The sequence below is a fragment of the Peromyscus californicus genome, unplaced genomic scaffold, assembly GCF_007827085.1.
Source record: "Peromyscus californicus insignis strain IS unplaced genomic scaffold, ASM782708v3 Scaffold_5__1_contigs__length_169319896, whole genome shotgun sequence".
NCBI lineage: Eukaryota > Metazoa > Chordata > Mammalia > Rodentia > Cricetidae > Peromyscus > Peromyscus californicus.
This window is the reverse complement of record NW_026294573.1, coordinates 161430386-161502474: the sequence shown is the minus strand read 5'-3', so window position 1 is coordinate 161502474 and position 72089 is coordinate 161430386. Positions and strand designations below refer to the sequence as shown.

General features: G+C 41.7%; 1 protein-coding gene across 1 annotated transcript; it reads left to right on the top strand.

Moving 5' to 3' along the window:
• The first annotated feature begins 16774 nt into the window (after positions 1-16774).
• Positions 16775-71659, top strand: Stmn2 (stathmin 2). The gene is made up of 5 exons (XM_052716345.1): positions 16775-16969; positions 45966-46061; positions 50366-50538; positions 60402-60593; positions 70294-71659. Exons 1-5 carry the CDS (start codon positions 16951-16953, stop codon positions 70351-70353), a joined length of 540 nt encoding a protein of 179 aa, XP_052572305.1. The 5' UTR covers positions 16775-16950; the 3' UTR covers positions 70354-71659.
• The last annotated feature ends 430 nt before the right edge of the window (positions 71660-72089 follow it).

The window sequence follows — 72089 nt, the reverse complement described above, 5'->3', positions numbered from 1 at the left end:
GATAGATAGATAGATAGGTGATAGGTTGGCAGGTAGAAGGTAGATAGATGATACATAGATATTAGAAAGATTGTAGTTGATTGATTGTTTTAAAAATTAATGTAAAAAAAACATAATTAATTATTGTGATTATGGAACTCAGGAAGCCCCACAGTAGATCATTTGAAAGCTGGAGAAACAAGGAGGCCAAAAGAATGTTTGTCCCAACTTAAAGACTACAGAAACAAAGAAGTACATGGCACACCTCCTAGTCTAAGAGTGAAAACTGAGAACCTAGTAGTCAGTCTACTGCATAAGCCCCAACATCTGAAGTTTGAAGCTGGAATGTGGTAATACATTGTGTACCCTAATAAAATTTGCCTGAAGATCAGAGAACAGAACAAGCCACTAGATTAAACATAGATACCAGGCAGTGGTGGCACATGCCTTTAATCCCAGTACTTGGGAATCACAGGCCTTTAATCCCAGCACTTGAGATCTCCTGCCTCTGCTACCAGTATTTGGGAAGCACACACGCCATTAATCCCAGCACTAGGAAGGAAGTAATATGGCTGGATGGAGAAAGATATATAAGACGTGAGGAGACAGGAACTAAAGCCTTTTAGGCTGGAGGCCTTTTCAGCTGAAGCTCTTTTCAGTTGGAAGCCTGTTCGATTGGACCCCTTTTGGCTGAGGACTCAGAGACATTCAGTCAGAGGATTTGTGGAATTGGCGAGGTGAGAAACAGCTGTGGCTTGTTCCTTTGTCTCTGATCTTTCAGCATTTACCCCAATATCTGGCTCTGGGTTTCTTATTAAAAGACCTTTAGGATTTCGTGCAATACTGGAGTTCTGGTATCTAAGAATAGAAGAGGAAAGTGTCCTAACTCTGATGGTTAGTGTCAGTTGTCAACTTGACACAATCCAGAGTCACCTGGGGAAGAGTCTCAACGAGCAATGGTCTAGATTAGGTTAGTCAGTGGGTATGTCTGTGGGAGATTTTCTAAATTTTGTTAATTTCGCTCTAGAGGTGGCTCACTGGTTAAGACTGTAAGTACTGCCCTTGCAGTCGACCCAAATTTGTTCTTAGCACCCTCATCAGGGAGCTCACAGTCACCTGTAACTCCAACTTCAGAGATTCTGCTGCCCTCTTCTGTCTTCTGTAGGCACCTTCACACACACACACACACGCACACACGCACGCACGCACGCACGCACGCACGCACGCACACACACACTTAAAAATAAAATAAATATTTAATTATGTTCATTGAAGTGAAAAGACCACTTCCCTAGAAGGGGATTCTGAGCTGTACAAAAGTGGAGAAAGGCCGCTGTGTGCGATAATGCATTGCTCCCTGCTCCTGACTGTGAATGGAATGTGACCAACTGCTTCAAAGTTCCTGCTGCCTGGACTTTCCACAACGATAGACTGCAGCCAAGAACTGTAAGCCAAATAAACCCTTTCTCCTTTTGGTTGCTCCTATCGGGGTATTTTATCACAGTAACAGGAAACAAAACTAACACTGTGCCTCTACTTTTTGCTCTTTCTGAACCTCTAGCCAGTTGTATGGTGCCAACCGGCCTGAAGGAAAGGGAATAAGTGTTAGCAAAAATGTGGAGAAGAGACACTATGTATGATATTGATGGTGCAGCCATTATGGGAAACAGTAAGTGCCTCAAAAGGTTTGGAATGCCCTTACAGTACAGTCATCTTCTGAGCTTATATCCTGGCAGTGGAGTCAGCATGTCAAAGAGAGATTTCCATCCGCAGACTTCTTGCATAGCCAAGGAGAACCCCCAATTCGATTGGACCCCTTTTGGCTGAGGACTCAGAGACATTCAGTCAGAGGATTTAACCAGTGAGCCATCAGCAAAAGGATGTGTAACAGATCATTTCTCTTGCAAAACCTCTGCTTCTGAAAAGGTCATGGTTGCTAATGTCTGTATATACTTGCTATTACATTCATTTTAAGCAATAAAAATTCTTAGATTTAAGTACCAAAATGTATGCCTCTATGCTGACATAATGACCAGTTTCCTATAAAATCCTTTTGATAATGGCTTTCTGGACTTCACAATAAGCCATAAAATAAAAATAAAATTCTTTTAAAATAAATTAAGATGTATGACACGATGTTATAAGATAGATGTATAGTAAAATAGTTACTGAGGTAAAGCAAATTAACATCTCCATCATTTCATAAAGCTGCAAATTTTCCCCATATGTGGTAAAAAAAAAAAAAAGGCTGAAACTACTCACTTAACACAAATCCTAAATATAAACCAGACATGGTGACACACACATGGAATCCCAACACATGGAGAGCTGAGGCAATAGGATTAAGAATTGGGGGCTGCCTTGGCTACATAGTGAGTCCCAGTTCAGATTGGGCTACACAGCATGACTTTGACTCAAAGAACAAATGAAAATCCTGAATATAGCACACAGTCATTAATTATGGTTCTTAGGTCTTTTAGGCATCTTCACCACACCCATTTGGTGTTTTGGAACTTTTAGTAAAAGCTAAAATTAGGGAATCCCTGCTACCATTCTGACTCTGATAGCTAATGTTTTCATCCTTGTCTCTAGATACTTGATTTCTTTCTTTCTTTCTTTCTTTCTTTCTTTCTTTCTTTCTTTCTTTCTTTCTTTCTTTCTCTCTCTCTCTCTCTCTCTCTTCTTTCTTCCCTTCCTTCCTTCCTTCTTTCCTTCTTTCTTTGTTACTTTCTTACTTTAAGATTACATATATGAATGAGAACTAGCAATCTTCTTTCTGTACCTGGATTATTTCACCTTAGATGATGTCCTTTCTTTTTCCCACAATCTTTGGTGCCTCTTAAATGGACCACTCAATTTACCCTTTAACCTTATAAAGGATGGGTGCTAAAAATGATTAAAACATGGTAAGTCTTCATATGTTAATTTTATTCACTCATCACAAAAGCAAACTAATTTAGTAACTCTCTAGTATCAGAGACTATTTCCTTTCTTAAACAGGCATTACAAGGACTCCTGAATTCTCCTACTACAGAAACTCTCCCTTAGTACAGGTCACAGTGAAGGCTGTCCTACATGGTGCCCTTCCTCAAGTCTATTCTGCCTGGCATATCTCATAGTCGTGCAGCTCTCTAATGTGTTTACAGGTTTTAGTGTCAGCGGCTGAGATGGATGGAGCCTCCACAGTGTCCTCACCTCACTTTCTACATGGACTCCTTAATCTAGAAGAAGCCGCATAACTCCTAAGCAATGTCCAACACTAATTAAGCATCTTTATCCCCACTTCTAAATTTTTATGCTGCTGATAGTCAACACTTTTCCAACTTCAATCTAGCTCCTGTGGGTTTTTTCCTCCTCAAGATAAACTCTATGACTATTTAGTAGCTGACTTATCCTAATTGCCTAATGTTTTCTTGAAACCTCAACGTATCATTGGTTAATAATTCACATCTTTAAGCAATGAATTTGTGTGCCATATGCCTATTTTCTGTAAGTTATCTTATGAAAAACTCAAGTTGGCAAGACTTGAGGGTTCATCACAACAGCTTTGCTGTTGCCCCCTCCCCGCCATGCTGCAATACGTAAGGTAGAGAGTTTCATGAAAGACATTCGTTGAGGTATACAACAGGGTCCAATGTCTCTGAAAGGGGAGGAAAATGAAGCAAGACTGGTAGGGCACACTACTGAACTGTGTGTGCTACATTGTAAAACAGGTCCTGAGACCACACATGGGGAACTCTGAAGCTAGGCTGACCATTTAGAATTGGGACCCGTTATAGGAAGAAAAAGCTGGTATTTCACTCAGAAACAGTCAGGCTACTGATCTAGGATTCAAGAGGTGGACGGGGGATTCACTTTGGACAAAACAACTGGAGATAATATTTAGAACTACTGATAACCAGACACTAGATCCTTCCATCCAGAAGGGAAATTCAGCATCCTGTTCTACAGGTATGGCATAGAATCAAAGAGTTGTCTAAATTTCTAAAACACTACAATCAATTATGAAGAAGAATTAAGAAGAAAGAAATGAGCCGGGTGGTGGTGGCACGTGCCTTTAATCCCAGTACTCGGGAGGCAGAGCTAGGCGAATCTCTGTGAGTTCGAGTCCAGCCTGGTCTACAAAGTGAGTTCCAGGAAAGGCTCCAAAGATACACAGAGAAACCCTGTCTCAAAAAAAAAAAAAAAAAAAAGAAGAAGAAGAAAGAAAGAAAGAAATGGCTTGCCTGCCTGAACTCAATGTACAAAAGAAATCTTTGTTAGAAACTAAAGTTCACCTTGCTGAGGCAGAAAAAAAAAAAAGAAAGAAAGAAAGTCATTCTGTTCATAGACTATGTTACACAAAACACCTCTCTGGTGCTTAAGTGTATATGTCAACTTGACATAGACCCAAGGTGTCTGATGTTTGACCATTGTCTTAGATACCTTTCTATTGCCCTGAAGAAACACCATGACCAAGGCAACTTATTAAAGAAAGCATTTAATTGGGGCCTTCCTTACAGTTCAAAGGGTGAGGTCATGACTATCACAGCAGGAAGCATGGCAGCAAGCAGGCAGCCATGCACTGGAGCGGTAGCTGAGGGCTCACATCTGATTCACAAGCACAAGACAAAGAGAGAGCTAACTGGGAGTGGCATGAGCAATTGATACCTCAATGCCCACTCCCAGTGACACACCTCCTCCAACAAAGACACACCTCCTAATCCTTCCCAAACTGTTCCAACAATAGGGGACCAAGTATTCAAATGTATGAGCCTATGGGGGCCATTCTCATTCAAACCACCACATAAGCATTACTCTGAATGTGTCTAGGTATTTCTGAATGAGATTAGCATCTGAATCTATAGACTAAGGAGAGCAGGGTATCTTAGCCAGTATCACTGGGCATCATCTAATCACTTAAGGCCTGAACAGAATGAAATGCTGGTCTGTCTCTGCCATAAGGTCTTCCAGCTTCAACCTCAATCTTGTACCTTTGCACTTGGACTAGACCCTAAACCAGGAGCTGTCTTGTTTTTTGGGTCTCTGAACTGCTGATGTTAGGATCTTCTTGGCCTATATAACCATGCAAGTCGATTTCTTAAGATAACAAAATAAATCAACCTTACACATGTGTTTATTTGTAAAGCACTCATTCTGCTTTTCTAGAAAAGCTTAACTAATACAATTCACTATTGATTTTGTTACTCGTGGTGTTAAATGGCAGTTTCCTTTCTGATTCCACGTATCTAGAAGAACTTTATCAAATATAGCCATCTGTTCTTTTAAGAAAGAGAAAATATATCATTGTTGCTTGTTATATAAGGATAGATTTTGGTATTCCCAAGTCATTTACTCACTCAGGGATACCCAAATAAATATTCAGCACTACATGAAATACTCATAGTGATAAAGGCAGGTTCATCCAAATATCTCAAAAAATGCTGGGAAAAGGATGTACTTCAGCAGTAAAACACTTGCCTTACATGTACAAGGCCACAAGTTCAAATTCAAGCATAGAATGTGTAAAGCATGTGACATTATGTAATAAATATGTATATTATATATGCACATATTTTCTCTGGGAAGCCTCCTGTAAAAGCTTTAACAAGTGAACAACCCTTGCTTTTTCTGTAATTATCATAAATATGAGGGAACCACAAAGACAAGATTCACAACCCCACAAAAAACTTAAACAGATTTTAGTAATATTTCTTGACTCTTCTGGTCATACTGAAGGTTTCTCTTGCTGGAAGCATAATATTCTACCTTTGGAGAGAGTGGCTGTGTGCTCTGAATTCCCTCTTACAGGTGACGTCCTTTAGAGGTCATAGGTTCTTTCTTTAAAATATATGAAAGAGAACTTTCATTGGCCATTAGCCTCAAAGTTCTAAAAAGGTAAAATTTATGAATTATACCCTTTCACACATTATTTTGAAAATTCTAAATTTTTAGCATAGTACATGAATGTTTTGATGAACTGTATACCTTCACCTACACTCACTGACTTTAGTATTTTGCATATATTCTTCATAGCTCTCTCCTTTCTTGCTCTTGAATAATTATTTTCATATCTCATGTAGATAATACAATTTTATAACCAATGCTGTACTATTTGAAAGTTGATAACCTACATGATGTCACTTTACTTCTAAGGACTTTTATGCTTGCCACCTCTAAGAATGAGAAAATTGTCCTACATAAACAGTAGTACAGACATCAAATATAGAAAATCCTACATGATTTAATATATTATAATGTGCAAGTTGTGTTACAATTTCACCAAGAATCCCAAAGCATTCTTCATATAGATTTGTTTTCTTGATCCAGAATCTAATCCATGACCACTCACTGCAATTACTTATCATACCATTTAATTCCTCTTCATCTAAAATTACTTCTTACCTTTCTTTGTTTTGACCATGCTCATTATTACATGGACTCTCCCTCATAATATACATTTTTAATGTTTGGTCACCATTTGTTACATATGTTGCATAAGAATATCACATCACTGAGTCACTGTCTTTAGAGCATCTTGGTCCCAATAGACGGTGGTGTTTGGTGTCTTCTACAAGGCTCCTCCAAAAAGAGTAGAAGAATGGACAGAAAGAAGGGGTAAATAACATGGTGGATGCTTGAAAAAGCTACATGGAAGCCTACTATTATAAAGTTGATATAATACATATATTATACATACATATGTGTGTTAATATATTATATTATAATATTTAGATAATACTTTTACATAAAAGAGTTTAATTGTGGTTACCCTACACAGGGAGTGATACTTCTCCCCGAAGCCTGGAGTCACCAAATACAAACCCCAGTTACAGGTGTGGGAATACTTGCTCCTGTGCAGTTAGGAAACGTGACCTATCATTTCTCTTCTTCAAATATTTATTTTTATCCCAGTTCTTTATAGAATATAACAATATTGGGTTATTTCAAAACAGAATCTAGATGTTCTCTGTGTTCATTAGACAAGGGTATAAGTGCTCCTAGGTTCACTCAGTACATAGACTGAGTTTTGATATTTCTTAGGAAATATAGGTTTTCAGGGATGAAAGAGATGGCTCAGCAGTTAAACGTGCGTACTGCTCTTGCAGAGGACCAGAGTTCAGTTCCCAGCACTCATATCAGGTGGTTCACAACCACCTGAAACTCCAGCTCCAGGAGATCTGACAGTCTCTCTAGCCTCAGGCAACTGCAATAACATAAACATACCCTTTACAAACACACATGCATACACAAAATTTTAAAAGAACAAAAAATAATTCTTAATAAAAATATAGGCTTTGGAATATCTTAAATCACAGAAATGAATAAGTATAAATGTCTATGATACTGTGGATTCATGTACCTCTAACTCTACTAACATGACAAGATTCTTCTCTAGGTTCTCCAATTCCACATATGTATCTCTATTATCCCACAGAAGCCTGGACCCAAACAATGAGACTACATTAACTCATTTTCTTAACCTTAATATATATGCAAAAAAACTTTGGAATTTTCATCACTGTGCTATACAAACAAGAAATTATTTAAAAATATTAAAGATTTTCTTTAAAGATATAAAATCAAATCAATGTGTTTACAAGTTATAAATTGTTACTTAAAACCAGAATAATCTTATTTACAGAAGGATTTAATACCCCTTATCTTGACATTATTGATAATGTAAAATACATTATAAACCCTTCAAAAGTTTACACTCCTTTGCTGACCAGTTTTGCCTCTTATATTCTCATCTATTTGAGTGTTTTCAAGCCCTGTAGTTAGACATGAAATCACACAAAACAAATGTATGCTGCATTTCCTAAAGAGATGCCTGCGAACACACCCCTATGATAGTCACCAAGTGGTTATGTACAAAGAGACACCACTGGGACTCATCCTTAAAACTAGATTGAATGAACAAACAAAAACAAACAAACAAAAAAAAAAACAAGTGTTTCTAACCACTAATGCCGCTAGCTCTCAAACTCCAGAGAATACCACCTGTGGGCTTACCCTTCTCAGTACAAACACAATAAGATTCTTACTGGGTGAATATATATCAGCACTGGAAATCTAATCCTAAACTCACTTAAAGACCTTTAGAAGCAAGAAGTTGACAGAAATAAATAGATAATTGCTATAGCAGCCAACGTCAATTGCGGATTTCTTGTGCAGCCCATGCCCTTCCAAAAAGTAATTGCCTCAGCACATCTAACTCATATACTTCAGTTGAATTCTAGCCTCACGCCAGAATTACTAATATCATTTATTGATTAGGAGCCTCAAATTCACCACAGAATGTCAAGGTACAGAAAGAGAAGGGTGACTAATACTGCGAGTTATGGTCACTATTTCCCCATCTGTCAATTCAGAACTATCACCTGGTCTGCTGAAGCTGACCTAGCTGCCTGTTCTTTGGAATTAGACCAAAATGCATTCAGTCAGCAACTGACATCAACTGGTGATTATCTTTATGTTCTCTCAACACACACCCAAGGGATCACTTTTCCTGCATAATGGGATGGTCTTTCCAGGCTACTGCCATCAAAATGTGACCTCTACTTTGTCAAAATCACTCTGCCATTGCAAGGATTGAGAACAAATCCTTCTGTTTCTTGTATCTGAGGGAAGACTGCATGGTGATTTATCAGAAAGGCTCAAAACACCATGTATCTGCTACAGTTTCTTCTTCAGATTGAAATATATGGGCCACAACTTGTAGTAGGCTGTGTCTGAAGACAAATAAGACAGACTAAGGTTTTAGAAGCCTACTCAACATAAATGTATTGGTTAGAATAGTCCTAAAATAAAACTGTCTCAGACTATTTGTAGACAAACCACCTACTAAATCTATGCAGCAACTAACACCTGTATAAAAACTTCAAGGAACTCTAGGCCATGGTGACACACGACTTTAATCCCAGCACTCACAAGGCAGAAGCAGGTGAGTTCTAGGCAAGCCTAGTCTACAGACTAGTTCTAGGACCACCCAAGGCTACACAAAGAAACCCTATCTCAAAAAACCAAAAGAAAAAGAACTTCAAGGAAAGTGGAATCATTAATTAGAAAGGGAAAAGTCACACAATTATTCAAAGTTGGCCAGTCTGCTCTCCACGCTCCTAGTTTTAGGTCAATTGAAAACTAGATGCAAACTGGTATCCCAAAATGTGTGTGTGTGTGTGTGTGTGTGTGTGTGTGTGTGTGTGTGTGTGTGTGTGTGTGTTATACTGGTGATTGTATAGTAAGGGCTCAACCATTGAATATCCATAGTGCTTGTTTTGTTTGTTTATTTGCTTTTCAAGACAGGATTTCTCTGTATAGTTCTGGCTGTCCTGGAACTTACTCTGTGACCAAGCTTGTCTCAAACCCACAGAGATCTCCCTCCCAAGTGCTGGGACTAAAGGCGTGTGCCACCACCACTCCATTTGTTTTTTGGGTTTTTTTTATATTGAAAACATTATCACTAAGTTATCCAGGATGGTCTTGAATTTGCTCTCTAGCTTAGTCAGCTCTAGAACTTGGAATTCCTCCTGCAAGCCCTCCTAAGTAGCTGGGGCTATAGGCTGGCACCATCAGAGGCAGCTCAGATGTTTCTTTTTCTTTTTATGTGCATTGGTATTTTGCACGAGTGTATGTCTGTGTGAGGGTTCAGATCCCCTGGAACTGGAGGTACAGACACTTGTGAACTGCCATGTGGGTGCTGGGAATTGAATCCAGGTCCTCTGGAAAAGCAGTCAGTGCTCTTAACTGCTGGGCCATCTCTCCAGTCCTCAGATATTTCTTAATGTTTATGATGGTCCATATACTTATTTTTCTACTGAATAATGAAGATACTGAAAATTAGTGCACTGTCATTATGCCCTGCTGACCACATTGTGGTCTCATTGTGATGTAATATACCATAAACTGGAGGCTTGTAAATACTTAAAATTTGTTTCCAACAGTTCTGAAAACTAGGTGGTTAAAGACTGAGGTACAGATTTCTAGCTATGTCATCACACACAGAAGAGCAAGAGCACTCTCTTGGGTCTCTTCTATGAGGCCTCAATCCCATTTACAAGGATCCACTCCCATGACCTAATCACTCTCTAATACCATCACCTAATTCTGTCATCATGGGGCTTTAGCAAATGAATTGGGAATGTATGTAAACTTCAGCTCATTATAGGGTCACCACAAAAATATTAAGACATCAACTAGTAGACTTTGACCCAAGGAGGACCAAAATGATCATAATACAGAAATGGTAGTCTTCAGTTGAGAAAAGTAAAGTGTTCAGCAGAAGTTTCACAGAGAATTGAACACTAACCAAATCATTGCTTTGTGTTGCTTTCGGTCACAGTATTTTGCAGTAAACTCCCCCTTCACAGAAAACACCCCCCTAAGTTTTAATTAAATCAGCTTGCCCATTGTCGAAAATATACTCCAGTCGTTCCTGTGTCTGCAATGAGTTCTGCATTGTAATCCCTTTCCTTTATTCCACAGCTGACCTTTGGCACATGTGACTGAAGAGCAGCCCTGCTTTTAATTAAGCTAAATGCACCTGAGTCATTCTTTTATAAGATGATCTTGAATCTAAAGCCTCAGTGGTTGGCTCCCACTTGCAGAAAGCATTAGAACAAATTAAATGACCACAACACTGGATGCAAGCAGTCACATCCAAAATGTTAGAAGTTTCAGTAAAACAATTAACCTACTTTCCATAATAAACAGCTGATAGAAATCTGGAGAAAACCGAAGGGAGCTGTGTTACAGAGAAACCTGATCTGAGCCTTGTAGTGAGTGGGTAGTATGTGATCCTATTCAAACAGGGTTCCTACATTGTTCCTAGCACTGTTGAGATAATGGGACTTGGTAGATGGTACCAATAAATTATAATTTGTATCATAAATGTGGATATTTTATTAAGAATACATATCAAGAGTTAATTTAAATAGTGTCTTAGTTTTTTTTAAAAGAATGCCTCAAAGACAAAATAAAGCAATGAGAGCAAGGAGACCTTGGCAACTTTTTAACTTCATGACACACATTCCTTACTTGCCCTTCTTCCAGATTAGTTCAAACAAACCATGACAAAAATTTAAGTTTGATGCTTTTATACTTTGATATAAATATTTGAGAGTTCATAGTTCTTGGATGCTCTCTCAGAAGAAACTTTTCTTATGCATTCTAACTAAAAATTCAACAATATCTCATAAGATGGCAATTTATTTGTCACTACAATAAGTGGGAAAGAGTTGTACATGGCTCTGGTTTTGCTGAACAGAATCCTAAAAATGTTAGGAGTTGTTTCTCAGCCTATAATTCAGAAACAACCAGCACCAGCACCACCACCCGCCAAAAAAGGGGGGTGGGAAGAATTCTTCAAGATGTGAAAAGACAAAGAAAACTGGAATGAGATTCTATATTCTTCAGCTTCATTCAAGATGGTGTTATTATTGAGTTGAATTTTTTGTCAAGTAGCTTTTCAAAATACCGTATTATGTCTGTTCATTTAGTTCTATTTGATAATACACTAGGAAAGAGTGGGGGAAGCGTGGAGGGTCAGAGATTTAGTTAATGAAGGACTCACAGAAAGAGCTCTCTGGAAGCCCGTGCAATGTAACTCTTTCAGGGTTAGTGTTTGCTGTGGATATTGCTCTGATTGGTTAATAAATAAAACACTGATTGGCCAGTAGCCAGGCAGGCAGTATAGGTGGGACAAGGAGAGAGGAGAATTCTGGGAAGTGGAATGGAGGGAGAGACCTGCCAGCCACCACCATGACAAGCAAGATGTAAGGAACCAACCAGTAAGCCACGAGCCACATGGCAACATATAGATTAATAGAAATGGGTCAATTTAAGATAGAAGAAGTAGATAACAAGAAGCCTGCCACTGCCATACAGTTTATAAGTAATATAAGCATCTGAGTGATTATTTTATACGTGGGTTGTGGGACTGCAGGGGCTTGGTGGGACTTGGAGAGAAGTTCTCCAGCTACAAGTGTTGGGGTCCTTTTCCCCTCCAAAACTTCCTCCTTCCCCACCTACTATGACATAGAAGAATTTTTAGGCAATTAACAACTAAGGCTAGTTAAATGCTCATTGTCAGGCTTCTATTTTAAAGAAAAGAGCTTGTGTGAGAAATAGAGCGAGTCACATTTCCATATCACTTTTCCAGGCACTTTTAGGACCATCACACTTGTGTGCTCACTCAAGGCTTTATAAACTAGGAAGCTGAGTGGGACCCCTGGGAAACCAACCTCGTAGCTTCAATAATGTCCAGCTATTATTCTCCCTGGATTTTAAGCTGCAAAGCAACTCAAAAAGAAAGGGGGAATGTTTCAGTAATGGCTGCCAAGATAGCAAATAATTTTTCAACATCTCCAGTTTAATGAAAAGATTAAGTTTATTAGGTTCATACCAGTCTCTTATTATTAGAGTGAGTTCATCTCCAGAAGTTCAATTAGAAAACCATCAATAGGATTTACTAATTTCAGTAAGTCTCTTTGCTGATGGGGCAAAATGTTTTAATTACTAATATGCACAACCCCCACAGAGGCATAAAGAAAACCTTAGGTACAGAAAAGGACATAAGAATTAACTAAATGTTCTTCAGTTGTAGATAATTAGGTTTTTTTTTTTTTTTTTTTTTTTTTTTTTTGGTTTTTCGAGACAGGGTTTCTCTGAGTAGCTTTGCGCCTTTCCTGGAACTCGCTTTGGAGACCAGGCTGGCCTTGAACTCACAGAGATCCGCCTGGCTCTGCCTCCCGAGTGCTGGGATTAAAGGCGTGCGCCACCACCGCCCGGCTGATAATTAGATTTTTAGGGAAACAATAAAATACTGTTTATTCCTCATTTCAAAACAGTGGTAAGACAAACATGGAAAGATTGTAAGCCAGAGATAGATGACAACTACTTATGATTTCTGGACACAGCAGTGAAGTGGCAACTCACAGGGCAAGTGACAGCGGACAGAAGACATACAAAAGCTCAAGTGAGACAGAGCATCAGCATGGAGAGAGAAGGTAGGCACAATGTTCCACCCTTAGAGGAGGAGCTTTTGGCAACGGACAGCTTCTTGAAGAAGGAGTATTATTTCTCTTTAGGTATGTGGCTCCTGGTAGGTCAACCAAGATCCAGTGGATGGCCCTATACCCAGGAGTTTATGGGCAGCACAGTTGAACTCAATGGGTTAAAACAAAAAAGGGGACACAAAGTTGAGTAGGTAGGGAAGGGGTATATCTGAGAGGAGTTGGTGCAGGGGTGAATATAATCAAAATATATTGTATCAAATTTCCAAAAAGCTAATAATGAGGAAAAATAATGCTAACATATTGCTAAACAACACAGATTGCATTGTTAGCAAAGAACACAGATCTCTCTGTAGATTGACTTTCTTGTCAAATAAGGCATATTGTACATTTCTGCTAAAAGATATACTTTTACTTCCGACTAATTTATGCAGATATACACATGTCAAAAATAAAACTACTAACCAATTAACTATTTTTTCACATGTGATTTTGTAACTACAAAACATCCTAAATTTCTAAACACCTAAAAAACATCTGCAACTCTTTTCTTTCAGTTTTTCTTTGTAGTCAGATGAAATCAGATCCAAACAACTCAAGTGTAGCATTGTTGCCTTTCATATCTTAGTAACTTTTAATAATTACTGTAGGATTATTTCTAAGACATTTGATTTATTAATAGCAAAATCATATGACTGTATTAGATGACATCAGCACCTAAAGCAACTGTTATTCTCCAGTTGGGAAAGAAACCAACCCCTTGGGCCTCTCCTCAAAGACAAGTACAAGAGGCTGAATTAGAGAAATAAAAAGGGCCATTAATACAACTTTGACTTCCACAACTTCAGCTGTTCTCATCGAAGGAAACAAAAATTGCCATTTTTTTCCTGCTAGTGTGAATCCTGTCCACTTCTGTCCTTTGAGGAATGAACAAGATATAAATAAACAATATGGAACAGTCTGATATATGCTTTCAACATGGACTCAGCAAAAGTGCCTGTAAGCACTGATATGGTTTCACAGAGCTCAGTCTTTGTTAATCATCTCAACAATGTGTTGTTATTTATTATCATTCTGATTGTAAGCATTTATTTATCTATCATGTGAATCGTGAATCCAAGTGTTATTAGGAAACTAATGAAGCTATTTGTCACTCCGCCCTTACTCTTTAAATGTTTGAGTATGTTAGAAGCCATAAACACAGTCACAGAACCCACACTTTATTGTGTGTCTGCCATGATGCAGGACACTTATTATATATGGTGACCGGTCAGTTATCCAAACATCCCTGTGCTACTGTTCTTATTCTACAGTGGACTTTTGGGGTGCCTGTTCTTTAATCTGACAGATTTCCAGTCACCACCAAAAGCATTTGCTTCAGGAAAAGATGACTAGAATGTACTCTGTTTTTATAGTTACATGAGCCAAGAAATTCCACTTCATTTTCAGAAGCAATGTGTGGTTGTTTGGTTGTGTTTTTCTTTCTATTATTTGCAAGCAATTGTGCCCTAGCTGATTCAAAAGATGAGCATCATCTTCCAAAGTTAATAGCATTTTACTGCAGGAGGACATCTGTGTTTTTCTTCATTTTATACTTTTTAGACAACAAGGAGAAGCTTAGCTGAGTTCATAATATAAAAAGCCTAAAACTTCATTAAACAGGTAGCTATAGGATCGATGAACGAGCAGATGAAGGGAGTAAACCGACAAAGTACTGAATGGAAAATAATTTCCCTGTTCCTATTTTACCATAATTTCCCAGAACAAGAAGCATGGTAGCACACTGCAATGTGAAAAGAACATAAAAGGCATTAGTTAATACAGACCCAGATCTTTTAATTCATTTCAAACTCTCTTCCAGTTGACAACAACTCATTATCTTCCTGCTTTGCAGTAATTTTTATCAACCTATCCCCTCTCTACTTGACATTATTGGAAAAATCCTACAGAGCTGCAGTGAAGTGGTCAGCACCCAAAGCCAGGAGAAAACATTCTTAAGCCACACGTTCGCTATTTGCCCCTGTATGCACTGACTTCCTTCTCACCAGAGAGTGAAAAATGAGGACAGTGGAGCAAGTGTTTTGTTTTGTGCTCACAAGTGCAATAGATCTCATTGAACTGCCAATTGTAGCTGTTAAAGACATTATGTCATGACTGAAGGCCCTGTCCTCCAAGGAAGTTGAAGAATGTATAGGGATGACACAGCCTGGGGAGAAGGGTGTGGTGGAGAAGGATATTAGTCACACAGGCATGCTGAAGATCCCTCATCCTATGGCTGCTAACGACCCTAGTGAGAAGGGAGATGCTCTCACATTTATACTGGGAAATGGATTTTGAGAGGGAGAAAATGGTCATTTATTTCCAGACCCTGCCAATTTCCATACTATACTCTCGCTGTATCATCGTCGTAGGCCTGTTCAATGACAGGAACAATAATTTCTGATCTTGCTGCTCAAGAAATAATTTTATTGATCTCCACTTTATTTTTTATTTTTCCAGTGATTCAGCAGGTCAGAAATGCTGTCGTTCCAGTAGCTTCCTATCATAAAGCAAGTCATCCAGAGTGTTAAAATGCCTGTACAAGTTAATAGGAACTGCAGGGTTTTCAGCACCAAGGAGAGTGCTCCGCTTCTCCGCCCTCCCCACCCCCCACCACCGCATTTAAACGTCATACTGTGCACTATGCCAAAAAGAAATTTTACAATGTAATTTAATAGCTACCAAAAAGCTTACTAATGGGAGAAATCTTAATTTTCAAATACTTTTAAAATTAGACAATGTTTCATACGTGTTCATGAATGCAACAGTGTTCTGTCTTTTTTTTTTTTTTTTTCATCTCTGAGATGGAATTAGCTATTCCTTGCTAGTTTTAAATACCTAAGCCACAATTTCTCCACGGACTTAGGTACAATAGAATTCAGTAATGTGGATGAAAAAATTTCATACGCACAAGTCCAAAACATATCCTTGCTGCTTCAGTGTTATGAACATGCTCAATAAATGTCTGAATTAAGAATGGACATTCACTGAAAGTATTGTTTAAGTGAATAAATGGATGTCTTGTTTGTAACTGGTTTCACAGGCCCTTGCATGCCATAATGCTTAATCTCAGCTGTGAATGCAGGAAAATCATGCCTAGTCCAGGTTCTCTTACTCTCTTGCATCGTGTCCTTAGGTGGAACGCATCTCTGTGCCCAAGTTGTCAAAGATTCCCTCCTCTGTGCTAAAGAGAGAAAAGGCCAGGCCTCCCCCTCCTATGAGACTCCCCTGAGTTCATGGACTCCGGAGTCTAACTACACTAGAAGAAAAGAACAGTGTCACTGGTCATTTCTGAGCCGCCACCACAGCCAGACATGGGCTGGTTTGGGAAGTCCATCATCTACTAGGGAGGCCAGCATTCACCAAGGACAGGGCCAAAGGTGAAAGGCCAGATAACAACTCAGTCTTTAAACAGATTTTTCCGACACTCGGCATACTGGGATGACTTCTCGAACCCCTGAATCTTTTCCGTCTCTTTGTCAATCTGTGCAATGACACATGTTTGAACGAAGTATAGCCTCCTGGGTACAGGTAGGCACAGCCCAGTTCTTAGCTCCTAGGAGGCTTCCAGGCTAAGGCGCCACTCCACTTGGACTGTACTATCGGGCTCCAAAATGGGGGGAGCTTCCAGGCAAGGGCTGATTTCCATTTCAAACTGCATTCTGGTACTTTGTACTCCAGCACCATTGGACGATCAATATTTAATGCTTGAAGATTCTGACTCTGCGGGAGTCATGTCAGGGGACCCTGGGAGCCAATCTGCTTGAGCTTCTGCGTGATAATTATTCATGGGCTCCTGCCTCTCGCTCTTTCTCTAGCACGGTCCCACTCTGCAGACTCAGTGCCTTACTCAGACTCCTCTCTCGCTCTCTCCGCGGCTACAGCTGGACCCTTCGCCTTCGCCTTCGCCACCGCTCAACGCGTGCACATCCCTACAATGGCTAAAACAGCAATGGGTAAGAATCGCCCTTCTCTCTCGGGGCTCTGAAGACATTAACAGGAATTTTATAAAGGAAAAGACATTCATGATACACGAGAGCTGGGAAGGTCGAAGACAGCTCTGGGAGGAGATGAGAGGGCAAGAAGGGGGTCTTTGAAAAGCTAAAGCAAATGATTTATTTTTAAAACATAGAAGCAGATAAGTTGCCCTCCGATGGGTAAGAATTTTATTCTACTTCCATATTTAAAATTAAAACGCCATGGGAGGGGAGGGGGCTACCTTAACTCTCTGCCTTCAGTGGGATGGAGGGACATTTCAGAAAGTGGTTTGTAACGTCTTATATTCGTTCTGTAGTTTAAAAAGAAAATTGAACGGAAAGGGGGTGAGGCTGGGAGAAAAGAGAAAATGCAAAGTCAAAGCGGTCCCATCCGGGCGGTTTGAGAGATGGGTGGGAACGGGGGAGGGGAGTGGACACATTTAATGGTATTGTCTCCGTTGGAAAAACCGCTAGTCTTGGGGCGCGGTGCGGGGAGGTAAGGCGGCCGGAGGGGTGGGGTAGGACCTTAGCTCCTTTGTTTTAGGGAGAGGGAGGGGAAGGAGGAGGAGGAGGGCGTGGAGGGCGCGTGGGCAGCTGCAGGGGCGGAGAAGCGTGCGCGGCGGGGAGGGGTAGAGGGACCGGGCTCCCAAGGCGCCCGGGTGGGGTTTCTTTGTGTGTGGAGCTATGGTCCCCGGGGTGGGGGGGCACCTGCAGCGCGGGGCACACTGTGCGGACCGCCCCACCCTGTGTGGAGTCAAGCGGTCCCCACCCGGACCTAGCTCGGCGCCCTCAGTGGAAAGGGGGCCGGGTGGGGAGCGCAGCGCGACACCGGAGAACCCAGCCCTGCGGGGACAGAGGAGCCCCGCCACGCCCCGCGCACTCGCTGGCAGCCTGCTGATGCCAGAGACCTGACCGCTAACCTCGGCTGCCCCACCCTGGCCTCATTGTTCTCCCGTAGGGCTAGAGGAGGGTGGGTTAACATGTTTTTCACAACCACGTTAAATAGGATATTTAGACATAATATCAAAAAAAAAAAAAAAAAGGGAAAGAAGAAAAAAGGTTACTCCAAACTCCTTAGATCGTTTCGAGGAGTGAAAGCTTGGGGAATCTAGAAGGGTATACAGAAAATAATACAGAAAAAAATGTGTGAGCATGATATAAAGCAAAAGAGGTCAAGGTCTTTAAGATTGGCCACGTGCAATTTCCATTTTGTGGGTCGGACAGGGCCAATTACTAGTAAATCTTTTGGGCTATGTAAAACCGCAGGAGATTTCAGATCCAGGGCCTTCGTTCCGAATAGATCTTGTGCCTCTGTGGCCCAGGGGTAGATAGACTGGGAGGGGCCTGCACCCGGGAAGCGACTGGAAGTCCCCCTCCCCCAGGCCGGGTTGTGGATACGGAGCGGGGGAAAAGGATGTGGACTGGCTCCACCCTGCCCTGCCCCACCCTGTCCGCGGAGCCCGGGAGACTCAGGTTCCAGGCAGCCTGGCCACGAACTTGGGTGGGGCTGCTGAACAGTCTGCAGTCCGGGCACCGCTCTTTCTAGCCCCTCTTTCCAGAACAGCCCCGAACCCCTCAGGGTGTGCGGACACCTGGCCTAGCTCGCGGCCACAGCGCCAAGACCCTCCCAGGGGATGGATGGCAGTGCAGAAAGGCGAGCCCCGCCCGGCCACACAAAGACACGGCCGCGCCCTGCCAGGCCCTGGACCACAGAGGTGACCCCTTCTCTGTGGTTCGGGAAGGTGTCCTCGCCCACGCACAGCCCACAGAGTCCAAGGACCTTTTCCCGAGGGCAAGCCCAAGGCCCACTGTGCGCCAGGAAAGAGACCCCCACTGAGGGTCCTTCGGTGGGGCGTGGCTCGGCCGCACCCCTTGCTGCTAGACCGGAGCAGCGAGCCTGGCGAGCGCGCACGTGGCGATCGCGCGCGTGGACCGTCGCCAGCCCTGCAGCGCTCGCCTTTCGGAACTGGGCGCTCGCCCCCGCAGGAGCATCCCAGGAGAGGGTTCTGCGCAGTGTCCTGAGCTACTCCCGCTTGCCACAATATGCAGTCAATCCGCGTGTCCAGAGGGGTTCTGATGAGGGTGAGGGTGATCTTCGCGCATTGTACTCCCACCGAGAGGTTTCAGCTGCAGACGACTGGCTAGTTACTCCTCGTCACCAGAACTGTGATTCCAAGTCATCCTGGTTATTATTCCAAGACTCGCTCTCCCCTTAGTCTCGCTTGTTCAAAAAGGATGCTGGTCCCTTTTGATGCTGATTAACCCCTTGCCACTAATTCTTTTTGATCATCTTCACCTGCCTCCGCTCCCTCCCCACCCCCAACCCAAAGATGATTTTGTCTCCTGTTATTCATTTAAGTTTCTATAAAGCAAATACGCTTTGGCTTCCCGTCGCTGTTATGTATGTTCGTGAAGCTAGGACGTATGTGCTGGTACTTGCTAAGGACAGCCTGTGTGCAGATCGCTGAAAAATTCTCCACAGAGAATTGTTTGTGGTTTCAATGGGCAAAAACTATATATAACTGAGATTTATACCCCTCCACAAGAGGGTATATCTATAAATATTTAAATATAGATTTAGCACACAAATTTCATTGTTTTCCCCTAAATCTGCTCTTCAAAGTGCTTTTTGATACAGTCTCAATTCTACCCAGAAACAAGGATCGTGAAATGGTAACTGCCAACCAATGAAACTCCCACCCCACGGATGACAGGTGCCAAGGTCTTTCTGCCATAATTAGGCTGCACTTGTGAACGTGAAGAGAAACACTACCTCTGCAGTGAGAAAAGTGCCATTTTGGTTTTGGGTTTTGTTTTTTTGTTTTTTTTTTTAAATATCCCAACTGTAAAGAGTAATCAATTAATCTGCAAGGCAAGTGCTTTTCTCCTGATTCATTAAACAGTTAGTGCATTCAGCATGTTTGTGCTAAGTTCATATTGTATTGCCTACTGTCTTCTCAAATGGAGCTGCAGTATAAATTGATGCATAAATAACTAGAAATAAAAAGCTGAAGATTTTACCAGGATCTCAGAAGAAGAAAAAAAAAAACCTGAAGGAAACAAACTGAGCTTTGTCCATTGATGACATGTATCTAAGTCATGCTCTGAGGGGGTGGCGGCCAGTATGGCTGTGCCCAGCGAAGCACCTTGTCTGTCGCTGGCAGGGTGGTGTGTAGCAGGGGGTCTGGTGGTGTTTGCCTGTGCCTGTTAAAGGTCTATGAAGGAAAGGCTGTTTTCAAATGATCGATAAGACTGAATGCTTTGTAGTTTAGAAAAGATTTTAAATCCAGACCTCTGTCTCGTCAGAATTCCTAACGGTTTTCACTGACTTACAGACAGATCTGAGGTAAATTTTCTATGACAAGAGGAGGGAGACATGCTTTTTGTTAGAGCTACTGCTACTTTCCTTAGTCATTTAAAATTTTTAGCAGGATTTCACGTCTTTGTGTTTAAAAGAGTTATCATTACTTTTGGTTTTAAATTTTTAATTGCTTGTGGATTAAGTAGTGATTTAGAAAAATAAGCATTAGGTCATTTGGCACGAAATGACTTTCATCAAATTTCTGCTTGTCACTGACAAAAAAAATGCTGCAAGAAGTTCCATTTTGTGTAGACTTGGGACATGTCCTCCTCCTCCCTGGATGTCATAAAGATGGTTCATATGATAAAGTAGTTTCCCTTTGTGATTTGGGATCAAAATAGTTACTTAGTTCTGTGATTATTTAATGATATCTATCAAGCAAGATTTTTACACAAAACCCAAATAACTAAATATGAAATGGAAGGTGAGTCCATATTGAATGCCTTTTCATTGATAAATACATCTTTAGGAAAATTGCTGTTACTCTATCCATTCATGTTTTTTATTCCCTTAACTAAGATGAATTGTATATTCATGTCATTCCTAGTTGCTTGCATAAGGCTAGATAAAACTGGTCTCAGAGCACGTGGCAGCTAACAGCACAAACCCAGACCTGGGTGTGGCCAGCCCCACACCGATAGCCAACCCCCAGCTTCCACCAGCTTTCTTTTGTTTGTGGGAAAACACACACTATTGTCACCATGCAATCTGTAATAATATGTAAAATGTGCTGGTCCACAAGAAAACACTAAATAGTTAGTAATATAAATGCTTCCAGAGCCAAAGCTATTTGCTTCCTGGTTCTCTCAATCAGAGACCATGGAGTCTGCACTAACTTTTCACCCCACTAGAGGGCAATCAGTTTCTCTAAGAATAATTTAAACCTGGCTTCAAACACTGACTGTTAAATAAAATCTTTTCTTTTATTGGAGTCATTCAATTGTTGATTTAATAAAGTAACGCCATGGTTTACCCTAGTGAATGAGAAGGGCATGCACATCTCTACAGTAAGATGAGTGATTGTAATCTACAAGTTGGCAGAGCCCTGGATAATTAGTCCCTTATGATCTTTCTTTCCAGTTTCATTACAGCATAATTATTATATCATTTATGTTACTTCTGGGGTTGTATGGTATATAAATGGTAGAAAATGTCAGTAGTAATAGCAAAATTATTTAGCAACAGATGTTTTAATTTGTAAGTAAAGGCATAAATTAAGATCATGTTTACTTATTCATTTATTTAAATATGTCCCATGCTGAGGACAATTCTAATGTCTGAGGCCTCACCTTAGAGGAAGTAGTAAAGCAGGCAGAAGAACATGATCCTGAGGTGGCACACCCAAGCTGACCACAACTGCTTTCCCATGTTCTTAAAGGATACCTTTTTAAACCAATAGGATTTCCATCTAATTTCTGTGCATTTTCAACAATCATGGTTTATATATGTTTATAAGTATATATATATGTGTGTGTGTGTGTGTGTGTGTGTGTGTGTGTGTGTGTGTGTATGTGTATGTGTATATATATATACATATATATAGTTGATGATTCTTGAAAGACGACAAAAAATTAGTCTTAAAACCTTAGAATAGTTTTATTGGTCTAGTAAATAATTGATACCCATTTTAAGGAAGAAGAAACAGATAAGTATAAACTAATTTTGATGGTTATCAAAGTAAATTGTTTCAATGTTCAACAGAAGGAAAGTTCTTTTTTATACCTTTTATATAACTATAGTCTACCTCTAAAGTATTTAATAGTATCGTATTAAGGTGTTTCTCAAATTTTAGTGGAGTTTTCATTGCAGTTAGAACCTGATGGGGTAGGACGGGCTGGAGACGAGTCTCCAGTTCTGACAACCTGCTGACTGATGCCAATTCTGACCACCAAGCCAGCACTGTTAGAATACAAACCTGTGATATGTTTTGTCTTAAGACTTTTAAATCTGCGGCAATGGATTACAGAATATTTCACTTCCAAACTCTTGCGTAGGGATTTAATTCCTCTGAGGATTATGTATTCTGTGCTATCACTCTTTCCTAATTAGATTGTTTCAAATATATTTATATTAAAGGACTCAACAGAAGACCTTCAAGAGAAATTGTGGGAGAAATAAGAGTTTGGCTCTATGCGTGCATGTGTCTCTGAAAAGAAAATGGCTTGTGGCACAGTGAAAAAGAGATAAGAAGTCATACAAGATTACTGTTATTCACAAATAATATGCAAAACAGAAATTCAACCCAGAACCTTTTAGATATAGGATAATGCATAATTTACTAGACAGTTAACTCAGCATATATAGTCCATATGGGAAGTAAAGTAAAACAGGATTAAACCATACTGAAGTTAGTATTTATGCATAGTTATTACTTATTCAGATTATTCCAACAGAGTATTTCATCCTGGATACTGCATGAAAAGAAGTATTAAGAACTCACTAAATTATAAGGAATTTGCTGGGTTATAATGCCCCTGTGTCGGAAAACAGATTAGGCTTGGTATGGTATCACATGCCTATAAATCCCATCACTCAGGATGTTGAGGAAGGAGGGTTTTGGGTTCAAGGCCAGCCTGGGCTATCCTGTAAGACCCTAATTTAACATAAATAGGTGAATAATTTTTCTTCTGCTTCCTTAAGTCCATAAAGGACCTCCATTATTCAGTATTACCCTTCTAAAGAAAGGTGGCCTGGAAGGGAAAATAGGTCTTCAAGGAATATCATCAAAAATATCATGTCAGTTCACCCATGAAGTGGGTGGCAGGTCACGAAGGTATTGCTGCATTTCTGGAAATTCTGGCCTGAAAAAAAAAGATACTAAACACAAAATGCCTCCAATAGACAATTAAAAATATCATCCCATCTCTATGAGTTTGAGGCCAGCCTGGTCTACAGAGTGAGTTCCAGGACAGGCTTCAAAGCAACACAGGGAAACCTGTCTCAAAACAAAACAAACAAACAAAAAAATCATCATCCCAAATAAAAGTTAGCACAGATGGCAGTGACAGTCCAAAACTGGAGTAAGATTAACCTTTGGTTTGTTGCCATTTTCAACAGCTCAACTCAGGCCTTTCCAGGTTTCTGGAAGCTGGAGAACTTTAGATCACTGGTTCTCAATCTTCCTAATGTTATGACCCTTTAACACAATTCTTCATGTTGTGGTGACCCCCAACCATTAAAAAAAACTCCATTACTACTTCATAACTGTAATTTTGCTACTGTTATGAATGGTAATGTAAATATCTGATATGCAGGATATCTGATATGTGACCCCCAAAGGGGTCGAGACCCACAGGTTGAGAACTGCTGCTTTAGATGGTTGCAGCTGTTAATATGTTCGTTTTTAGGAGGGTTGTTTTGTGTTTTGTTTTTGTTTTTAAGAAAGGAATGCTAAGACAGCATTACAGAGGTTATGGGTACTAAATGGTTACTCCTGGCAGTTTTAGAAATAACATATGGAGATGACAAAAATTTAAGCTGAAAACCTTGAGCAAGAGTTTAGTTAGTCCTGTAATGAACAATTTTGCTGTAGTGTTGCTTTCAGAATCATTTTTCTGGTACAGACAAACTGCATCTTTCATCCCTTCCATAGACACCAGGTATTCAATTTCAATCTTTAGTTTTATGAAGGAAAGTTAGATCTAAAAGAAATACAACCTAGGCATCTACATTTAATAAAACTATATATTATTTCAAGATTATCTTACTAGTTCCAAAGCAGGTGGGCAGGAGAGGTCTGTGGGAGGCTCTGACTCCCTCGTACAATTTTTTAATTATCTTTAATGAAAGAATCAGGCCTTGCCATTTGTCAAGGAGACATTTGCAGTAGTAAAACCTGTGTTTATAATAACCCATTTTTATTAGTCATGATTGAAGATAACACTTTGTGTACATTTGTTCTCGCAAAACTCTTTTATGTCGATGTAAAGGTTAATTAATGCATCCTGGCACTCATCATGCTGGTCACCTGGAAACAGTACATCTAGGACTTGTGCCTGGGAGAAGCCCCACATCATGCTATAAACAGAACAAAATCCTTAAGAGTTTATACATTTCCAGTGTTGCTGACCTTAGGAAAATTATAAGTTCCAAAATTTGGCTTTTGACAAGAAATGGATAATTATGGTTCTCAAATAACACATTAAGAATGAGTTTCAATAGTGCAGGACATTGTCTACCACTGAATTTCATTTTTGCTAGGTCACACTGCAATGCCTTCAAGACATGTTGCAATAATACTGCAATAATTATACTTGGGATCTTGGAATCTATACTGTGTTCTCTGTTGTTCAAGAAACAACAAATTATCAACACTGAGTCTATGAGTCTATTAAATGTCCTATGTCAAGATAAAGATAATTAGATGAAATATTTTTAAATCTTATCCCCAAAAACATTTTATAAGAGTTAAAGTATACATTAAATTGTGATTAATAATCTTTTCATTCTTTTTAGAAGATTTTATATTTCTATGTGCATCAGCTATAAAGTTTAATTCCTATTGAATAAAGTTGCTCACAGTAAACCTAATAGTCTTCCAGTTTAGAAGAAACCTAACTTCCCTGGGGGAAAAACAACTGATAATATATATTGACTTAGAAAACTGAGGCCAGGAAACCCCACCTCTGGTGTCAGGAAGCACCAGACACCTAAGGGAACTGAGAGACTGTGAAGTTAGTCTGATGGCAGCCTCCCAGGATCCCCGCCTCAGGACACAGTCTAACATGAAATAGTTACTACTGCAGCATTCTCTGTTACTTCCAACACAAATATCTATGGCCGTTTTGTAGCTCCATAGCAAGGTGCTTGTGGCTCCATAGCAAGGTACCAGCTGACCTCCTCCTAATAACCGATAAAAATCACCATAGTCAATTCAAATCTATGGCAAGACCCGTTCCTGTCTCTTGAAAAGTTATCTTTTCATTCTACTTCGGCCAGAGCAGATTTTTCCTTTTATCATTGTAAGAAAGGAGCAGATAAGCACAGAAGATTGGAGATTGTTTGGGTTTTGTTTGTTTTTAATCGATGGTTCAGCAGTTGAGAGCCCTGGTTGCACTTCCAGAGAACCCAAGTTCGATTCCCAGAACCTACATGGTAGCTCACAACCATCAATAATGCCACTCCCAGGGGATCCAATGCCCCAGAGGCCTCTGCAGGCACTAGACACACAGGTGGTACACAGACAGACATGCATACAAAACACCTGTACACCATAAAATAAATATTTTTAATTAGATAGCATGATCTGTCTATATGGGAAAATATTTACTTGTTCCATCCATTCTTTTTTTTCTAATTTTTTAAATTTTCATGTAATCCCTGTGCTTTGGACATAGCATACAAGTCACTCTATTAAGGATCAGTAAATTTAAACTTAGAAGAATGTATTCAGTCAAGTGTAGAGTAAGACCAGAAAACATGGGTGACCAAGGTAGATATAGATCCATTTCAATATAGATTAGATGTGAATAGAAAACTAATTACAGTTAGTACTTTCTCCTTTGTCCTAAAGTCAAGCACACATAAAGAGGAAAACTATATGCTAGGTATAGTTGTCTGCAGCGCAAAATCATTGACAGCTAATGTCACTAAGAATGACATTTAATAGCCCTTAAATTTAAAAAATATATATACTTTTAAAATGTGAATGCTGACTCTGTTCAGAAGCCTGTGCCATGTATTCTAAGAATATAAATTAGTCTGCTCCTCACCCTTGGGTAATTTACTATTTTGAAAATTACAAGATCTTATACATACTAACAAAATAGAAAGGTAATAGCAAGAGTTTAACTGCACAGAAGGCTTCTCCATTTTAACAGTTCTGTTATACCACCCAAACTATCTGACAAGTCAGCGTATAATAGTAACATCAGTAAGGAAGGACTGAGATCATCAAGATGCTCCAAGCCACTTTCACTTGGAACTCTTTGATTAAAACGTGTGTCAGGGCATCCTGAGCATCAGCAGCCCCTTGGGAAGAGGTTCTGTCCTGAGGGTCTGAAGCTGGCCCCATGAATTCTCCTATCTAGTTTCTAGGTGGTGCTAATGCGCTGGTCTAGACCCACACCAGAGTAAAACACACAACATGGTAGTTACCAGTGGGGAGCCCAGTGGCCCTGCAGCAGGAAGGCTCCTTCCTCTGCCTCTGCATCACAACTCAAAAGAACAGCCCTTCTTCAGTGCAGCTGAGTTGGCTTCTTCGTTCTCACTACACCTTGACCCTGGTGATTTCCTTTGTGCCTCTAATTAAGCACTAGTCAAAAAACAATGCCTTGTCTATATCAGAAAGTGATTGTCGGAACCCAGGAAGTAAATGTGACAGTGATTAGTGTTTGTCAAGTAACTGTATAAATGCAAGTGCTTGTGTTCTTTTATCATTAGATATAATAGCTATGAGTGTGTGTGTGTGTGTGTGTGTGTGTGTGTCTGTGTCTGTGTGTGCCTGTGTCTCTTTCTGTCTCTCTCTATCTCTATCTCTGTCTCTATCTATCTCTCTGTGTGTGTGTCTGTGTGTCTGTGCCTGTGTCTCTTTCTGTCTCTCTCTATCTCTCTCTCTGTCTCTGTCTCTCTCTATCTCTGTGTGTGTGTGTGTGTGTGTGTGTGTGTGTGTGTGTGTGTGTGTCCTCACTCTATAGCCCAGACTGACCTCAAATGTATCTTTTCTTCCCTCATCCACTTTCCAACTGCTGGGATTACATGTGTGTACCACCACACACTGATTTGGGGGGGGGGGGTATCCCATGTAAATACCAATGCGCATGTATTTAGAATGAGTAAAGAAGGGGACGAGAAACACGGTCTGAATCGGAAATCATTTGCTTTTGAAAGATACATTCAAAATAACGAAAAGCGAATAGAAATGATGATTGAATCCCTCAGGCAACAGCATGTACTACTTTGAGGGGCTGGATATCAGAACCCTGTTGAGCAGCCTTGAGCCTTCTTCCTGAGAAGCAGCAATGAAGTCACCCCGAATTCCATCAGTGTCCCTGCTCAACTTTCCTGGCCTAAGCTTCTTCAGTGGAAGATGATGGGTAGTGTCCCGAGACAGCAATCACCCATCTGAGAGAACCCCTGGGCCCAGCACAGGTACCCCAAGAGACAGACACAGAAAACACGAAAGGGCTGATGAGAGACAGGGAGAAATGAAATTGCTTGACCTCACTTCCAGTTACCTCTGCAAGCGTTATCTTGACCCTCCACCTCCGAGGCAGTCTTACTGAGACAGATGAGGAAACGCCCAGGCCCAAAACCCATGAGTGCCGAAAAGCTGCTTTGGAGAGATGGATTAGAAAGACAAAGCTCCCTGAAGTGAGAGAACGTGGAACACCACGGAGGCCCAGCCCCATGCAAATGAAAAGGCAGCACCTCAGTTCCAAAAAAACCGCTGCGGCTGGACCTGCCTGTTCCGGGTGGGAGAGAGAGAGCCGCAGCGGTGCGAAGATGCATGGGTTAGATGATTGTGGCTTTGACCCTGCTCTGCTCACCGCCCGAGAAGCCCTGAGCAAACTGCTCATGCATTCTGCAGTATTAATACAATTCTCACCATTACAAAATAGGGAAATAATGCCTAATTATGTGCTGCTCCCTGAGAGAACTAGGCAAGCAACTGAATACTAAGCATTTGACAATTTAAAAAGAAATTCATCACCTTCTCTGATTCCCTGAGCCAATCATGAAAACACTAAGAAAAATAATTTTAAGATTAAACATCTTGATTCTTATGTTAATTTCTACACATAATGGCAACATTGGAAAGTATTTGGAACTATAGAAACGGTCACTACTCAATAATTCTTGGTAGCAGAAGGAAGGCTGATGTCCTACACAGCTGCCCATGTAGTAAATCTCCAAGACAAATCCATTCCGAGCAAGGCCAGAATTTAATAGTTAATGCATTTCATCTGGGTCAAAATCCCATAAGCAAGGAAGGTAACGAAAGTCAGAGTGGATTTCCTTACATTTCTTTCTGTTCACATTTCGCTGACATTAATACTTTATCGTACTTTACCAATGTAGGTAACATCAGTAAAATTGAGTCTTCTTGCCTATCCCGGAAGGTTCATCAACATAAGATGTCAGTTAAGTCAATAGAAATTAAAAATGACTCCAGACATACAAGTCTACACTTAGGCCTCTTGAAGAGTAAGGAAAGGGACAATTTCAGCACACAAGCTCGAGCTCACATACACGTGGGCACACATGCACACACACACACACACACACACACACACACACACACACACACACACACCCCTTTCCTAAAATGCTGTTGACCCATCTGTTTCCCCGGACCCCAGCTCTCTTGCCTTCTGCTCAGTCACCCCACACTCCAATCTCCTTGCTGTTTGCTCTGCTCTTCCACTTCAATTTCCAACATCCTTGCTATTCAAAAGAGCAATTAATAAAAACACATGGTACATAAACAAGGGGTTATATTTATGATGTAACTGTAGATACTTGAGAAAAATTGGTGCTCATATTTACAAGTATGTTTCAGATTAGATATGGCCTATAATAATCTACAAATAAAACCCTCAATATTTTGTCAACTTTGTAGGCTATAGAATTCAGATGGTGTACTCCCACTTTCTCATAAACATGGAAAAATGAAAAGGAGGAGTCTCGCGTGGAAGCACCAATATTGTTTAAAGCCTCACAAGGTCATACCATATTGTAAAAGATGTGCTTTGCTTTGAGAAAATGTAGCTACTTTCCTCACTTCAAAATCCTCCAGGAGAGTCTGAAGTTCCTCACATGGCAAACAGGCAGAGAAAGGAGTATTTATTTTCTATCAACCTTGAGTTTTGAAGTTTAATAGTTAAACAAATAGATGAAAGTCAGTATTTCAGATGAATTTATTTTTCCGAGTTGAGGACTGACATTGAGGAATTAAGCAGCTTTAAAAAGAACTGGATTACATTTGTTGAAAGTTTTCTGAAAATGAGATATAAAAAATAAGAAACATACACAATTGCAGTGTATGATGTTTATAAGCTGTATTACATCTTACCTAAGAGAAATTCACACACTGAGAGAGACACACACACAATGTATGCATGCACACACTCACTCATACACACAACACTCTCATACTTGCATGCATGCACACACTCACTTATGCATACACACACATGCTCATACTTGCATGCATGCACACACACACACCCATACTTGCATGCATGCACATACTCACTCATGTACACACACACACTTATACTTGCATACATGCACACACTAATGTACACACACACACTCTTATACTTGGATGCATGCACACACACACTCTCATACTTGCATGCATGCACACACTCACTCATGCACACACACACACATTCTCATACTTGCATGCATGCACACACTAATGTACATACACACACTCTTATACTTGGATGCATGCACACACACACTCTCATACTTGCATGCATGCACACACTCACTCATGCACACACACACATTCTCATACTTGCCTACATGCACATACTCATGCACACACACTCTCATACTTGCATGCATGCACACACTCACTCATGCACACACACACATTCTCATACTTGCCTACATGCACATACTCATGCACACACACTCTCATACTTGCATGCATGCACACACTCATGCACACACACTCTCATACTTGCATGCATGCACACACTCACTCATGCACACACACACTCACTCATACACACACACACATACACACTGTCTCATACTTGCATGCATGCATGCCACTTGCAAAGGAACACTAGGCTTTTATATCTGCCTCTCATGGCTGCAAAGAATTTCAAAGCTACCCATCTAACTAGATCAAAATTGGAGCATTGCTCCTGAGGAAGTCCATAGATATGATGCTGTTCTGTCCAGATCGTTACACATTTATCCCTTTTGATAAATTTTATAACCATGAAGACTCTACCTGAGGATAATTAGCTAAGAAATCAAAGAAGATGTCTCACCGTTGCTGTTGGCTGTCCCTGAACAAACTGCGGCAGCTTTCCACATCAATCTCAAACCAGCATTCCTTGAACTTTCCTTCCTGTTAACTCCTCAAGATTGTCTCATGACAAACTTGCCAGTTAGCCATATAGTTTCATTATGGGTATTTTTTTTCTTTTCGTATTTCCTATCATTTATTTTTCACCAGCCAACAGCTTCCCTCTGCCTTGCTGGCTCTGCACCATGAAATGCCTTTGTGAGTGTGAGTGTGTGTCAACATGATACACTTCTTTCTCTTCTGCTGCCCCTGGCTCTCGTCTGGAGCCAGACACCATCTCTTACCTTGTCTTCACTGTAGCAGGTGCGTTCCTTGAAGGACAGCTTTGGGCTAACATACACTGACTGTGACTAACACTGTGACTGTTACTGTGACTGCACCAAGAACATTACGGGGCTTATCATCCACATTTTCACAGGTGAGGAAAGAGGAGAAATTGTGAACTGGAGATAAATTACCTTGATCCAGAGCCCATTTAGTTAACCTCAACTTCCAGTCTTCTTGAACAGAATAGGGGTTCTGGTTGTGGTTGGTGGTTTGGGGGTAAGAGTGAAGTGAGTAATAGAAACATGTGGTGAGCCACAAACAAAAAGAGTTATGAAAATGAGGGGGGGTCTCGTTGAGAAGTAGATCATTGAGTAGTTCAGTAAGACGATAATGGGGGAGGATATGATCAAAGTACATACACGCACGTATATAATAAGGTAGTGAAAGAATATTTTTTAAAGAATCGGAATGATAAGAATCAAAGTTCCACACACTTAGTATCTTTTTTCTATTGCTGTGGTAAAGCATCACGATGAAAGCAACATGGAGAGGAAAGGCTTTGTTTAGCTTACAGTTCAACATCACAAGCCATCAGGAAGGAAGTCAGGGAAGGAACCTGAGAAGCAGGAGCTGATGCAAGCCAGTGAAAGAGTGCCACTCACTGGCTGGCTCCTCAGGGCTTGCTCAGCCTGCTTTCTTATACCCTCTGGAACCACCCACCCAGGGGTGGCACCGCCCCCAGTGAGATGGGCCTACCCATGTCAATCATTAATCAAGAAGATGCTGCCACAGGCAAGCCTACAGGCCAGTCTGGTGGAGACGTTTTCTCAGTTGAAGTTCCCTCTTTCCACATGACTCTCTCTTGTGTCAGGTTGGCATAAAACCAGCCAGCACATTTAGCAATAGCCCTTTAAAGGGTCAAAAAATAAGGATCAACTTGATGATGATTAATCTTTATTAGTAATGTGTCAACACTTCACTTTCTCAACACACCACCTCAGGCACTACAATAATATTCTATCCCCATTTGTAGACAAATTCATGTCCAGAAGGTATGCTATCTAAGATGAACAAACTCATGTTCAGAAGGTATAATACGTTGTCTAAGATTGCTTAGATCCAGAACTGGAACACAAGGCTTGAATTCCAACCCTTATTTTCTCCACTACTCTAGGACCCTATTTACTCACCTCTAGTTATTGTTGAGGGTGGAGGCAAGAGCACATATAGATAAACACAGAAGCAGTGTCTCCTTTCTCCCCTGGCACCATCAGGTGTCTTCTTTAAGAGGAGGCCACACCAAAGATTCCAGAAACTCCATCCTGCAGCATGATGCAAAGCCAGTAAATTTCAAGGGAAGAAGTGAGCTCCATCATGCTCCTACCTCCAGCCAAACTCAGTCTCTAAGACAAAGTCGACTGACAAACTCAGCAGCTGTTGTTTGCCCATGAACGACAGCCCCTCCCTGCCCAGCAACTGAAGGACGAGCATGTGTGGAACATCTGTTAACACAGAGCATGTGTTAACATGCAGGGAAATGCAGAAGACATTAGGAAAGACGTCCTCCCTCACTCTCAAAAAATGCATGGTTGAGAAGAAATGGGTAGTAAATGAAGCAATAGAGGAAAACAGAGCCAACTTGACAGGGAGCAAGCCAGGAAAGGGGCCGTTTCCTTGAAAAGCCAAAGGCACTCCCAAAGCCTTTGCAATAGGAATCTTGAAGTTTGGTTCTGGTTTTAGGGAAATAAATACATGCTTAGCTTTGGGAGCTACATGACATTTACAAATGGTCACCACATCCTACTTGGTAGACCTTCTGCCCACTCAACCTATTATAATTTGGCTGAATTTCAAAAGTATGAGCTGTATGCCAATGCAAACCCTACTTTTGTGAAAAATAGTTAGCATAAATAAATCCAGAGTGAATAGAACCTAAAGAAGAACAAACATTGTGTCTTTGGCTTCAAGCATCACCAACTGGTGGCACTTTTATAATAGCACATTACCATGCCAAATTCCAATTCATATTTATCTATGCAGATCAAATGCTTAATTCTATTTTTATTGTGTTTATAACCAATGAACGTAGTATTTGCTGCCTCAAAGAAAGTAAAATCCATAGGCCATCCTGATCGTGCCATCCAATTATGCCAGCATGGAATCGTCATAGTGTAAGAATGAGTCTCAGAGAGGAATCCAGATGGCATGCAAAAGGCTTATGTTTTATGTATCACTTTCTGCCTGTGAGGAAGAATATTTGAAGCCAAAAATAGACCTTTCATGGAGCATGGGGAAGAGTGGAATTTGCTCTGAGGATTGAACGATTTGCAATCAGAGACCTAGCTTGCTTCCTGAGGCATTTATTGCATTAGCTAATACTCACACTATTACACACACAGCTATTATGAAACATAAAGGTCCAGAAAAAAGAAACATAAGACAGAAATATGAAGGTTATGCTTGTTTTTCTTTAATATGAGATGTCATAAAATAAATTGTCTAACATAAGGTAGATAAAGGATGTCTTTACTTCAGAAAACAAAGTGTATGTAATGGGGACATTACCTCATCTTAAAATCCACTGAGTATTTAAAAATCACCTATATATGACAGCCAGTAGGATACAGAGAGGTGACACGATATGTCCAAGGTATACAGACATTCGAGGCTATAGATGTAGAGCTTGGTCCCAAGAACAAAAAAAAGGGGGGGGGGATAAGGAATTTGAAGTCTGAAAATTTCTTAAAGCTCATTTAATATACATAGCATTTCACAGTTTATCTTCCTATCTGTAACAAAAAAAAAAATCAATCCAGACCTATATGAGCAGCATAATTTCACTTGAAAGAGTGGGAACACATTCCATACAGGTATAAAACTAAAAAGGAATGCCTTTTTTGTGAAAGCTTTGTAAGTGGAGACCATGGAAATAGCAAATGTGCATGGACATTGTGATGGCCAGAAGCAACACTGAGCACCACCTGGATTCATCCTCCAAACACCACGCCCGCGAAGGCGCTAGTCTTCGTCGTCAGAGATGACGTTCACTTCCCTGCAGCACGTGACTCCTCTGAAAGTCTTCCCCAAGTTCTCTGGAGGACATTATTGACTACAAAAGTGTGCCACTAAGAAAGGAAATCATTTTTATTATTCAACACCAAAAACACACGAGCAGATTTAAAAACGGGAGAGTCAGATGTCAAATCATGATTTCTTTAGAGGCCTACCTTTCTGTAGCCGTCACATCTCTCTCCCATTTGTTTCCCACCCTGTTCCTGCTGCTGCACCCTCCTGGCAGCACACTAACGAGGAGCCCAGGGTGAGCCGCAGATGCTGTGAGGTCTAGTTTCCTTATCTATAGTATGAGATCATCATTAGGCAATTTTCTCTGTTGCGTCGAGTCCGGACTGTTAGGACTGGTGATTTTAACTGCATGAAACCAAGTGTGGACTTGTCAATAATCTGTGCTTCTCTATATCAATGAGTTTAAAATAACTCTTTAGAGTGAATACTTACCAACCTGAGTCAACCAGTTCTTAAAAAGGAAAAAAAGGAAAATGCAATAACCAAAATAAATCAAACTCCTCACAACATGTTTCTCGGAGACACAAAAAGAACCTGACCTCACCGGGATCCTTACTGTTATCTCTCAGGTTAACTGTGCTTAGGAAGCCACCTGCAGAAAAGCACAGTTGCTCCTAAGTCTTTTCCGTTTTCCTGCATTGTTTCAGGAATAATCAGCTGACCATTTCAAGTAAACCAAGTCCAATCCTCAGCAGCACTATCTTCTCTGTGTCATGTGCATCATTTACAACCGAAGGCGTGATGGTGAGAGTTGGCATCGAAAGAATAGAAACCCTACATTTGTCATAGTGTCAGCGAACAAAATCTAACTGCTGGCAAAACTGGCCCTGTCTTTAAATTTCAGTTGTATTTTTTCTCAACTTCATTAAGACAGAATTAACAAATAAAATGTATGTGTATATATGTGATTCAATGGGATATTTTAACATATGTGTACACTGGGAAATGGAAAAAAAAATCTAACATAACTCCCTGCCCATGCTTACCTTTGAGTGTGCTGAGAACATTTACTTTTGCCAAGTATATAATACTTTATCATAAAATTCCTGAAGTCATTTGTAGAACAAGATAGTTATAACCCTTGACGGCATCCATATTTCCTGCTTGTTCATATGTGCAATCATTGTGTTCTCTTTGAACACAGAGTAGCCATGGAGCGTAGACATCACTGTGACTGCCAGACTCATAGGACTTGCTTTCATTCAGAAACATCTTCCCTGACTGTTGCACTTCGTTGACATAAATATAGCATACATGTGTAAACACTTCACACACACTTCTTCAATGACTGACCAGCATAAACTGTAATGAGTGAGACTTGGAGATCCGGCTGCTAGGACACTGTTGAGTAAGTTCTGTGTCAACAGAGACTGGAGTGTTCATCTTATGTTTGGAGAAACAGGCAAAATGAGATTCCCACATAAAGTTTCTGCGGTGTGTGCCTGAAATAATTACTTTCTATTAATCACAAGTAAACAAAACTGCTGTAACTACAATTTAAATACCACTACCCAGACAAGAATTCTATTTGGTGGAAACATTACAAGTATTATTTGGCAATAATACCAAATTAAAATATTTTTCATTCACAGTTGATACTAACACCAGTATACATGGCATGGATATTTTTTGATGCTGAGACAGATCTCATGATGTTACCCTGACTGGTCTGGAATCTCTGTGTAGACCAGGCTGGCCTCGAACTCACAGAGATCTACCTGCCTCTGCCTCCAGAGTACTAGGATCAAAGAGATTCACCACCACACCTGGCTATAGCATAGATTTTCTTTCCCAAATAAGGATTTCAGATACAAACACCTATAAAATCTGCATATTGCATGCCCAAACCTGAGGAAAATAAATCACAAAGTGAACTTTTTATCAAGGAAAAAATACATAAATACTAGTCTATCTTCAGCAGATACACTTTTCTCTGTCTTTCCCTTGGTATCTTTGTGAAAGCAGATCTCAAGGCATAGATTTTTTTAAAGATATGCTCAGAACTGAAACAGTGACATGAAGCCATTCAAATGTATTGATACTTCATACCAGTTCAAGTAGAGACTTTCATGCAAGCACTTCTAGAAATACGCATTGAACTTTCAGGAAATGTTCAAACTGATAGAGGAAATAAATCGGAATGCAACTGCTAGAGCTTGCCATACAAGCTGCTGTAGAATCCTTCTTCGTTTGATTGTGTCTCTTCCCGGTGTTCTACATGGATTCGCATCTCTCTTTATCCAAGCACAGTCACTACTGCCTAGCAGCATCTAGGGATTAAGGTGGAAGGAATCCTACAGTGCTCACAATTAGGCTTGATGATAAAATCTCGGCACACAAGCAGAATAAAGTGCTTCTAAGATTTCTTTAAGTCACAGTGCGGCTTAGCCTCCATGGACCTTAAGATCTTTCTCTCATTGGGGGAGGTTTAAGGGCCAGCTCTCCCCCCATGTACAAAGTTTTCACGAAACCCTGCAGGAGCTGTAATGAGCCAAGAGAACTGTGAGGTTCCCAAGTGATAGAGTTTACTGCTTCTGTTGCACTGTGGGTAAGAACTGATTCAGCTCGGCCCGTTTCTTTCCTTTGTCGCTATTGCTGGTGCCAAGAATCCAGTGAGTTGAAATTTAAGAGCTTGAGGCGCTTTTTTAATTCCCAGTGATGGGTTACAATGCTTGGACTCTCTTAAAAGAGACAAGAGAGCTTTAACCTGCAAAGAGAACTGGAAGGCCTTGACTGGTCAAAATATGAGGTCCTTCAAAACCTCTCTGGCTTTAGAGACCATAATTCCTGGGGGTAGAGATGGGTACAATGAATGTGAACTGAATCTAATTTTACACTAAACTAATTAACATTACATCATCCTAGCAGAAATATCTAGAAACATTACCTCATATCCATGTTTTTCTAAGATGTTAAAAATTGGCCTTTAAATTTGGGGATTATTTGGTTTTCTTTTTCAGTGTTACATCTTTAGTTACATATTCATCGATAAAACTATTGATGAATGCTCCCAATTTAAATTAATGCTGTCTGCCAGAAGTATCTTAAGCAAATTTATACTAGTCTGTTTCTGGTGGGGGGGGAATAGTGTGGCGTATGTACCTGTTAGAACAGTTAGTGCACTTGTTCATGTAGGTATGTATGCACATGGGCAGACATGCTTGTGTAGACCAGGGGTCAGTGTCAAGGATCTTTCCTTAATTACTTTCCACATTTATTTCTGAGACAGAGTTTCTCAGTGAGTCCGAAGCTCGTCAGCTGGGCTCGGCTGCCTGGCTGCCTGGCCTTCAGGGATCCAGCTATCTTTGCCCCACCCTCCCAGCCCCTGCACACGCACACACCCCTGAGCGTTAGAGTTACAGGTGTAAACACTGGGGAGCTGAACTAGTGTCCTCAGGCTCACACAGTAGATGCTTCGCCAACTAAAGCGCCCCCTCAAGCCCCATCTGTTTTGTCTTTAAAGAGCGCAGGGAGCTTCTAAATCTTCTTAAATAAGGGCCTGGGTGTGTAGCTCAGTTGGTACCATCCTTGCTTAGCCTGAACTAAGCTTTGGATCGGATCTCCAACACCATATAAACTAGACATGGTGGCACATGCCCATAATCCTGGCATTTGAAAGATAGGGGCAAGAGGAGCAGAGGCTCAAGATCATCTTTGGCTGCAAAGTGAGCTCAAGGAATGCCTAAGGATACATGAGACTCTGTCTTAAAAATAAATAAGCAAATAACACATATTCTTCAATGAAATGGTACATCTGAGTGAACAGTAAATAATTCAACCTTGACTTAGGGGACCACAGCACAAACGGCTGGACACAGACTGGGCCCAATCTAGTTAAAATAAGCAGCAGGAGCTGAAGTGTGCAAAATGTAAGAATTTTAGAATAGTCAAAGAAAACTACTAGCAGGTAGCTGATTCCTACTATGAGAAGACCTGAGTAAGGGGAAGAAATAGGCTGTCGGAAACAGGAGTGTGGCTGCTTGTAACAGCTGCAGTTGAGTCTCAGGTCTTTTCAGAACCAGCCAGCAGAGGGCAGTGTTTTCCTCATTGTCTGTCGTCTTGAGTCAAACAGTACTGCGCACCTTTAATCCCTGCACTCTGGAGGCTGAGGCAGGAGGATCTCTGAGACCAGCCTGATCTACATAGTGAACTTCAGGCCAGCCTGGCCTACATAGTGAGACCCCACCTCAAAGGGGAAAAAACAAATGAAGTAAATATTTGGAACAAACTGCACAGACTGTAAGGGGAACCTGGGTCCCTTGTTGAGTACCTAAAGACTCTTTTGCATGGAGGTGACAGTATCATTCTTTTAAAAGCAGTGTTTTGTCAACTGTTTATATAAATTAGTAAGTCTCAGTCAAAGACTTTTTGTTCTTTCTATTAGAAAGAAACCAGGACATCCAATTGCTATAAAACAAGGTACAAGAGTCCTTGATTTTACATTCTGTAGCGTCTCGTTTTGTCCTTTGTCCCCAGAGAGCTTCCTAAGAAACTGGAATCCAAATTCAGGTTGAATCCAAATGGACTGTTTAGGACTTACAAGAGACCCTCCGCTACTAGACTGACATGATCACCCCCAGAACAAGCACAAGGAAAGAACCAGGAAGTGTGCAGGCTGACCCTGGGCACTCTTCAGCCAGCCTGGAGCCAGGGCCAGCCATGGAGTCCTCTGAGTAATTGAGCCCTGACTGCCATCAAGAACAAAAAATAGAGACTGGGGACTTCTGGGTTCTGATCTCTGGCTCTCCCTAACTCAAAGCTCAGTTTCCTTTCTGGATCTCACTTCAACACCCTTAAAATAGGGAGTTCATGCTTTCCTCTCTGTCTATAATGTGATAGAGGAAGAGGAAAAGGTTCTTATTAAGTTATGCTTAGAGCTCTTATTAAATGACCCCTAGGTATTATGGTTTTGTGAACTGAATTCTTACAAGGCAAGCCATCATTAAAAATAAAATGCTGGATATTCATATATCTGGTGGGGCGGTGATTGAAATCATTGCAAAATAGTTTACCACACAAGACCAATAAAATGACACTTAGGGGGGAAATGAACGCCAGTGTGCCCGGACACAGACAAGCACCCCAGTAAGCATACACAAGTAAGTATTTCTCTCATTCTTCTAAACATTTATCACAAACTCTGAGCTCTCAACTCAGGCTTTCAAATACATCTTAACTATATATGCACCATGCTTTAAGAAGAAATATTTTTAAAGGAGATATTGTTTACGAAAGTAGCATGTTAACACATGACATTTCCAGCACTTTCTATACCATCTTTCATATGTTAGCAGGAAATCTAAGACACATTATTCCTTTTTCTCATTGAATATTAGCCAAAAGTAAGGACTCAGATAAAATTTTGCCCAGGATGAATATCTAGAAAGAATCTCTATAATGCTGCCAATTCCAAATTACATAACAACAAAATGATATGTATTAAATGTCATATTAATGGCTACTCCCACATAAGCCAAATGAAGTGGAAAATTGAAAATTTTTAAGCCATTTATTTCTAATTGTTTGGGCCTTTAAAAAATAATGGAGTATAACATCATGAATTATGTATATTATTTTCTACTTAAAGTAAGACACATACACAGTTAAGATGTATTTGGAAGCATGAGTAAAGCCTAGAGTTTGTGGTGTATAGGTTTAGATGAATGGGAGAAATCTTTATATGCTCATGTTGTGTTTTCTAAAGTAAAATAACCTCCATGATGCTATAATCTAAAACAAAATTGTAGCTGATTACTAAATCCATGTATTCTTTTTCGAAATTGTTACTGGAGTTTCCAGCTATTTCTATACCAATATTTATTACCCATAGACAAGCCATACGTCAAAAAGTGCTGCATTGTCTTTCTGTAAAAATATCCAATCATCCCTCTGATTTGGCATCAATAGAGTCAATCACAAATGAAAAACATAAACAGGTCTCTGTATTAAACACATATATACTAATACTTCATATCAGTATTCTCCAGGCCATAGCACATAACAAATATTTACTACCATATCATAATTGTTAGATTATTAGATATGCAAATAATTGAGAGATGGTTCAAAGCATACAAAAATGCACATACGTATAACATTATACAGGCTATATATATATATATATATATATATATATATATATATATATATATATATAACAATTAGCAATAACAATTAGTGAAAAAGAGGCCATGAATTGAAAAAGAGCATGGATGGGTATGGATGGGTATGGGGGAGAGGGTTTGCAGGGAAGAGAGAAATGTTGTGATGGTATTATGATCTCAAAAATAAAATACATTTTAGAAATCATCCGGGAGGTAGCTGGCAAATACTACACCCTTTCTTTAAAGGACTTGAGAATCCACAGATTCTGGTGTCTGCAGAGGATCCCCAAACCAGTCCTCAGTGGGTACAGAGGGACAGAGGGACGGCTGTGTTTCTAGCTGTGTAATCAATGGCTTAGGTGTGGGAAGTAAGGGCGGAAATGCCAACAAGAAAAGGTTTGTGCCTTTTGTTTCATTAGTTTCTCATTGGAAACAGGTAGACAGTGGAAATGACAGCGAATCACCTGAGCAAATTGCTGGAAAAGTGAGACTGGGTGTGAAACTCAACGGTGAAGCTCTTGCCTAGCTCACACAAGGCTCTGAGTTCAATACCAGCACCAGAGGAAGCGGAGGGGGGTGGAGACTGAGGGAGGCAGGGAGGCAGGGAGGGAGGGAGGAAGGGAGGGAGGAGGGAGGGAGGGGGAGAAAGAGAGAACTGGAAAACAATTGAGAGGGAGATGAAGAGCACCAAGCAGCATTTAAGGCGGGAAAGAGTCAGACAGACCAGTATGAAAACTAAGCATCGCCCTTTAGAATCCATCAGAACTCACAGCTTATCCCACGTCTCTGAACCTCTCTCTCTTCACCGATAAACTGGACTGTTAAACTGGACTGTTTACCAGACCTTTTTTGGCATTGCCAAAATGGTTAAACAGGAAAGTGTCTCTGATGCCTCAGTTCATTGTTTGTGCTCAACAAAGAGCAACTGTTACCATTACTCATGGTTCATTGTGGCCATTTGGAAGAATGGAAAAAGTACTATTAGCGTTCATGCATCATTAGGCTAAGAGACTATTACTATATAATTATTATACTTTGTGTGGGCTGAACTTTAAATGAATTCACTAGACAAATGAACTTATTTGTTAACATTAATAGTTAATAGCTAAGTTAACCGACCCACCGCTGAAAAGGAATATATGGAATTACCTATTAACTCCCTCATTCTGCAAAGATTCATTCAATTCTACCTGGCCTTGAGGTATGGTAAAAGTACTTACATACATTGACTCCAAAATTCAAGAAAAAAAAATGTTATTGTCAATTTAATGGATGTAATCCCAATAGCGAGATAATAAGCATGCTTCTCATAGAACTTTGTATTTGCTGGGGAGTCCTTGTTGTTACTTTAAAAATCATTTGAATTATTTATATTTCAGTACATCAACCCACACACAATTCTTCTCCAAGCAAACCCATTCAACTGTGAGCTTTAGCTTAGTTACATTTTGCATGGAAAGTCTCCCTTGATCCTTCTGTGTTATTGTAGATCTTTGTCCCAAACTGAGTTATTTCCTAGCAATTGTTTTCATGAAGTGGTGGGGTCCTTCTTTGTTCCCTCTGTACTGCACATTTTCTAAGCTGTGCCACACCACATCACCTTCTGAACTTCCGTTATTTCCTCGTGTGTCTCCTGCACAAAAGAGCAATAAAGAAGTCTGTCTTAAAAAGCGGGGGTAGAGGAGGGGACCTGGAGGGATGGCTTAGTAGGTAAAAGGGTTTGTTGTGCAAGTGCAAGGACCTCAGTTCAAATCCCCATAACCCCTGTAAAATCCAGACACAGTGGCACCAGCACGCATCTATAATCCCAGTTCTCCTGCGGGGAAGTAGGAGATTGACACCGGAGCTTCCCCAGAAATTCGGAGGCCAGCGAGCCTGGTATCGTCAGTGGAAAAATGAACAGGAAATCCTTTCTCAAACAAAGCGAAAGATGAGGACCAACCATGGATAGAGGTTGTCTTCTGACATACACAAGCACACCACAGTGCACACACTGGCATTCACACAAAATAAAGACATAAAGAAACGGGAGGAGGGAGGGAGGGTGGGGATAACTTCTTTCAATGTGTTCAGTGGCTTCCTACTTCCAAACTGATACTGAAATCTAACCTAGGAGGCTTTTAGCCCTGAAAGAGACCATTACCAGGAGACATAAACTGGAACTGTAGAGACAAACCAGGACTTGTGGCCAACAGACACATTGTCACCTCATACACTTCTTAAAATCTTTCAAAAGGGCTGGAACATTGCCTCGGTGATTAAGACACACACTCAAAGTGGAATTTCAGAAAAAAAAAAAAAAAACAGGTGTATCCTTCACCTCACTGTAGCAGGCTGGGGGTTCTTCAAAGCTTCTCTACATCGTGTCTGCACCCAGGTGATCTTTCCTATTTCCATCTGTCTTGGTCTGCTTTATATCCACGCCCTGCCTCCCTGACTCAGACAGCAATGCTCTCCTATGTTTGGGTACTTTTAGACCGCTTCACAGAAACGTCGGCCCATAGATGGCAAACCTAAGTACTTGTTAATGGAAATTGATTTGAAGTCACAGACCAAGACAACTATAATTTATTGAGCAACCACTTTCTGATCTCTCCAGAACTATTCTCTAAATTGTTTTGTCGATGAGTAAGACAGTGTGTACCTTCAAAGGATGTATAGTTTAACTAACCAGAATTATCTATTAAAAAACAGTCTCAAAAGACCCTGGACAGTATGTAAGTGAGATATTATAAGACCACTGAGAACAATGAGAAACATCGTAAGAGAGGGGGTACTTAGGAGAGGGGATCTGAATTGGACCAACTTTGGGGAGAATCTGAGTGAGCAAATAGAATTCAGGGGGTAGTGCTACCTGGTAGAAAGTTCTGGCAGGGGCACTGTGGAAGGGGGCCCTTCAACATCAGGTGTATATTTACCACAAGGAGACAGCCAGAACTCACCTTGTGGCTGCAACTTGTTCTGTGGAGTTCCCTGGGATTCAGGGAATCCACATAAGTGAAAATATACACAGTGACTGCCACTGGCCAGCCAGAGCTGTTGATAAAATTAGTACTGAAACTGGCCATGTTGACACACGCCTTTAATCCCAGAGGCAGAGGCGGGTGGATCTATGAGTTCAAGGTCAGCCTACTCTACACAGTGAGTTCCAGGCTGTCCAAAGCTACATAGTGAGACTTGGTCTTTAAAAAATATTAATGTACTGAAAAGTAAGGATGCTGTTAAAGAAATCACCCACAGAGGGTCAACTTGTGTTCCCCAGATCACCTAGGACATAACAGAACCAATAGAAGTCAGTGTTCTAGCTCTAGCCAACAGAATAGATATGATTTAATAAAGTTCTGGAGACTAGAGGTCTGTGAGCTGGCCGGCAACATGGTGGGCATCTGGTATGGGTTCTAGTCCAAGGTGCAGACAATGTTGCTTTTCTGAGTTTTCACAACAGAAAGAGATGAATCCACCTCTCCGGCCCTTACAAAGGCCATTCATGAAGACCTGGACTTTACTGTCTGATCCTCAAAGGCTTCATGTCTAAATATCACCAAATTAGGAGTTAAGGTTCTCCTCTGGCCTTGGGGACAGAGGGTAAAAATCATTCCATTATTAGTGTGGATTATTGTTCATTATACATAGGGCTCCCAATGTGTCAGCCATAGGCAGTCTGTACTCCCTTCTCTTCACTAGCTAGGAGATCTTACTAGGAATTATTCAAGTTCATTTCCAAGTTACTAATGACAAACATGAAGAGCAATTAGTTCAAATGTATGTTCTTCTATAGCTTCAACTTGATACCTCTTTATGGGTTAGAAAATCTTTTAGTTTTGTGTTTAGACTACTTCTTAGTAAAATTTGAATCTATAATGTGCATATGGTATACAGTCATCCTTCAGTGTACATGGAAATTATTTCCAGGGCCCCCAGGGAATACAAAAATTGCAGATGTTCAAGTCCCTTATTTAAAAGGATATAGTATTTGTCTAGAACTCATGCATGTCCTGTCCTATACCTTAAGCCATCTATTGATTACCCAATACAATGTAGACACTATGTAAATCACCATTATACTGTATGTTTAAGGAGTAAAAGAAACATCTGTATATATATTCCACACAAAGAAGGTTTGAATGGTACTAGTCTAAGGTTGATTTCATGGTTAGTGCATGCCATTGCAGAAGCCATTTTTATTTAAAATATATTCAATATGAGGTTGGTTGAATTCATGGGTACACAACCCAAAGATGTGGAGGACTAACTGTATACTTCACTTTATAAAATGTTTTGAGTACCAACTGTATTCACTTACCAAAAAAAAAAAAAAAAAAGGCAAAAAAGGCAACACTCCTAACATACAAAGCCTGGCTAGACTGTTTTCAGTCAGTTTATGGAACGTCAAATACGCTATCCTCTGGTAGATACATACTGAACATCTATGTGAAAACCTTCTTAGATATTTGTAAGTGACTAATCAAAAAGAAACAAGACCAAGAGGTGTGGTTCAACCTTCTGAAACTAAAAAAGAAGTAATAAAATTTCTCATAATGGGCATTGTCAAAAATGTCTGTGGCACAGAATAAACTGTGTTTTCATTTTTAGGAAGTAAGCTAGCTGAGATTCCTTCCTTCAGCAGGTCATCTGGACATGCTAAGTGGAACTGTATGAAACTGACTGTGTTGATCCTTGCATGTGGTGGGATCTTAGTCTCAGACACACATCCCTGTGGCCCCTGGACTTCATTCTAGATGTAGGTCTGGATGACTCCTTGGCCACTCTGATAGAGATTGTTCTACTGCCTTTGATCCAGAGACTCCATCTTTGTCATGTGTGACTTTGGCCTCTGTGAGACTCGGCGTCCTCACTTACAAAAGGAGTAGTTGAGTAGGTGGACTGTAGACTTAAAAATCTCTTAGAAACTTCCTAGTTTATCATTCCTTGTCAGCCTCTTGACTGTGACGTGTCATCTGTAGAAGTCAGGCTTGGGGATCACACAGTTGAGTTACAAAAAAAGAGAAATTTCATGTTTTAGTACATTTACTATTGTGTGCTAGGCTACATTCATGCCTCTCCTCAGTTACATGTGGTCACAGTCTGTGTATTAGACATGGTAAAACATCTGTCGGATCTGCTTCCTGATCATCAATGGAAGATGTATCTGCCAATAATGTCTAAATTCATCTTTCAGGAATTCCTTTTTCCCCTAAGGTCTAGACACTGTCCTTTAGATGATTAAAAGTCCCCAGTGATGATTAAAGATCCCACCAGCACACAGATGTTATATGTCAGGTTTCATTGCGAGGCCATAGACATCCATTTCCTTATCACAAGTTACTTATACAGTATAATATACTCGTTTTTCTGCCATTTTCTTTAATTAATATCACTAATTAAATAACCACCAAAAGCGAGAGTGTCCCATCCTCTTGTTCCAATTCTGCTGTCTGGAGACACTTGTCCTGGTGGTAGCTATGAGATGCTGCTCACCAGGTCTACCAGGGCAGGAGTATAGAGGAGAAAGGAGGACATGCAGTCGAGAGGAGGAGGGAGGAGGGAGGAGGGAGACCAGCACCATCTAATCCACAGCTTCTCTGTGAGGCTGGTACACAGACTGTGTTGCGGTGGGAGGGAGATCCTGATCAGATCTCAACGCATGGAAGGTGAGATAAGAAAATGCATTTGGGGATTAAGAGAAAACAGCAACAAAGTTCCCTGGAGGGCATAGCTGCTTAACAACTCTCCCGCTGAGTTCTGTGACTATCCCCAAATGAGTAGCGGTGATGCAGGATGAACGCCCGCCCGCCCAAGAATCTTAACTGGTGTGCAGAAGACTCACACATACGTTAATTAGAATGTGCCTGTCTCTGCTAATTTCATCTGTTCCCTTTTTCACTAGTTTCACTGTCTGCCTTCCTGCTGGATCTCAAATCCTTTTTTCTTTAAAAAAAAAAAAATCTAACTCACTTTCACTATTTATCTAACCTACTATAATATGCACTTCTCATCCTCTATAGGAATGAATATATGCAGCAGAGTTGTTTACATCTCTCATTCATTGGGAAAGCAAGCCAAGCAGCCTGCCTTCTGCAGAAGGCTGTAATTATTGTTCAAATTTAGAGAGGCATTAAGAGGAAATTCAGAAAACGGAGCATTCTAACCTTGAATCTTCTCTTTCAGCCTACAAGGAGAAAATGAAGGAGCTGTCCATGCTGTCACTGATCTGCTCATGCTTCTACCCGGAACCTCGCAACATCAACATCTACACTTACGATGGTGAGCAGCCTGCAGCAGAGACACCTCTAGCTGCATAATTAATTGGCAGGAGTCGGAATATATGTACTTCTCTCTCGGAGCTCCTAACATAATTAGATGAGCATTTTATAGATCTCGGTGTTGATTTGTTGTGTCTGGCCATTAGGTCTTATTGATTGCTTATTGCTCGCAACACTTTGAAGTTGGTGCTAATAAACAGCACATTAATGTCTCTTAAGAAGCATGGCTGGCTTGTTGTTATCAACATGCTCATCAGCATTCTCATCAGCAAATCACAATCCACAAGACGTCTTTTCAAATAATGAAACACACTATACTACAGTTACATTAGATCTTAATTTGCAAGAAACCATTTTTCTACATAGATCACTCAAGAAGTAGAAAATCTACCATCATCACTATTTTGTGAGTAATTTTTATGAGTAAGTGCGAACAAGCGAATAATGATGATCAAATTCATACATAAAACTGACTTCTAACTAAAGTCACAAGCAAAGAGGGATTAAGTAGAAAATAACTTCATGCCACCGTAATGGTTCAGACTTAAAATTCCAGCACTCAGAAGACTGAAGCAAGAGGATTGCAAGTTCAAGGTTAACCTAGAGAACATAAGACCCTGTTGAAGAAAGCTAAATAACACTCTACAGTCGGCATGACCGATGACTTCATTTTGTGTTTGTGTGTTTGTTTTGCTTGTTATTTTGTTGTTGTTGTTGTTGTTGTTGTTGTTGTTGTTGTTTCGTTATTTGAGAAAGGGTCTCTCTGTGTAGCCCTGGCTATCCTGGAACTTGCTGTACAGAACAGGCTGGCCTCGAACTCAAGAGATCCCCCTGCCTCTCAAATGCCAGGATTAAAGGCATGCACCACTGTGCCAGGCTGCCAATTGACTTTATTGAAGTGCAACCTCTTAAGTTTGCTTTGTGCCAATTCAGGGTGATTAGGTTAGTTTGGTTTCATCTCTGGATCTTCCAATGTGTGTGTGGCCCCAGGCAAAAGGATGCTTAGACTCTTGGAATATCATTTACTCTCTCCTCCTAGGAATGTTGGGCAGAGGGTATTACATGTCTTACCTTGATGCCTAAGAGGTACCCAGGAACTGTCTGTCTTTAGCAACAGTATTAGTATCAACCTCACCTAATTCGGCCAATGTAATCAAAATAAGGCAGCTATCTGTACCAGATCTGCCTGATGTCTGAGAGGCTCGCAGTTATTCTGCCTTTCCACATATGTAAAGATCATTATAAAGAAGGTGAAGGGCAGGCTCCCAGTCTTAAGTGTCTTAAAATCTATTTGAGAACTCAGAGTCATTCTTCTTCTGGTGCTGTTTGGATGACACACACATTAGAAGGGCTAATTAACTTTCCAGAAGCAGCTGTCTCTGTGTGCACATAACCAATCCATCTCCAACCAAAACTTCCACTGGAACGCATGCAGCAAGCCCAGTACCTGTAAGTCCACTGAGTCAACACATCAACTACATCCGTCAGTACTATCTGTCAGATGTTGCTGTTAGTAGGAATCCAGTTGTGCTTCTTAAGAGACTGTAAAATCTGTGCTGTCACTGAGATTCAGTGATGAATTCATCATGGTCCTTGCCTTCCTGGGACTCGGAGCTCTGTAGACGAGTCTTAAAAGACACAAGGAGAGCTCCAATTTGTTGGAACATAAGGGCTGGGATGGTTTCTGCTGCTTTGGGACTTAGGAAAGCAAAGCTGTGTGAGCTGTTTGAAGTTGAAGAGACAACTCCACATCACTCATGCACCACTTCAAAAAAGATTCAGTAGCGACTTTCATATTTCCAAAGAGTTTACTTGGCCTTATCTTTCGCCTTGATAGTAATTACCTGAGCAATGTAGAAATCATGCAAAGTGCTCTTTCTTGAGCTCAAATGAAAGTACTCTGTCATGTATTACAGTAAGAGATTCATCCATTGAGTGTTTAGGAATCCCCTGGGGGTCTTCAGGAGACACCTACACTTGAAATATTAGTGACACATAGCAGTGGCTTAATCCCAAGAAGTTTCTGGTTGCAAACAAAGATCAGTGTACTGAGACTAAAGGGTAGTCGTGTGGGGTTCAAATCAAAGCACTCAGCTTAAACTGAAAACCAACAGATGAAGTCTTAAAGAAATTAGTAGATTTTCCTACATTGGGAGCTATGAAGTTATAAATGTCCTAGAAGATACTACCTATTACTGTTTTATGTTATAAGTTATTTTAGATTATAAATGATAGTACAGGATTAATACATGAAAGTCTGATAATAAGCCTATCAATCATATTATGATTAAAATTTGAAATTCAGGTAATCTACTTGTTAGTACGTATGGCAATGATATGCGTGGCTGGCAATTTTCTGTTCTCTTTGTTTAATTAACAATTAAAATTGTATGTGTTTACAGTGTGCATTTTTAAAGGATTTATTTATTTATGTATATGAATGCTCTATCTTCCTGTAGGTCTGTACAACAGAAAAGGGTATCAGATCCCATTATAGATAATTCTGAGCCAAGATGTAGTTGCTGGGAATTGAACTCATGACCTCTGAAAGAGCAACCAGTGCTATTAACCACCTCCCCAGCCCTACAGTGCCCAATTTTTAAATATAATATGCACTGCATAGTGGCTAAACCAAGTTAGTTAACATATGCTTATCTCATGTGTTATCATGTATTTCTGGCAAGAACCCAATCAGAGAGAATAGATTAAAAATGTTTAGACTCTGACAAAATGGAGTTTTATTCCATCATAAAAATAAAATAAAATTGTCATTTGCAAGAATAGATGGAACTGGAGATCATTTTATTAGTAAAGACAATCAGATTCAGAAACGCACATATCTCATTTTCTTTCGTATGTCTGCATGTATATACATATATGGTGTGAAAGTAGGAGGAGGGATATGTCGCTGAAGTTTTCCTGGTCCTGCCTGGCTCCCGGGGCCCTGAGGCCGTTTGAACCCAAGTAAACACACAGAGGCTTATATTAATTAAAACTGCTCGGCCATTAGCTCAGGCTAACTATTAACTAGCTCTTACATTTAAATTAACCCATAATTCTTATTTATGTTTAGCCACATGGCTTGGTACCTTTTCTCAGTTCTGCCTTTACATCTTGCTTCCTCTGTGTCTGGCTGGAGACTCCTGACTCAGCCTTCCTCTTCCCAGAATTCTCCTCTGTGCTTATCCCGCCTATGCTACACTTCCTGCCTGGCTACTGGCCAATCAGCATTTTATTTATCAACCAAATCAGAGCAACACATTCACAGCATACAGAAAGACATTCCCATCAGGGATATTTGGGAAGAAGGAGACCAACCAGAGGGAGACAGAGAAAGACAAGAGAGGGTAATAGGGGACAAATATAAACAAAGTGCATGATGAGAAAATTTGAAAAAGTCATAATCACACCCATAATTCTGTACAATGAACATACGCTAATAATTTTTAAATGTAAAAATAACACAATATGTTACTATTATCACTGTAGATCACATTGTACTGGTTGAGGTTTTTGTCAGCTTGACACAATCCAGAGTCACCTGGGAAGAGGGAAGCTCAATTGGAGATTGACTCCATCACATTGGCATGTGCACAGGTCTATGTGGAATTTTCTTGATTGATGTAGGAGGGTCCAGCCAGCTATGAGTAGGTAGTGTGACCCGTGGTCTTGGATTGTATGAAAAACCAAGCTGGGCAATCCATGGAAAGGAAGCTGGTGAGCAGTGTCCCTCCATGGTCTCTGCTTCAGCTGCAGCCTCCAAGTTTCTGCTTAAGTCCCTGCCCTGGCTTCCCTCAGGGACAGATGGTGATGTGGAATTGTAAGCCAAATATACCCTTTCCTCCAAAGTTGTTTTTGGTCATGGTGTTTTGTCACAGCAACAGAAAGCACACTAGGACACTTATGAACATATTTTAATTGTCTAGCTGAAATTTCGTACTATTTAACCAACATCTCCCCGGTATCCATCAGCTTTGGCAGGCACGTTACATTCTGTACTTTGGAGGATAGGCAATCTTTGTCATGCTGTGCCTAGCTTTCTCTTATACAATGCACTCCAGGTTTATCCATGTTGTTGTTGCAAATAACAGAACGTACAAAATTTGTCAACAAAAACATCCATACTGTTTATTGCACAGTCGAGCTGTGGGAATTCATGAATGTTGGAAACAAGACAGAGCTGATTATCTTGGTGCAGCACTTGGCCTCCATTTCCTAGAATAAGTGCAAGTGCTGGACTCAAGTCATTAAAGAAGTCACTCGATTCAACCGCCCGCTTACCATTCTCCAATGTCCCTTCCATAGACATGGAGGTGAAGCAAATCAACAAACGTGCCTCCGGCCAGGCTTTTGAGCTGATCTTGAAGCCACCATCTCCCATCTCAGAAGCTCCACGAACCTTAGCTTCTCCAAAGAAGAAAGACCTGTCCCTGGAGGAGATCCAGAAAAAGCTGGAGGCTGCCGAGGAAAGAAGAAAGGTAACTTTCTCCATGAGTTTTTGTTTTGTTTTTTGTTTTGTTTTTCAGAGACGGGGTTTCTCAGTATAGCCTTGGCTGTCCTGGAACTTGCTCTGTAGACCAGGCTGGCCTTGAACTCACAAAAGTTTCTAAGGTCTCTCCTTTTTTCCTTCTTCCCCTCCACTCTCACACATGTGTATGCACACACACACACACACACACACACACACACACACACACACACATACACACTCACATGTACATACACACAGAGAGAGACTTCAAGCAGAAATTCCAAGAGACAATGATACCTGAATGAACCTGCACTACCCCAACACCTTTAATTTTCTACAGTAAGATACTAAGAAAACTGTGAGCATTAAGATCTGAGGGCAGGGGCTGGAGTGATGGCTGAGTAGGTAAGAGCACTTACTACTCTTACAGAAGACCCCAGTTCCTCTCCACAGACTCATGGTACCTTGCAACTCCAGATCCAGGGAATCTATTGCCTCTGGCTTCCACAGGCCTCTGCACTCGATTGCACATACCACCTCCACCCCACCACACACATGGATAATTAAAAATAAATATTTTGAATGATCTGAGGGCATTAAGACAGCCTAGCAAATCTATGCATTGGAGAAAGTCTGGCTGCACGTATCTGTCCCACCAGGAGGCATTTCTTCCCATCAAGTCTTCTCTCACAAAACTCATCCTTGTCCAGTATTTCCCTCCCGCTTTGTCAGGATGTGTTTTAGACTCCTGTGGCCACTAAGAGTATCCTGCACACACAGTTTTATTATATAAGTGAAACTCTGCTTTTTAATACTCTTTATGTTGTCTACAAAAAAATCTGCCAATATATTAAATACTATAAACTATTAATATTGTTATAAATTTATATTTTAAATGCAGAAACTGAGCTCCTAACCCAAATAAATGCACAAGACTGAACTTGTTGCAACCTCTTTTGCTGTGACTTGCAGGCATAACTAACTGTCTTGTCTAACGCTCTGTAGTGCCTGTTGTCCTTGGAACAATTGAAGTTCTCACTCAGCAGAGACAGCTTCTGTGTAATGGGCACAGCATAGTACAGGAAGACATATACATGGAACACACACACACACACACACACACACACACACACACACACACACATCCAAAGTTGACACAGAGCTCAGAATATAAAGTCAGTGGCTGGTCCAAAATTAAAATTCAGAAAGCAAAGTTCAGTTTCATGGGTTAGTACACTATGGCATTAGCAGCTACTGTTCTTAATTCACAGAAAACAGCTGAAGGAAAAAGAACACAGATAATAAAAATTAACTGAGCGTTAATTTATAAAACTTATAAAACTCCGTGAAGTAACTAATTAATGGTTCTGGTAAAACTCCTACATCTTGACAACAGTAAACTATTAACAGTTATTTAAACAATTAAATCAAACTAGAAATTGACCATGTAGCTAATGAACATTGACAAATGGACTCAGCCAGAATTCTGATATTTAGGGAAAAAAAATTGGAATCTTTTTTTCTAAGTGGCGTATACCATTATATTTCTTGTGCAATTTGGAATTTTTTCAGTGAAGAAATCACCATGTGGATTATGTTCTAGTAGTAGACTTTCAATTAGGAGGAAGTACAGCTAATTAAGAAAAAGTACCAACTTAAACATTCATCCATTGATTTTGTTTTTCTGTTGGATTATACTGATTTAATTAGCACTCATGTGAAAAACTGCTAATTCTCTCTAAAGAGTCCTCAGCAAACGCATACATCTCAGTGTATCCAGGTGAGGACACACAAAGAGCCCAAATCCAACTGCACCAGCTAAAGGAGACAGTGGGTGTGAGACTGGAAAGTCCAAGAGTGCCTGCAGAAATAAGGATCCCTGAATTGAGATGATGCTGAGTTATCATCCAAACTCTGTTTTCAGGCCGCCATTTCTTCTTGTGTTTTCTACCTGGCTTCACTGCCAGGGAAGTTTGGTTACCCTCACTCCCCGGTCACTTTCCAACAACACAGCAACTCAGGCAGAAACAGGACTTCTCTTTCTTGCAACCAGGTTGCAGCCGGGGTTGCCCCATGGCTGAGGAGATACAGCAGTGTGATACTCAAACTTAGGCCATTCACCCACCACTGGAGAGATGGTTAGGCAAAATCCGGGGGTGAGGCAAAAGAAAACGAAGGCCTCACCAGGAAAGGATGCGGATGGAGCTTAGAGACACAAAACTGCAGGTACCCATAGTCGTCTGCCAACCTATAGTGTTCCTGTAAAAACCCGGACAATTATTTAGCTCATGTGCTATGGAATGTGTAGTTCTTTTGCCTGCTGGCATCCTATGTGGTGGTTTTTATATAAATAGAAAGTAAAGAGCTGTGTGTGCATGCTGCTACATAAAACTGTATTACCAATTAGAAATTCAGTAAACCGCCGGGCGGTGGTGGCGCACGCCTTTAATCCCAGCACTCGGGAGGCAGAGCCAGGCGGATCTCTGTGAGTTCGAGGCCAGCCTGGGCTACCAAGTGAGTTCCAGGAAAGGCACAAAGCTACACAGAGAAACCCTGTCTTGAGAAAATAAAAAAGAAAAAACAAAAAAACAAAAGAAAGAAATGCAGTAAACCACATACACACTGAAAATTCTTAGTGGTCAGATAAAAACAGAGACATGTTATATTAATTTTGTTAATACTTTAAATTATTCATACTCAAAGCATTATATCAATGTGTAATCCATGGAGAAATACTAGTAAGTGAGACATTTCTTCTTGTCATACTGTTTTAAGTTGAGAGTGTGGTTTACCCCTGCAGTGAGTTCCAATCATACTAGCCATCTGTGGTCCGTAGCCACTCAAGTGAACAGCCCCCCACACTGGTAGATCTAACAACTTCTATAGTAGTGGGAAAACTTAACATCTGCTTTTCCAAATGATACCAAATAATTACTCAATTGACATTGAAATATGTAATCTCTAGAACTTACCTTGACATAGAAACTTAGAAAGTGGAGAGCACCCCATGCTGGGATGTCTCCACTGTGTTATCAAGGCCAGCACAGGAACGTTTAGAACCCATGGCCCTACATTTTCTTCCTGGCTTCCCATAGTCTCTGTTCACATACTGTCTAATCCTTGTAACTTTCCAGGTTATAGACTAGAAAACAAACAAAAAACAGTTTCATTATTAAGGACACACAGAGACAAGCACAAAGAACATGTTTTGAAGGCAGTTGTTCAGACTAGTGGACAGGCAAGTTGGGAGGGAACACCAGGTGAGACCCCACTGTGTAAGCCATAAAGAGATATGAAATTTTTGCATAAAACAAATGCTTCTAGATGTGGATAATAAAACTAGCCTGGTGATAGTAGCACACTCCTTTAATTCCAGCACTTGGGAAGCCAAGGTAGGTGCATCTCTGAGTTCAAGGCCAGCCTGGTCTACAGAGTGAGTTAGTTCCAGGACAGCCAGGGCTACACAGATAAACACTGTCTTGCAAAACAAATAAATAAATATTAAAAGCATAAATGAATATTAAAATGCTGCTAAAAACTGAGAAACAGAATTCAGACATAGTCACGTTATCCTGGGCCTATTTCCTTTCCCACACATGGCAAATTTTAAAAATTCTCCCCAACATGGCATTTACATGTGTATTAATAGTACTTTGCTGTTGTTATAAACAGTTGTTACTGCCAGCCAATATCCCCAGTTATCTTAAGATAGTAAGCGTTTTCTCACTAAATTGACATAATCCTAACTCCAAGTAAATACAGGAGTAGACATGGGCAGAGGTGTGAGAAGGGATTGTTATTAGGACGTTCTAATCACAAAACCACTTATTAGGATGTTTAAGGCCTGTCCTGAGACTCCAGGAGCCCTCTGTGGGCCAGGGGCCCGAGTTGTACAGAAGGGGCTCTCTGAAGTCAGGGCTGGAAGGCTGCTACCCAAGTGTCTCCACAGGGATCAGATGTACTGTGTATTAAATACCCTGGCAGTTTCCCCAAGTCCCTAGGCCACTTGCGCACAGTCATAGCACTGACCATATGGTGACTAGCTTGGATGGAGCTGCACAAGCTCCTTCCAGCCAGAACTAATGCTCCATGGTTTGGCTGATAGAAAAGCTTATTCTAAAAAGAATGCAATTTTTCTTGCTTTTTCTCCCTTATTGAAGTACCTCTGGCAATCAGTGTCCATTTTCTTTTTAAAGTCTTCAGATTGCAACTGACCACAAATCCCTTCCACAGAGGAGAGTGCTGGTTAGTTTGAGTCACCTGGGAAGAAGGACTCTCAGTCGAGGGGTTACCTCCGTCAGATTGGCTGTGAGCATGTCTGTGGGATGGATGCTAACATTTTGGCCATCCAGGCACTGTGCCCATTCATTCAAGGTTCACATAGCAAGAGGCAGCAGATCTAGGCTTCCACACATCCCAAGTGGGTGATCCGACGCACTCTGCTGTTCCAATACCATCGTTAGTGATTTCTCTTTCCCACATGTCCCAGGGCAGGTGCTCTATGGTCTATCTTCAGTGACTACAGAGTTTTATGGGTGTCTTTCAAATCGTCCCAAGAACACGCGGTTATCAGAATATCTGCAGTTGAATCTATCTTTCCACCCAATAACTGCTGCCCTTGGGCAAGTCATCTAAACTCTATCCTCTTGCCCATCATCCTAGTTTGTTTTCTCTGGTCTGATAAACATCAGGACCAAAAGCAGCCTGGGGAGGAAGGGGCCATTTGACTTACACTTCCAGGTCACACACAGTCCATCACTGAGGGAATTCAGGCCGGGAACTCAAGCAGGAACCTGGAGCAGAGACCACAGGGAATCTGCCTAAAGGCTTGCTTAGTTTGCTTTCTTATACAACCCAGCCTACCTGCCCAGGGGTGGTGTCACCCACTGGGAGCTGGCCCTCCCGCATCAATCATTCATCAAGAAAATGCCCCACAGACATGCCCACAGCCAATCTGATGGAGGTATTCATCAAGAAAATGCCCCACAGACATGCCCACAGCCAATCTGATGGAGGTATTCATCAAGAAAATGCCCCACAGACATGCCCACAGCCAATCTGATGGAGGTATTCATCAAGAAAATGCCCCACAGACATGCCCACAGCCAATCTGATGGAGGTAACCCCTCGACTGAGAGTCCTTCTTCCCAGGTGACTCAAACTAACCAGCTCTCCCCTGTGGAAGGGATTTGTAACAGGTCCCCTGTCACACAGTAGTGTGAGGAGGAGGAAGTTACTCTCTGCACACATGTAAGGAGCACCATGAGGGGTCGCCTAGCCCTAGATAAAGTGCACCAAGTTCTGCCTTTGCAAAGATTATGGTCCAGCAAATGATTTTACAAAGGAAAGTGGTCCTGGTTAATACTGCTGCCACATAGTGCATTTCATAAATATTTTAAATATAAAATAGTCTTTATAATAATATATAGAATAATCCAGATGATAAATAATAGATATGTAAGTAGATCATGCCATCTAAAACTGGCTTGAAAAACATTAATATTATAAAAAAAAGATGAAAATGTAATGATACTTATGATCTTAATAAAACTGTAAACTAAAGTAGATTAAATTAAAAGGCTCCCAATTCAAATCTGTCCAGTAAGAGTTAATTCCTGTGACAACATCACCGCAAAGTGAATTCTAATGACCTATGAACCTCTGAAAGAGAAGTGAGTTCCTTGCTCTAAATGAACTGGTGTGAAAGGAACCATTAGTAGCCAAACCAGGTAGCCTCAACTTCTTCATTTGTAGCCCTAAAGTTTTAGAATAGGCCCCTCTTTCTCCCTTACAAAATTACCAGACCCCGACGTCTGTGAGGTCAGAACCAGGTGCAGTTTACGCGGTTGCCAACCCTCTCACAGCGCCGGCTCTCGGTCTTTATGGGGAGGAGCCTCTAACTCTTGCAATAACTCCAGGACATGTGACCGACTCCTCCAACGACGTGCTGTAGCCACACAAAAACATAACTCTTGATTTAGATGAAGGGTAATAGAGAGTTTATTCTTGAGTCAGCTGGGAACAACTATGGCCCAGGAATAGAGTTTCCGGTTTCCCCAAACACCAAGTCACAACATGGGAGCAGTTTCATTAAGATTTGTAGGAACAAAACAAACGGAATTATAAATCAAGACACTTTTCAAATACACTAGGGGAAAGATGGAACAGGCCGGTCAGAGCACAGCGGAGAAACCTCTGCTGGAGGACTCACTGCTGTCTGAGGCTTTGGGGTTGGTGAAACCTCATGGTCTGTTTAGGCCAGTGCGTTTCAAAGGGTTCCAAGTGGTACTTTCAAGGACATTAGGTCACACACAAAGGAGGATAACAGCTTGTAATTAGGTCCTAGCTCTGCAATACTCCAACACTTCACATTGGAGTTCCTCCTAACCAGTCTATTCGGACCGACCAGGCAAGTTTGTATTCTTTTGGGAATTGTAATCCGCAGCTGGCCTCTTAAGTTGGTAAATGGCATTTCTTAAAGGAAGTAGTTTTCATATAGTCACAGTTCAGTATTCAGGACGCCAGCATGCTTCACAGTCTTAAAATCTTCATATGTGGTCTTCTTGACAAGCAAGAGTGCACAGACTTTTCCTGTGCGGGGACCTCAGCAACCCCATCTTCAGAAGGAGAAGAGCTCATTATGAAACTCCAGGTTTTCATCACTCTAAGTCCCTTTCTGTACTTCTGGCTTTTCAGCGTGAGGTGAACACTGTGGTCTTTGTTTCACACAGCTACACTCAACTGTCATATTTGAGCACGTGGTTTTTTTGCCCTTAGCCATGTCAACAATGTTCTTTCAGTATTAGCAGAAAGTCTGATGCTTAGAGGGCCGCATTCAGCCTGCTAGTGGAAAGGTCCTTTTGAACTAAGGCATTTGATGTTTGATGAATGGCCTGGGTGTCAAGTAATATATCCTACAAATGATGAAAGGGCACAAGAAGACAGAGTAACAGGAGTATGTGTACTTCAGAAGTAAATGGGAAACCAGTGGCACCTACAGTGTAGTCTTAAATCTCTTCTGTGTGTGTAAAGTGAGTTTTATAGACCAGTTAACTCAGATTTATCATCCAGTTCATCTGTGTAGTAATTAAACTCTTAGACTCAGTAGTATAAGAGATGCTAATTAACCTCTTCGCAAAATGTTCAAGTGTTCCTAAATGGACAATAACTCTTCTCTCTGTTTCATTACTGTGCGTCATGTACCTCTCGCATCATTATTCCAGTGATCCTGAGTTCTATGTGACGGTGTGCACAAAAGGTGCTCACCAGCAATCTGCCTCAGTTTCCCAAACAGTGAGGTAGACAGGGTTCTCCCGTCTCCCCGGATGGCACATTTGAATGACTCAGCTCTGTATTTGCCGTAGCTTACTGCTGCCTTACGTCAGCTGCCCGCCACCTCACCCAGTTCTCCATTTCAATTCTCAGAGAGCTTCTGTGTCAGAAACACTCTCTCAGCCATGATCCTCCAAGGTCATTACTTGTCTTCAAACACTCATATGCAACAACGTTTGCCAGGGTCCATACTCCACCTCCCTCTAAACCCACACAGCCCACCCTACTTCCTGCTAGTCTGCCCAACCACAGCACAGAGTAGGAACATCTGTCTGAACATGCAGCGAGAACTTTACTCCCACACACAGGTAGGAACATGCTTCCACTTTTTTAGATCCTGTGTTGCCATTGTTCAGCTTCTCCCTCATTTTAGGTCACGTCTTTATATAATTTTCTGAAGTTGCTGTTCATTTGCTCACTGATACAAATGCTGGAACCAAAGCCCATCTTCTTCCTTGATGGTCCAACTGCAAGACTGAGCCATGTTCAGGGTTGATTTCTCCAAGGAATAAAGCCAGGGATGTTACAGGCAGAAAGAGCTGTTAGCACACTGCAATAACGGAGTCCTAAGTCTCACTTTCAGCACTGGTAGAATTATGGAGAGCTCCTGTGGGGGACCAGCCCCCACACTTATTTACCCCAGGAACTCTTGAGGAATGAGGGATAAGAGACTTAGTTAGAAATAGAGAGGAAGAGAAAGAGAGAGAAAACAGGATAGACTCAGGTGGGCCTGGATCCTTATCCACCAGCCCAGAACTTTATTCCAAAGGTCTATTTATAACGATGCCAAGGGGTGGAGCAAAAGACCTGCCCCTTGCTAGTTACAATCACCTGGTACCCAGGCCTGTGGTCCAATCAACCTCTTATGCAGTCCTGCTGGGTACAGCCACTAGGAAACCTAGCGGGCTCCAACAAGCTCCAGAGCCCCTAAGCTATGATCTAGTGAAGGATTTGTCTAAACAGCAAGTGCCAGGGCTGGGAAGATTTCTCCGTGGGTAAAATGCTTATTTCACAAACCGAAGGACTTGAGTTCAGCTACCCAGCATCCATGCTTACATACAGGCACTTGTCTAGAGCCCCAGTACTCTAGGGTCAGAGACAGGTAGCTGGATCCTGAGGCTCACTGGCCAGCTGGTCTACAAAATGGCAGGCTCCAGGTTCAGCAAGAGACCACATCTCAAAAATAAGTGAATGAATAAAAATGAAGAAATCGTTGAGGATTACCCTAATACCAAACTCGGACCTCCACATAAGCCTGCATAGGGGAGGGCACTTACACACATGATTGCAGGCGCACACACACACACACACACACACACACACACACACACACACACAAACACACACACACACACACACACACACACACACACACACACAATTTAATACTGTAAGGTATGGAGGCTCATTCCTTTAATCCTAGCACTCAGAGGCTGAAGTGGGAAGATGGCCAGTGTGTCTTGCAAAGGGTAGACTTTGGCCTACCAGCAATGGAATCACTGGGATTGTTAATCAAAAGCATAAATTCCTTGGCCTCACTAAAGAACCTTGGAAACAGATCTCAGCAGGTAGATACTGGGTTCTCTGTCATCATCAAGCCTCCAGTGAGTACATCTGCAGAGAGCCATACATCCTGCTGGTGCTAAGGAGAGAGAACAGGAACAAGACTCAGCTAACTCCAATGGCTCTGCTCTCACTCCTGAAGGTCCCAGTAACTCCTCTGGGTGTCCAGATGAAGAGTGACACCAGAACCAGGGCTTTCTTCTGGTTTTGGCCAAAAGGACACTAAACACTGAAATTATATAAATGCTTCCAAGTCTCTGCGGAGTATTTTATGTGTATGCATGTTTTGTCTGCATGTGTGTCTATGTACCATGTGCTTGCTTAGTGTCCAAGGAGCCAAAAGAGAGCATTGGAGTCCCTAGAACTGGAGTTGAGGACAGCTGCTTGCTGCTATGTGGGTTCTAGGTATTGAACCCTGGTCTTCTTCAAAAGCACAAGGTGTCCTTTGCCACTGAGTCATATCTCCAGCGCCCGAGAGAATTTATTAATAGCTGGTGGGAAAGGGGGAGGAATGGTGTGAAGTAAAATGAGAAAGTGAATTTGATTGACAAAAGTTGAAAGGCTCCTATAAGGCCCACGCTATGGTCGGCCAGAAAACAGTGGGGTAGAGAAAAGGGCAGAAGAGAAAGGAAACCCAGACCCAGGCCTTTCCCAGTTTCTTCAGGTTCCCACGGAAGGTTGTGGTCCAGTGGCGCCTTGTCGCACTTCCTGTTGCAGAAATGCTTAGCAGCCTCTTATTTAAAAAAAAAAAAAAAAGACAGAAAGAAAGAAAGTCCTCAATGAGAGTTGGTGCCATTTCTAAGACACTCTGTCCAAAACCTTGACAGCTGAAAACTCAGGGAGCCACATTCCCCGCCAGCACATTCTATAGAAAGTGCTGACGTCTACAGACAAGAACGGGCTGGACGGCGATGCTCATGGCTGCAGCGCCAGCCAGCACTCCGCTAACTATAAATGGGCGTGTTTCCTCCCCAGTCTCAGGAGGCTCAGGTGCTGAAGCAATTGGCAGAGAAGAGGGAGCATGAGCGAGAGGTCCTCCAGAAGGCTTTGGAAGAGAATAACAACTTCAGCAAGATGGCGGAGGAGAAGCTGATCCTGAAAATGGAACAAATTAAGGAAAACCGTGAGGCTAATCTAGCTGCTATCATTGAACGTCTGCAGGAAAAGGTAAGGGCACCAGAATGCTGGGGGGGGGGGGGGGGGGGGACGTGCCTGTGCAGCACTGCTGGGGGGGGACATACCTGTGCAGCACAGCTGGGGGACGCGTCTGTGCAGCACAGCTGGAGGACACGCCTGTGCAGCACAGCTGGGGGATGTGTCTGTGCAGCACAGCTGGGGGACGTGTCTGCAGCACAGCTGGGGGGCGTGTCTGTGCAGCACAGCTGGGGGGCGTGTCTGTGCAGCACAGCTGGGGGGCGTGTCTGTGCAGCACAGCTGGGGGACATACCTGTGCAGCACAGCTGGGGGACGTGTCTGTGCAGCACAGCTGGGGGGCGTGTCTGTGCAGCACAGCTGGGGGACATACCTGTGCAGCACAGCTGGGGGACGTGTCTGTGCAGCACAGCTGGGGGGCGTGTCTGTGCAGCACAGCTGGGGGACGTGCCTGTGCAGCACTGCTGGGGGGGGACATACCTGTGCAGCACAGCTGGGGGACGTGCCTGTGCAGCACAGCTGGGGGACACGCCTGTGCAGCACAGCTGGGGGGCGTGTCTGTGCAGCACAGCTGGGGGGCGTGTCTGTGCAGCACAGCTGGGGGGCGTGTCTGTGCAGCACAGCTGGGGGACATACCTGTGCAGCACAGCTGGGGGACGTGTCTGTGCAGCACAGCTGGGGGGCATGTCTGTGCAGCACAGCTGGGGGACGTGCCTGTGCAGCACTGCTGGGGGGGGGACATACCTGTGCAGCACAGCTGGGGGACACGCCTGTGCAGCACAGCTGGGGGACACGCCTGTGCAGCACAGCTGGGGGGTGTGTCTGTGCAGCACAGCTGGGGGGCGTGTCTGTGCAGCACAGCTGGGGGACACGCCTGTGCAGCACAGCTGGGGGACGTGTCTGTGCAGCACAGCTGGGGGACACGCCTGTGCAGCACAGCTGGGGGGGACATACCTGTGCAGCACAGCTGGGGGGCGTGTCTGTGCAGCACAGCTGGGGGGCGTGTCTGTGCAGCACAGCTGGGGGACGTGTCTGTGCAGCACAGCTGGAGCATGCCGTGTGCTGCGAACAAGCCAGGACAGTCAGCCTCAGGCTGCTGTCATCTTGTAGTTTGACTGTGGCCTGACCCTGGGGTGGAAAGAGGGAATTCTACATCATCACTGGAGCCCTTGTTAAATGTTCCATCAGACAGTGGACTCAGGAAGACTGGCCTCAAATGTGTGTGACTTCTATACAAACCAGTGTCTTGGAAAAATACCAAGTTGCATATATTTAATATTTAGCTTTATTATATTAATGCTATAATAATTAATGTTAGTATAAAATTAACAAATAATATTTTATTAAAATAATATATATTTAATACAACATAAATATTTGTCATGAGCCCATTCTCTCCATGTAAGAAAATCTGTAAGGAAATCTGGAGCATGGAGCACAGCAGAGGGACTATTTCATCATGTTCTGGTGTCCTCAGGGCTTTCTCCATATCCCCCTGCCCATGTACAAACATACACACACACACACACACACACACACACACACACACACACACACACCTCCCAAAAGTTTGCCTTTGAAAAAATACACAATGTAGCTATGAATAGTTTTGCTTTGTCCATTTCCAGAAACTGAATTAAGCTTGAAAAATAGCAACCCTGAGAAAGATGCATCTATACTTCCCACCCTCCGGCCCGTTCGCACAACTACGTTATGTCAGACCCTGCAAATGCAGAGAGATACTGTCATTGTCCTCTGAGCACTGAGAGTTTACACTCAAACTCACAATCCTCCTGCCTCAGACTTGGAGCTCAAATTACAGACATGTGCTACTGTACCCAGCTAAAGTCTTTTAAAGGTATTATTTCCCAGAGGTCGTTTTAGTCAGACGTGCTCTTCATGGATGTTTGAGAATGCTGCCCGGGAAAGGGTGCGGGCTCCAGCACAGAAGTATGACACTGGGGCTCTGGAAGATGTGTGAACAGTCCTAGGGATTTGGGCAGAAGCCAAGAGGGTCAACTTTAGATGAGCTTCTTTAAGTTTACAGGCAGTGTGTCCATGCCCCTCAAAGCAGCGCCCTGTCTCTCCCAATGTCTCCAGTTGGACTTCGGCTCACCACGTGTCACATGTGGTGGCACCTAAGCACGTGCTTACTGGGATCCAGGGCAGCAAAGTTCCCTTGGTTGTCTCTGTTTTCCTAATCTTGACCCAGCCACATTTTCCTCAGTTTACCCTTCTCTTCAGAGGATCTCCTTGCTTACCCCACCAGCAGTGGTACCACAGACAGCAGAGGGCCATGCGTTCAGTCTGGAACAACGTACCCGCCTTCTCTTCACATCCTAGGCCCTAAAAATATTCCAGTGCAGTTACCATGGATGGCATATGCTGGTCTCACGCTCTACCCTTCAGTGTGCACATCGAAGTCTGCATCCCTCCCAGGCCAGGAGCACTATTGGTTTTGAATTAACATGCATGCAAACCTTCAACTTATCCCTCTTGATTTTATTTGTAAACTAGTTCATAAAATTTATATACTTCAACTAGCATTTCTAGCAGTGTTGCTTTTAACAAACAGATAGTTTTTTCTGTGTGGTTTTGTTGTTATTGTTTGTTTGTTTTTGTTTGGGGGTTGTTTGGGGTTTTTTGTTTTGTTTTTTGTTTGTTTGTTTTGGGGGGTTTGGGTTTTTGTTTTTTTGAGACAAGGTTTCTCTGTGTAACCACTCTGGCTGTCCTGGAACTCGCTCTGTAGACCAGGCTGGCCTCAAACTCACAGAGATCCACCTGTCTCTGCCTCCCGAGTGCTGGGATAAAAAGTGTTTGCCACCATCACCACCCTGGCTCTCTGTGTTTTTATCTTTACCCATCCCCTGCCCCTTTTTCTCATAGTTGAACCTTGCCCCCTTACATACATACATGCACGTACACATTTCTAACTGAAATTCCCCTGAAAATATCCAGCCTGTGAAGGGTTTTTAATTCATGGGATCAAGCTACAGCACCCCAGGAGATACCTAGCCATCTTTGTTATTTTTCTATCATCATGATGAAACACCATGACCAAGACAACTTACAAAAGAAAGTTAATTTTTGACTCATGTTCCAAATGGCTACAGTCCATGACTCCATGACCATCACATTGAGGAGCATGGCAGTGGGCAGGCAGATATGGCACTGAAGCAGTATCTTGAGACTACATCTGGATCCATGTGCGCGAGCAGAGAGCGTGACATAGGGGAGTAGCATGGGCTCTTGAAAACTCACAGTCCACCGCCAGTGACACACTCCTCCAACAAGGCCACACCTCCTGATCCTTCCCAAACAGTTCCATCAACTAGGGACAAAGTATTCAAACTCATGAGCCTACGGGGCCATTTTTATTCAAACCACCACATCAGTTTCTGAAAACTCTGTACTGTTCCAGCATGTACCCAGGTTTGAGAACTACTCTACAACCTATTCCGATTTCAATTTCAGCTGACAGGATTCTAATCTGGCTCACATCATATGGGACAGCCAATATTATTGCTAGAACCAGGTTTTCTTTGGCTTTCCATAGCTAAATGAATACTTTTCAAATCATGTAGAACCTTTGGCCACTGACAGCCAACATCTTTTATCTCCTCAGTGAAATGGGAAGACCTCCTAGGAAGTACCAAATTTCCTTCTATGTGCTATATTTTAAATGAATTAGAGATGTGGTGTAAAAAGAGTCATCTTCTGTTGCGTCCATGTCTGTGAGCATTAAAACTACTTCTTTCCTAAAATAGGGCAAAGCAAATTTGCTATGATCTATATATAGCCTTTTGGTTAAATGGAGTCAAAAAAAGTAAGTTGTGTAATGCTAAGAGTGCATGGAGCCGCCCCTGTAACAGAAACTTTTCTGAAACTTGACATCTGGAAAGGCAATTACTTCAGGAATTACATATTAATGAGTTAATCACTCAGAGAGCATTTACAGGGTCTCTGCTGTGTGCTCAGAAGCCTGGAAGGGGAAGTGGTAGAAAAAGATGCTCACCAGCCAGACACAGTAGACCTCACTTATAATCCTAGCACTCAGGAGACCATGCAGGAGGGCCACGGATTTGAAGTCAGACTGGGATACATAATAAGTGAGACCTTGTCTAATTATTAATTATGAGAGAGAATTGCCCATTATCTATTGTCAGTAGAAATCAATACACACCAACATTCCCATACTAAGGAAAACACCCTCTCTTGCCCAGCAGAAATATTAAAGAGATGCTTTCTTCCTAGTCTGATGGGTCCCTCCCTGCTCTACTGCACTCCTGAGCCACCTGAGGAACCTTCCACCCATCCCACCTGCCAGCCTGCCTTATGACAACAAAAGAAAACTCAGAGGAGTTCCCTGCAGGGCTCACACAACCAGATTTACCCTCACCAACTACAAGTGTAGAACTTAACAACTTACAAGGAAGAGACGCGATCTCTGCACAGTTAGCAATTTTACGTCTAATTATCCAACCAGCAACAAGTAGATGCATTTGTAGCCATGATTTTAGTAACAACAGCAGTACATAACATGCTATAGCTTAAAGTAATTTTTTTCTTAAAAGAATAAGATTTGTGATTCTTTTTCCTGTGAGGTGACTTTGATGATACATAAGTGTAGATCTCAATCCTTATTGTCACATATATTGCTCCCTACATTCTTCTCATCTGACTTACATTCATTTTCTTGTTGTTCTGATTCACAAGTGCTGCTGGCGTGACCAATTAACTACTGAACGTGTCTGATGAAAAACTGATAAAGGGGAAAGGGATTGTAACCAGCCATTGTTGATTACTCAATATAGGCAAAGGAACTTTCACATGTATGATCACATTTAATCCAAACAGCAATGCTACCAAGAAATAATGTTATTTCATTCCACATCTAAAGAACCTGTTCCTTAGAAAGTCTACTACATTTGGCCAAGATCACAAAGCTAGAGTGTAGGAATGAGTGCAAGCCTTTCCCAGACCAAACTGTGTCCTCAGCTGAAGTTGTTACTCTTTATTAGTCATTGACTACTGCATCACAAACAGTCTCAACAGAAGCATTAGAAGTGATCTCCATGACTATCCTTGATCCCATGACCACCAGCATCTTGATATATGACAACAGGACTTTTATGAGCTCTCCCAGCTTAATTCTGATCTATCTTTTGTGCCACAGACTCAAAACATTAATAAAAAGAAAGGAACCTGATTATGCTGACATCATCTTGCACTGAAATAAGCTTAGATAATGGAATTTCATAGAATTACTGTCTGAGATCATCTAGTTCAAGCTCTTATTATATTTGATACTTACGGACATTAAAGAAGCATTAAGAAACAAAGGAAGGGAAGGCAAATGACTTCACATTTCTTGACTTCCAGTAAGAAATCTCTAAGTCATATTTTTCAGGGGACCAGAAGTTTTCTTAAAGCCACCTTTCATACATGTCTTCATTTAAAAGTAATGTTTACAGTGCCAAAATACTACTACACTTGCCTTGAAGCGGAGTTGGGGGAGGGGAAATTGCAGAGAAAATATTTTGTAAATTTAGATGTGCTTAGGCCTAGCCTGTCCAGGACCTCTAAGTTCACCTAGCAAAGTAATATGAAATTCATAACAAAGTAGATATTACTAAAGAAGAAAGTCCTTAGTGAACTCCATAGGCAACACCTTTAGTGAACTCCATAGACAACATCCATAGTGAACTCCATAGACAGCATCCTTAGTGAACTCCATAGACAGCATCCTTAGTGAACTCCATAGACAGCATCCTTAGTGAACTCCATAGACAGCATCCTTAGTGAACTCCATAGACAGCATCCTTAGTGAACTCCATACACAGCATCCTTAGTGAACTCCATAGACAGCATCCTTAGTGAACTCCATAGACAGCATCCTTAGTGAACTCCATACACAGCATCCTGAGTGAACTCCATAGACAGCATCCTGAGTGAACTCCATAGACAGCATTCTTAGTGAACTCCATAGACAGCATCCTGAGTGAACTCCATAGACAACATTCTTAGTGAAGTCCATAGACAACATTCTTAGTGAAGTCCATAGACAACATTCTTAGTGAACTTCGTAGATAGACAGAGCTTCACAGCTGCCTTAGGAGCTCCAGCTGGAGTTTTCTGATTGTTGATCAGGACCACAGGCTGATGACATCACTGCCTGTGCAGGCCTACACTGGCTTCTCCAACGTTTTCATTTAAAATCACATCAACACATCAGGAGTATGCATCTCATAATTTGGTATAAAGTTCCCAAATAGCAGGCCAACTAAAATTCCTGAAAATATTTTCTTAGAAACTCAGAAGAGTTATCTAAATTTCCTTTTAAAGCTATCTCAAACTCAAATTAAGTCTTTAATTTCCTCCAGCAAACCCCTTGCTTTACTAATTTGAGTAAGAAGTAAAATCCAAAGCAAACTAATAATGCTAACTCTAGTGTTTACTCTTGTGAAGCTGCGTTTCACACTGGAAGCTCTGTTGTCTTCCAGCACAAGAAAGGTCTCGGCATCTTCTGAGTTTTCATGGGAGCCCAGCTGTCACTATCTGCATGAGAAAAAGACAGTGCTACAGCTTTGCCTCATAATTATTGAGCACAAGTGGAATCTGCTGCATCTGCACTGATTTCCCCACATTTCCAAGCAACTTCATTTCTCTGCATGTACCTTTTTTCCTTCTCTTTGTGACTTTTCAATGTATGTGAAGGGCTCGTTTAAACCAATTAAATCACGTTACTTTGAAAATCTTTCTCTAGAGTCAACTTTCCACTTCCACTAATTTTTAACTTTTGAGGAAGTACAGGATATGTGACATTTTTCCCCCGCCTACAGCCTAAACTTGAGGGGAAAAAACATGTCATGTTCATATATAACTAATGATGAATCTAACAACCTGTTAGTTATATGAACTTGGAAATTTTAGCCTTCCTGTGCCTTGGTTTCTTCTCTGTAAAATGGGACTAACAGAATCTCTACCACAATATTTTGAAGATTAAGGAAATCAATCTAAGCCAAATCTAGACAGATGCAGTTGTGACGCATGTTAGGTGACAAGCACATGCTCAGTGTTATAGTGTAAAGAGCCCTGTAAGCACAGACACTTGACATTAATAGGTTTTAGTAATAAGATGATTGTGAATGAATCCAGAACCCTGTAAGCACAGACACTTAGCATTAATAGGCTTTAATAATAAGATGATTGTGAATGAATCCCAGAAACTATATGAGGAGAAAAGCAATTTTAAAATGTTCTAAATGGAAAATGAATAACATTACTAATAATTAGCATTTCAAAGTTCAATTCAACAGCCATTTAGTACCTCTATGCAAAACTACGTGCCTATGGTCATCCAATGTAGAAGCACAAACTAAAAAACTCTAGATCCACCTTTTCTCCATCAGTTCCTCCTTAGAAAGTTCACTTCCCAGCCCAAGGCTAGTGCTTTTAATAGTAGGGTTCCTTGTGCAAATAAATATCCACCAACCTCATGCAATGTGCCCTGCTATGAAATGACACCATCAAGACCTTATAGCCCAACACAGCCAAGGAAATGAATTCTGCTGTTTAGAACCATGTGATGTCAGGAGCCATTGTCATGAGCTATTGTAGCAAATACAGCTTGTAGCAATAGACAATTCAGATGTCAACCCACCAGAGGAATGTTTCTCAGATGGGGTACCCTATTCAAGCAAGGCTTGCCGGCCGTTAACTCTGAATACTATTGCTTCCATCTGTAATTTCTTATGCAATGACAGCTATGATATCTCCCCATTACCATGTATTTTCATGGGCATACATATATCCATGGATGGTCAGGAAGATGACTTTTCATTAGCTGTACAATTTTTTTTTGGGGGGGAGGGGTTTCAAGACAGGATTTCTCTATGTAGTTTTGGTGCCTGTCCTGGATCTCGCTCTGTAGACCAGGCTGGCCTCGAAACTCACAGAGATCTGCCTGTCTCTGCCTCCTGAGTGTTGGGATTAAAGGCGTGCGCCACCACCGCTCCGCAGCTGTACAGTTTTGATATGTAGAAAGTATATTAGGAGATGCTTCACAGCCAGAACTAGTGTCCCACGTGGACTGTAGACGTTTAAAGTCTGATTTGTTCCTTTCACTCAGACTAACAACAATAACAGTCTCACTTGAATCTACACAAACTGCACACATTTAGCTCATACTTACCTCAAAGCAAGTTCAAACTAGACAAAAGGCCTTTCTAAATAGACAGTAAGTTTAAAACTTTACAGTTATGCACAAGGTCAGAGTCACAAGTGTCTACCAAGATTATTAACACAAAGCACCCTAAGGAAAGCCTGCCGATTCTTCACTTGCCAAGTTTGCTGACAATAGACCCATGTCTAAAGTCTGTCTCATTTGGGCACTGTGGCCCTCCCTCTTAGTCCTGAAACCTTGAAAAGTGTGTAAAAGCCATGGTAAATGGCTAGGCTCCTTATCGCTTACCCTAGGAATGTGCTTTTGACCGATGAGAGGTCACTCTTGTAACTTTTTCTATTGCTTCAGGCCCCCTGTGAAGGAGGAAATATTAGGCGAGATGAGAAGAAGCAGGAGGATGACAACAGGGAATTAGAGCTAAGAAATTATAGACAATTATTAGGCCAAGAAAATTAGGAGAACAGCAGAAGAATAAAGAGACATGAAACGAAGTGTGGCGTGGACAGATTCATTCCCTCACCCTCAGATAGTTCGTTTTTCCTCACTTATTGTAGTGTCTCTTCTGAGCCCTAAAAGAAGGTTTTAAGTCTGGTCCTTAAAAGCCTTCGTTAATGAGACTGCTCCGTAAAAGGGAAGATTTTATTTATGCCTGCGTTCATACGCACGGTGCAACTGTATTGGCTTTTGTTCTCATGAAAAGCCTTTATGAGGAAAGGATGGCTGTGATAGGCCTTAGGGCGTATGCTTACAGTCTTAACCAGCAGTGATGCAACCTCAGACATTCGAAGTGTCGTGGAAAGATGACTGGCCCAGACTGACTCCACCAGTGTGTGCCAGAGAGTACAGGGCAGCGCTGGAAACAGGCTCGGCTCGAGTTTGGAAGGGCCATCACAAACAAGGTTTTAGGTTTGGTACCAAAGCCGCCTCTCTGGATCTCAGTTTCCCAAAGTGCCTGTGAGCAAGCACAACCTCCTTAAAATAGCCCGAAAAGGGAACTAAAGAATTGAAATGATGGAGAAACTAACAATGTTATATTTATTGCCAGTCTCAGAATTTATACAGCAGTCAATGTATTCCAGATTTTCCTATTGATCATTTGGCCTTTTGATCATAATTTAAACAAAGAACAGTGTTGTTGCTGGTGGTGGTGGTGGTGGTGGTGGTGGTGGTGGTGGTGGTGGTGGTGGTGGTGGTATTAGAAGTCCAGGATTCGGGTACAGTTCCTCCGTAAAGGCTTGCCTGTCATTTACAAGGCATTTGCTTGCAGAGTTTGATCAGCAGCAAGGGAGGGCAGCGTATGAGGAGGGGTTGTACAGAATAATAACGATACTTGTAATCTTCTCTACTGTGACGTTTCTTGGGCCCACATTTTCCTTGTGAAGTGAAGACAATCCCTTTAGGAATTCCTCTTTAGACAGATAGCGCACTGGGTTATTTCTAACCAGACACGTCCAGCAGAGGCTAGGGTGGCTCTCCTCTTTCCCTGGACCACATGGACTGACCTCCTCTTCTGCCTCTGATGTCTTCTAGGAGAGACATGCTGCGGAGGTGCGCAGAAACAAGGAGCTCCAAGTGGAACTGTCCGGCTGAAGCCGTGGCGGGTACGGAACCGTGGCGGGTACGGCACGCCCCTCCCATAGTAAATCCCCCTGCCGATATTATAATGGATCATGAGCTATCAGTATGGGAAATGTATGACATGGTTTAAAAAGAACTCATTATTAAAAACAAAACAAAAAACAGAATCAAAAATAAAATAAAATCAATGCGGTCTCTTTGCAGAATGTTTTGCTTGATGTTTAAAAAAGTACCTTGGATCTTATTTTGTAAATATTTACATTTTTGTTAAAAAATACGAGTATTGCATTATGCAAGTTATTTCATAATCTTACATGTCCTGTAACAGGCTTTTGATGTTGTGTCTTTCCACTCAAATGAATTTGCGAGGTCTGTCCTTTTCGAAGCTCCCCATGTGGAATTCTAGACCCTGCCCTTTTCATTCCAACAGAAAAAGGAGGTCAGTAGACAGTCTATGGTGCTAGAAACCCACCATTGCCTAGTGACCTAGATGACTTCAGAATCTCTGAGCTTGACCACGCCCACACCTAGACCCCAGGTAGTGTGTCTCCACATTTGTCTGCTCACAATCTGCTTCCTGCCTAGAAACCACAACGCCAGGCTAAGGAAAACCACCGAGCATAGCACTTCCTTCTGCTTCTTGTGCACTGTGTGCTACAAATGTGTTTGGGTTTTAGAAAGGGATGGATGGGAAGACAGACCTGAGCTCAGCCAGGGTAGAAGCAAAAGGCTGAACCTTTTCCAGTGCTGAACACACATGCAAAGCCAAAGGAAGGGTTCAAGGAGCCCTGAAATCGCTCTTCATGAAGTGGGCTTACTTCTCCTGTTTCAGTTATTTTGATGGAATGAATTAATTAGCGTGTCGGGTGGCTTATTTGTGGATGCCATGGGTGATGATGTTCATTTTAAGCTTTTGCCTATAGTACAAGCACATGATGCTGCTGGATATTTTTCCACTTGGAGACTGTGAGCTGGTTGTTGCATTAAAAACACAAACAAAATCACAAACACTGTGGACTTTTCACTCAAGCTGGTCTTTCCTCCCCAGTGTAGGGCAATCCTGCCTATAAACAAAACCAAATCACTCCATCTGTGAAGCTGACGCAGTTAGGGGGCTAGGCAGGGCATTTGTGCCAACTAAAAGAATCAGCAGATACCCAGCATAAGTACCTATTGCAGTTTTGAAGTCTTTTCTCCCCCAACTCCCAACTCCCGAAGGTTGCTGCCTGCATATTTACTCTTCATTAGTGCTATTTTCCTGTATGTCATTGTGAGCAAGCTGTGATGAATAAAGAATTGGAGTTCTGTGAACTAATAACCGTTTGGTCTGGTCTCTTGGCCCTGGATGTTCTGACCCTGGTGTTCAGATTGTAGTAGGGTGGCTGCTGAATTGGGCCATCTCACAACAAACAGGCAGTAATTAGTTTGGAGGAAGCCCATGGCCTGCTGGTTGACTTCCCTTGTGAAACAGCGGGCCACTTCTTTTCCCCTCCCTTGGACAACAGGCCGACACAGTGGGAAAGGCCTTCAACCGTTCCCCTTAGCAACAGGCAGAGTGGAGGAGGAGCTGAAGTCCAGGCTGGTCGTGCTGAGGAATCGAGCCTCGTTCCAGGCATTGTGAGGTTTCTGGCACCATCTCAGGTCCTCGCTTGCTGCCCACAGGACACCCCCAGCCTGGGCCGTCTGTTAAAATGTGACTTCCCTGCCACCCTGCCCAACTGTGTCCTGCCAGTGAGCACGCTGGACAC

Coding starts and splice junctions, on each gene's coding strand:
- Stmn2 (XM_052716345.1), top strand. Junction 46,062..50,365: donor CAACATCTACACTTACGATG/GTGAGCAGCCTG, acceptor TCCCTTCCATAG/ACATGGAGGTGAAGCAAATC. Junction 50,539..60,401: donor CTGCCGAGGAAAGAAGAAAG/GTAACTTTCTCC, acceptor TTTCCTCCCCAG/TCTCAGGAGGCTCAGGTGCT.